The 65,599-nt window shown below is 30.6% G+C and overlaps 5 protein-coding genes and 1 long non-coding RNA gene across 6 annotated transcripts; 5 read left to right on the top strand and 1 right to left on the bottom strand.

The window, feature by feature from the left end:
• The first annotated feature begins 2,415 nt into the window (after nucleotides 1-2,415).
• Nucleotides 2,416-7,304, top strand: LOC114389349 (protein DETOXIFICATION 34-like). The gene is made up of 8 exons (XM_028349997.1): nucleotides 2,416-2,474; nucleotides 2,671-3,071; nucleotides 4,472-5,097; nucleotides 5,236-5,292; nucleotides 5,816-6,054; nucleotides 6,175-6,293; nucleotides 6,442-6,528; nucleotides 7,012-7,304. Exons 2-8 carry the CDS (start codon nucleotides 2,811-2,813, stop codon nucleotides 7,054-7,056), a joined length of 1,434 nt encoding a protein of 477 aa, XP_028205798.1. The 5' UTR covers nucleotides 2,416-2,474; nucleotides 2,671-2,810; the 3' UTR covers nucleotides 7,057-7,304.
• Nucleotides 7,305-14,968: 7,664 nt separating this feature from the next.
• Nucleotides 14,969-18,803, top strand: LOC114388979 (protein DETOXIFICATION 35-like). Its single transcript, XM_028349533.1, has 7 exons — nucleotides 14,969-15,351; nucleotides 15,623-16,248; nucleotides 16,376-16,432; nucleotides 16,794-17,032; nucleotides 17,119-17,237; nucleotides 17,406-17,492; nucleotides 18,498-18,803. The coding sequence occupies exons 1-7, from the start codon at nucleotides 15,091-15,093 to the stop codon at nucleotides 18,573-18,575; spliced, it is 1,467 nt and encodes a 488-aa protein (XP_028205334.1). The 5' UTR covers nucleotides 14,969-15,090; the 3' UTR covers nucleotides 18,576-18,803.
• Nucleotides 18,804-23,423: 4,620 nt separating this feature from the next.
• Nucleotides 23,424-24,425, top strand: LOC114388980 (protein SRC2-like). Its single transcript, XM_028349534.1, has one exon. The coding sequence runs from the start codon at nucleotides 23,513-23,515 to the stop codon at nucleotides 24,281-24,283; it is 771 nt and encodes a 256-aa protein (XP_028205335.1). The 5' UTR covers nucleotides 23,424-23,512; the 3' UTR covers nucleotides 24,284-24,425.
• Nucleotides 24,426-27,327: 2,902 nt separating this feature from the next.
• Nucleotides 27,328-29,961, bottom strand: LOC114389271. The gene is made up of 4 exons (XR_003661735.1): nucleotides 29,663-29,961; nucleotides 29,532-29,581; nucleotides 29,361-29,448; nucleotides 27,328-27,777 (listed from the first exon to the last, which is right to left on the bottom strand). It is a non-coding gene; the product is annotated as an uncharacterized LOC114389271 (long non-coding RNA).
• Nucleotides 29,962-30,325: 364 nt separating this feature from the next.
• LOC114390467 lies at nucleotides 30,326-31,318 on the top strand. The gene has a single exon (XM_028351206.1). The coding sequence runs from the start codon at nucleotides 30,463-30,465 to the stop codon at nucleotides 31,180-31,182; it is 720 nt and encodes a 239-aa protein (XP_028207007.1). The 5' UTR covers nucleotides 30,326-30,462; the 3' UTR covers nucleotides 31,183-31,318.
• An 11,463-nt stretch (nucleotides 31,319-42,781) lies between these two features.
• LOC114391026 (BAHD acyltransferase DCR-like) lies at nucleotides 42,782-46,657 on the top strand. Its single transcript, XM_028352019.1, has 2 exons — nucleotides 42,782-43,507; nucleotides 45,460-46,657. Exons 1-2 carry the CDS (start codon nucleotides 43,046-43,048, stop codon nucleotides 46,345-46,347), a joined length of 1,350 nt encoding a protein of 449 aa, XP_028207820.1. The 5' UTR covers nucleotides 42,782-43,045; the 3' UTR covers nucleotides 46,348-46,657.
• Nucleotides 46,658-65,599: the final 18,942 nt, after the last annotated feature.

The raw sequence follows: 65,599 nt of genomic DNA on the forward strand, positions 1-65,599 counted from the left end.
CTTACATTGAAAATTGTAGTGATGTACGTGTAAAATTAAATATTGTTGGGATATTTTTGTGTGGGAGATTCCAATATTCTTCACTTTTAGGTAGACGTTCCCCGTCTAGAGAATCTAGGCCTGCCTTTGTGTTTATTGTTTATAGATTGCTAAGTGGGTCATTACACAGTGCAAAAGAAAAGGAAGGATTACTATGTCAAAACGAAAGGGATCGTTAAAGTGGACATCCTACCTTAACTTTGATATAATTTTTTTTTTGGTAATGATCGATATATAATATTTTTAGTGGAAAGAACATGTATATCCTTTAGATAAGTACTTACAAGTATTATGTATCATAAAATTCACTATATTTAATACATGCAATTGCATTTTTAGAATTCAAACTCTAAATTATTCTTAAAATAACTCCACATCAATTGATCAACCATTTTATATTATTGTCTCTCCGACTCTACTCTCATTTAAGTTTAAAACTTGCCCTACTTCAAAAGGAAATGAGTGAAAAACAGCAAGTACTTGTACAGATGTTTTGAACCAACAGCTAGAATTCTAAAATCTAACTCATCTTTTTTTACACTCTTTATCATAAAACCAATAAGTAATTAATGAATAAACTAGACTGAGCTCACGGCCGGTTCTGTTTGTTCACCAAGTGGACTTATCCTCTTTCTCACTTAAGAGTTCCCTCAACAAAGAAACCCATCAACTGCAAATCTGAAATTTGAACTCTTACTCAACGTTTGATCCCTTTGGAACAGGCTTAATTACATTCATCTTTGCTAAATTGTTGGTAACATTGAAAGAGATGTGAAATGTACAACTCAAGGGAATAAGCACTATTTGTCCATCTCATCCATCTATTTATTTATTATAAAATCTAACAGTTCTTACCATTTTCACTACCATAAACCATATATATTATCAAGTGGACCAGCGCAACCGTAGTCCCTGATGTTGCCTTTCCAAACATTTGTGGACAAAATTGTAAAGACTCCACTAAACCTAAAAGTTTACAGCTGTGAATCTTAAAGATATGTACCTTTTGTACAAAGCTTAAACCTCGTACAAGGGCATATAGAGTTATAGACTATCACCATGTAATTATATGTATGATTGGAAGTTCAAAACATAAATTTCAGTCTCAGAAACTGAGTATTAGGGGAAGAAGAACTCCTCAAATGGAGACACATCATTAGTTATATTTCAGTACTTGATTCTAAATTTTTGTTAATGACGTTCTATATTCTAATCCCCCACATATATCAAGTAAATTTGCATATGTGTACTTTGGTTAGATAATATTGATATCAATTCACACGTGACAACATAATGTAATGATAATTAAAAGTTATTGACACAAATAATTTGATACTTGACTCTTTTAATTAAGATCTGAAGTTTGATCTTTGACTTGATCATGAAGTCACAACTAAAAATATAATTGATCTTAAAGTGAATTGACGTAGTAAAATGAAGATCAGTTGGTTTTCAAAATAAGATGTTTTAAATATTTCCTGGTTTGACTAAAAAAAACATAATGCAGTTATAAAAGGAATTGTGAGACAGTTTGTTAAATAGTAATTTTTTTGATTTAATCCCATTTTTAATTTATTAAGTTTTACACTTGTTTCGTTTTGATATATTTATTGTAAGACATTCAATTTTAGTTTTTTATTTTTATATTTTCAAACATTTTATTTTAATTTTTTTTTATGTTTTTCATCAATAACATTATTACTCCATTAACTTTAAAATTTTAAAATATATTTTTAAAAATAGTAACAGCTAAAAACTATTATTATAAATAATAATATTCTAACCCATAATTGTCTTAAACTTTGTTGTCACCACTATAACAATCTTATTTATAAAAGTTATTTTCTTGAACTAATATATTAATTTTGTTGATTTCTATTTATTTATTAGTGTTTCCTTTATCTATGAACTTAAGATTCATAGTTCTAAAACATGATTAGCCACCAATCTCATGCACTAGGGAAACACTTTACTGTACGAACTATTCCATCAACATGCCAAATTCAAATTGCAGAACCAACAAACTCATTCACAGTATTACAAACATTTTATTACAGAGAAGAGTTTAAGTTTTTCCTCTCCCCCTTGGCCTTGTTTCTAGGCACAACGACATTGAGCATGCCGTTGTTCATCTCAAAGGTTATTTTTGTAGTTTATTATTAAAACACACGTAGTAGTGCTTATTAGTTGTCACTATTTTAAACTAAGTATTTCAAAATTTTAAAATTAATGGAGCAGTAACATTATTGACGTAAAATACAAAAAACAATCAACGTGAGTGACTGTGTAAATGAAAACGGATGTACTGAGTCATGGTGACATATTGGTAGTTGTTTTAATAAATAATAAATAATAAGGAAAGGACAAAGTTAACACAGAAGAAGGTGACTCATCATTGATGTTCCTTCCATTTAGTCCATTCTTCTTCCTAAAACGTAAGTGACTGTGTTGCATTCCATCTACTAACTGTAGCAGCTAAAATCTTCTGTCACAGTCGCACATCAAAGGCAAAGCCTTCGTGCTTACTCATTTGCGTCAAAGCTTTACATGATCTGTTTAAGATTTTGGCTTTTATGATTTGAAAGTTATTATTTTTATTTCATTGACAAATGTTAATTGTTAATTTGTTAGTTTTTGTTAGCAATCTCTCTCACCCTTCTGCATTCAACAACCAAGCCATCCTTATGACTCCTTGTTGTATGATTGGAAGTTTATAACAAACTTCAGTTAGAAAGAAACTGAGTGTTGAGGGAAGAAAAAGAACTCCTCAAATGGAAACCCCATTAGTGATCCAAAAGCATACTTCAGAACCCGACTATTTGCCGGTGAAAAGCTTGAAGGATGTTATGTTTGTTTTGCGAACGGAGACAGTGAAGATATGGAGAGTAGCACTCCCAATGGCTCTGCTTGCACTGTTTCAGCTTCTCATGGACTCCTCAACTTCCATCTATGCTGGTCATATTGGAGACATTGAACTCTCTTCTATCGGTGTTTACCAAGGTGTCATCGGTGCCATCTATTTTTACTTGCTGGTTAGCACATTTTTACCTCTTCTATTCTTCATAAACTTAATATTTTTCTTATCATTTGATTTCTAAACACCGAAAAATGAAGTTGTTGTTAAGAGTAGTAGTATTAGCTCGTTAGAAATAAGCTCTATAAATAGAGTACTTGCTCACTGTCATTGTATCTTTTATCAAAATCAGTCAATTACACTATGAGTTACTTATATGGTATGGTACTCCTCTCTTGTTCTTTGAGATCTACGGTCTCTGGCCTCACCAATTGTGTGTTACTTGCATATCTCCTCAGTTTTCTTATAGGTAACCAAATCCATTAATGAGTAATTTATCTGTCTTTGTGCCCATATGACAACTAACACTGGCAAGTAATTCCATCTCTTGTAAACTTTTGGAAGTATCTGAAGTTGTAATAATGATGAAGAAAGTTCCCAACATTCTTTTTTGAATGCCACTTTTTTTTGCTAGTGTACTGTATGGTATGCTTTTTGAGGAAAACTATGATGGACATGATGAAAGTGGTGATTGGAAGAAGGATTTATGAGCTGCAGTGGAGGATTTATTGTCTTTCACAAAAAAAGAACAGTATTAAAGATTCGGCAGAACAGGTTTTTATAGATTCTAACTCAAAAGAAGGAAATGTAAGGGAAGATGAACATCTTGAGCCTATGAGATGAGAAATTTGGACTGGAAGGAATTTGAGAGTTTAAGTTGCAGACAAAATGGGTCAAGGTTGATTCCGACATTTGCACAAGCAGTAGATAGGCAATTCGTGAATTGAAGAGGATAAGGATTAATTGGTAAGGGCCTTGAGCCAGTTCACATACCAGTCACCCAGAACAGTCTAGAAACATGCACTTGTTAATTGTTATTAGTTGTCATTAGTTTTTTGGGGAGGAAATGGCAGAGTTCATCATTCCATTGTAGTGCAGGCCTGCAGGGGTAAAAGGAAGCATAGTACTATCGGGATCTTTTGCACAGCCATGGAGGGTTTTACTTTGTGGTGGTTTTCATGATATATTGAGATGGAAGAGCCATTTTTTGGAAAATTATGTGGTACCAGGGGTAGCTTTCAGGCCAATACTGTGTATGTCTGGTTAACTTGACGAGTAGATATGCTTTGCATAAAGCAGCTACTTAACCTGCTGTATTCTTTTTGTGAGGCCTTAGTTAGACACATCTTGTGTTTAAGTTAGGCTTTAATAAATTTTTTTGGCTTATAAAAAGAAAGAACAAAAACTAGCAAGTAAATGTGTGTTTTGATTTTATTTATTTTCTCATATGTGGAAAATTTGGTGTTTTAGTCCTTGTATAATTGAACAATTATTATTGTATCATTGCTATTTTGTCATATGTGACTTTTTGATTTTTTTTTTTATTATCTTATCTATGATTCATGTGCAAAATTACAGTTTGGTATGTCATCTGCACTGGCAACACTTTGTGGCCAAGCTTTTGGAGCAGGAAAAATTCAATCTACTTGTATTTATGTTCAAAGATCATGGATTATACTTACTGCCACTTGTATAATCCTCTTGCCTATTTATGTATATGCCACTCCAATCTTAAAGTTGCTTGGCCAAGATGAAGGAATAGCTGAAGTTGCTGGAAGATATTCTGTACAAGTAATTCCCTACATGTTTTCTTTTGCTGTAGCTTTTCCCATCCAGAGATTTCTTCAGGCCCAGAGCAAGGTTAAAGTAATTATGTGCATAGCATTTGTGGATTTGCTTATACAAAATGGGTTGCTTTACATATTCATAAATGTATTTGGTTGGGGTATAACCGGCTTGGCAATAGTGACTAATATCGTAGGGTGGTTGTATGCTGTGGCTTTGGTTGTGTATACCATTGGTTGGTGCAAAGAAGAATGGAGTGGATTTTGTTGGATGGCATTTAGGGATTTGTGGGCCTTTGCTAAGTTAAGCCTTGCATCATCTGTAATGAATTGCTTAGAGCAATGGTATATTACATGCATTATGCTACTTGCTGGTCTACTAGACAATCCTGTGATTGCTGTTGGCTCCTATTCTATTTGGTAAGATGAACTAATCTGCAGGTGTTTATATTGGTTATAATACAAACTTTTTCCATGATTTTTATTTTCTACTGATTGATTCAGTAAAACTCTTTGCATTTCTTGGTATTCCTCATAGATTTACTTTTGTATTTTAAGCTTCAATGTTCAGGGTTGGGACGACATGCTACTCCTTGGAATAAATACAGCCATAAGGTGAGTGACTATAAAATAAACACATGATAACATCAGTTTTGGGTAAATGACATCCTACTTAATTTATCATGGGACTACAATTCTGGTGAAATATTATGTCAATATATGGACTGTTATCAATTACAAAGGAAACTAAATGTAAGAGGTTGATTATATATTTTTGGTTAATATGCTTAGTAGTTCCAACAAATATGGTGAATTTTAATTTTTTTCATTGCACTCCTTTGTTAGTTTGGATGCCAATAAGTTTTAAAAATAGTTCATTGGGCCATATGACGTGCATCTAGACATGCAACCTCCACATGCCATTTAAGATTAATCACTGACATGCCATGTCAAGATATATGTTACGTCATCAAAAAAGATAATAGTGATCAATTTAAATTTATAAGAATCAAAACTAATAACAGTTTTCATAAACTAAAACCAAAATTTCCATATTTATCGGAACTAAGACATAGACATCTATTTTTCATGTATTTGTTTCATTCTTACACTGACTATTGGTTCAATACCCTCCAAGTGTTCGTGTCTCCAATACGCTTGGCATGTCGCATCCAAGAGCAACCATATACTCTTTCTGTGTGACAATGTTCCAGTCTCTCCTCCTTGGTATTCTTTTCATGACCGTAATTTTCTTTAGTAAAGATGAGTTTGACAAAATCTTTACCGACAGTGAGGATATGATACTAGCTGCTGCTGATTTAGCATACCTTCTTGGTGTAACAATTGTTCTCAATAGTGCTTCACAGGTGATGTCAGGTAATTGTTTTCTTTGGCAACTTGAAACATTCTTTTTGTAACATTTTCTCCAGCTCATGAGTGTTCTGATATTGTACCCCTAATTCTAGTTTTTTTTTTTTTTTTTTAACATCTCCATAGGTGTGGCCATTGGAAGTGGATGGCAAGTTATGGTTGGTTATATAAACCTAGCATGTTATTACATTGTTGGACTCCCTATTGGAATTTTCCTTGGTTTCAAGCTGCATTTAGGGGTCAAGGTAACAATGTTACTGTTATTGGAAATGTATCTTTACTTCAATGTCAAATGCTGCCTATTTTTGTGTTTGTATCTTTGATCGATCTCCAACTTATCAATTATGAGTTTTCTTTCCTTCAAATTTATACTTAAATGGTTTTATGGTTTAGGGTCTCTGGGGAGGCACAATGTGCGGCAGTATTCTTCAGACTTTAGTCCTCTTTACAATTATTTGGAAGACCAACTGGTCCAAGGAGGTAAGCTATAGGATTTTTTCAATAAGCAGCTGTTTTTTTGGCACTAATTCCAATTTTTTGCAGTGATTTTCTGTATGTTAATTATCCAACAGCAATGTTCGATTTGTATATATACTAATTATCCTACCAAGTTAAGCTATTAATAAGTTTTTTTTTTTTTACATGCATCATGGCTTAAAAAACAAAAAACAAAAAACAAAAAGGAAGCAACATGCGATTTTGGCTAGAACTTTTATATAAGCAAGAAAGGGAAGACAGGACAAATCTATCGGTTGCTCTTGTGAAGCCATTGAAATGTTGTTTGTTTGTTTGTTTTCTATATATTTTAAAATATTTTTTTGGTTTAAACCTGTCTAATTTGCAATTTAATACTCATAATTATAACTCACTCGAGTGTTGCAATATGCAACAGTGTTTGCCACTAGCATTAGCCAGCTTTATTTTTTCAATGTCTAGTATCTTACGGGGAATGTATGACTGCAGGTGGAACAAACAGCTCATCGCATGCGATTATATGTGGAGCAATAACGGGACTAGTCCTGTGTGAAATACAAATTTGGGTTCTTTTTTATATTTAAGTAATATATACTGTCTCAAGCTCATAAGTGTTCTTCGCATACCATTAATTTTCTCTCTCTATATATGAATGTCAGACACAAGAGAACGTTATTTTACTCAATAAGCCAAATGTAGAGGTAAAACTAAGTAGAAGTAAAAACGCAGACATTGTACGTTATTGAATGTGATCCATGATAACGACTACGTTATTGGATGTCGAATCGTTTCAAAATAAATAAAACTAAAATTCTGGAGTAAAGGATTAACCTAGGTCGACTTAGAGATACAATTCATTTTGATTTCTACTTTAATTCATTTATAAATATCAGAAGAAATTTTAACGAATAGTTTAAAGGCAAATGTAAAGGAATGTAAAAATACAAAAACAAAGATGTAGAAACAGAACATAACAAGAATAAAATATGAATCAAGTTTAATAGCATCAACCTAGTTCACCAAATCAATGCAAATTGAATTATTACAATTATTACGAATGATGTTCAGAGTGTGAAAGTTCAGTCAAATGCATTAGAGACTGTTCAATAAAATTAATTCATAAATTGTTTGATATCGCAAATTAGGTTAGAAAATCATTAAAACAATTTGTGATTAAATTTCAAAATTTGGAAATAAATTGATAACCTAATCAGTTTTGAATCCTAAGCATAATCATAATCATGAAAATAAAAAATAGGATTGAAGAAAACAATGAACATTCACAAAGATTAGAAATATCAAACCAGAACTCAAATTCACTCTTGCTTGGAGTGGATCCTTGGATTGATTAAGTGTTTAGCCTTTCATGATCATCACCAATGGAGAATCCATGAAATTTGTACAAGAGAAAGGAAAAACAAAAGTGAAAAGAGAGAGAAAAGAGATTGGTCCTAAAGCTTGCACAATAAGTAATTAAATCTGTTTTTTACAAAATAAAAGTAACTAACTAACTAATTTCCACTAGTATATCGAGTGACTACGCTGAAGGAAGGGATGAGCCTTAATTAAGCCCATCTAATATACTTAATTAAACTAATTACACAAAACAAAACTTAAACTCACAATTCAATTATTCAAGTGCAGAGGTTCTGACTTCCCAACCCAATTTGACCCTCGAAATAACATAATTGACCTAAGCTTATTTTTGACAAAATTAAAGATCTTATAAGGACTACTCATACACTCCATTTGAAGCTCTGTAGTGTCCTAAAGGCCTTGCACAAGATAGATAGGTCGAGTAAACACAAAAATCCAAACATAAGCCACAAATATTAATTAAGCTTAATAATTTGCCTAAGATCAAAACTAAGTTAAAGTGAGAAAATAAAGGTCAAATAGATGCCAATTGAGTTAAGAAAAATAGAAAAATACTAAACTACAAATGCTCAATCAGATCTCCTATGAAGACCCCACACATGAAGGGGAAGTGCGGACTAGACATCGTAGAATGACTGTGTTGGTGCACGCACGCGCCTTGATGACCAGTGACGAGAGTAACAACAACTAAAGCCAGAGACACAACGATAGGATCATTGGACTTCCATTTGGAGGAGGTCTAGTTGATTTGTCCTTTATTCGGTCTTATAAGGAGCACTATGTTGGTCATGTATGGATATGTCAGGGGGTGGCCAAAGCTGAAGTTTGTCAGCCACGGTGCCCAGGTGCTAGTACTCCCTATCCATTGGTAAGTTTTTATTTGTAAGTTTAAGCTCCATACACTGTGTAACAGCACAACTATCACTTACGTAAACAAGTTGATGATAAAAAAGATAAAGTAGAATTTGCAACCTCTGATGATGTCCATGGTTGTTTTCCTTAAAGCATCAAGCCATATGTCATCATCATTTATTCTGATTACTTTAGACATTCAAATAATACCCCATCAGATGATAAAATTATGTTACCATTGCAATACACAACAATAGATTGATACACTCTTCATGTTTTAAGCAATATATTGAATATCAAGAAGCAAAGGTATTGAGTTGCATTAGATCCTCATTGCTATTTAGAGTAGATGATATACTCTTCCCTCGTGAGCCATATCACACAATACAAATGATTTAGCCTGTGTCTACACATTATACGATTGATGTGTATTAAAAAATAGTATTTAGTCAACATGTCAGAAAGAGTAGTTTTCAGTCATAAATACAATGTTGTAGTGTTTAATTAATGAAAAACACCAAATGTATTTTTATTTTTATTTTTAATTTTTTTAAAAAAAATAGTACAATGAAATCTAGATTCCATTGTTTACTTTTTTCTCATCTCGATGAAATCATAATTCTGGAGTGATTAAAATAATACACAACAAAATCGTAATCCCAGTGTATATTATACAATAAAAGATCATGATTTTGTTGTGTTGAAGGTTAAGGGGTGTAAAAATGATTATAGTGAAATCACGACTTTGTTATCCATCTTATTCAACACCACAATCGATTTTATTCCCATAGTTACTATTCTCACCATCCATGTGGGTTTTTATTTTTTTTTTAATTTTCAAAATGCTATTTCTGCGAAAACATGATTTTGTTGTGCAGCACATACAACAAAATCTTGTTTCGTCTATTAAATCCTCCCCCAATGCATAACAAAAATATATTTTTGTTGTGTTATATACAACAAAATCATATTTTCACAATGAAATTATGTTTCTGTTGTACATAACACAACAAAATCATGATTTCATTGTGCATTTTGATTTTTTTTTTGCTTTTTAAAAGGTTTTTGTTCAGAAAATGAATATGCACGGTTGATATTGTAATTATTGAGTGACACAAAATTTTTGACTAACACATGAACAATTAATGCATATAAATCGATTTAATGTGAATCATTGATATTTTAAGGTGAATTTGGACCGTTGCTTATTATTTTACACAATAATCATAATAATGATGATTTGACAAGCAAACAATAATTTTGTAAAGCTTCGTACATCTTGTTAAGATACAAAAGGAAAATACACTTCTGTGGTGTGTTTTTATATACACAATCGAAATGTGATTCCATTGTGCATTGATACACAACAATATTACATTTCCATTAACTACCTCCTTCAAACTTGAGCAAAATGAGAAGGGAGAAGAGAAGGAGACACAGAAGCAGAGTGGGAGGAGCAAAGAGAGAAGGAAATGAGAAGTGAGAAGAGACGGGAAGTAGGAAGAGAAGAAAGTGAGTGTGGGTGTGGGAATAGAAGAGTGAAACCGAGAAGGAGAAGAAGCAGGTGGGGTGTGGGAAGAGAGAAGGGGAAGGGGTGTGGCGTAGAACTGCCTCAGGGATATTTTTGTCCTTTAACCAATATTTCAAAAAGTATAAGGTTCAAATAGCAATTTGGTTGTGAGAATAGTAACCCCCTCTCATACACTTTTTACACAACCCAACCACATCTTTTTTTTTTTAGGACTTTAACACACCTACCCTTCATGCACACAGTACCAAGAACGGATGGTAGCTAGGAAAAGGGGGCCATCGGAAGTCTTGAACTGCCCAAGAAGTTGTAATTAATTATCAAAGATGGAAATAGTTGATAGTATAGTTATTTAAGTATAGTTCAAATCTTAGTGGCTTGTTTGATATCTTAACATGTGTATCTAATGCATATCCATTGTGAATTAATATACTTCAGTACATTGCATCTGACGGAAAAAGTTTAAAATCTCCTCTCACCTTAGCTCGTGTGCAGATAATAGCGCAAATACTAAAACTTTTGTGAACAAAACTGTATTAGATTATCCACTTTATTACTCTAAAATTTTCCCCTATTTTACACTCTGCTCATGAGAAAAAACCATTACAAAACCCAAAAACACTTTAATCACAAAAATGAACTTAGTAAGAATTTAATAAATTTTCCTATATATGCGAATTTTATTGAAATTGCTAAACAGTGGAGCACCGATATATTCACTAACCAGATTGATGGAATGGATACAAAATGCATGTCAATCAATGTTAAGAAAAAGCATCACAAGAACTTCACGTTCTCCCCACTCTCATACAATATGAAAGTCATTGTAACCACAAATTTGGACTTGAATCTGAAATAAACACATTTATTTTATGAATAACCTGATATGAGATCAATGTAGTCAACATCAATTTTTGCATGAACCATTGTACCAACCTGAACAGTCAAACAACAAAGGTAACTAGTGAAATAACAGAATAAACCTCGTCTGAACAATGCACAATAAAGGCTTGCCAAAGTTTACCCCAAATACAAGGTTCTCATCACAATAACATAGTCCCTTAACTGAACTGCCTTTGGTGAACTAAAAGGAAGACCTACAATAGCACACGGCAGCACATAAGAACTCTTCACAAAAAACATTGACAGAGCCTAATTATAACACTCACCTATTTTACACCTGTGATACTTAACAGATGTATAAAATGATTTATTGCAGAGCCGTCATAGAATATTTCATGTTTCAGTGCCCCACTTGGAAGTTTATAACAAATTTCAGTCTCAAACTGAGTGTTAAGGAAAGAACTCCTCAAATGGAGACACCATTAGTGATCCAAATGTATACTTCAGTACCGGACTATTCCCAATGGAACTGTTTGCATTGTTCCAGGTTCTCATGGACTCCTCAACTTCCATCTATGCTGGTCATATTGGAGACATTGAACTCTCTTCTATTGCTGTTTACCAAGGTGTCATCAATTCCATCTATTTTTACTTGCTGGTTAGCACATTGATCATTAACTTGGTTTTCTTTTCATTTGACTTATATAACAGAAAATTGAATCTACCAAATCCATTAATGAGTAAATTAGCCAAATGACAACCAACACTAGCAAGTAAATGTGTGTTTTGATTTTATTTATTTTCTCGTATGTGGAAAATCTGGTGTTTTAGTCCATTGACAACACTTTGTGGCCAAGCTTATGGAGCAGGGCAAATTCAATCAGCTTGTATTTAAGTTCAAAAGTCATGGATTATACTTACTGCTACTTGTATAATCCTCTTGCCTATTTATGTATATGCCACTCCAATCTTAAAGTTGCTTGGCCAAGACCAAGGTTTCAAATATTGGTCGTGAATCCATGGTAATTGGTTAAGAGGTTGAGACTAATTAGTATTTTTTAAAAAGGTATTTTTACCGGCATTTAGCTATTAGCCATAAATAGTATTAATTAGATGATAAAATACTGGCAATTAGTGTATCACCATTAAACAATTGTCGCTAAAAATCTAATTTGGAGTAGTGTTTCTTGGATTGCATTTAGGAATTTGTGGGCCTTTGCTAAGTTAAGCCTTGCATCATCTGTAATGAATTGCTTAGAACAATGGTATATTACATGCATTATGCTCCTTGATGGTCTACTGGACAAGCCTGTGTGATTGCTGTTGGTTCCTATTCTGTTTGGTAAGATGAACTAAATTGCAGCTGTTTATTAGATTGGTTATATTACACACTTTTTTTCAGGATTTTCATTTTCCATTGAATGATTCAATAAGACTCTTTACATTTCTTGGTATTCGTCATATATTTATTTTTATATTTTTAGCTTCAATGTTCAGGGTTGGGACTACATGCTGCTCCTTGGAATAAATACAGTCATAAGGTGAGTGACTATAAAATAAACACATGACAACATCAGATTTTTTTTTTTGGCTAAAGTACGTTTTTGGTTCTTGATAAATTAAATTTTATTTTAGATTTCTAATAATTTTTTCTTTGCATTGAGTTCTTAAAAAATAATAATTTTATTTTTTTATCTTTAATATTTTCTTTTAATCCTGATAAATTAGCAAATTTTATTTTGGGTCCCTAAGAAATTTTGTTCATTGTTACTAATCCCTTTTCAAATGAAGACACCATTAGTGATCCAAACACATACTTAAAAACCTGACTATTTGCCAGTGAAAAGCTTGAAGGATGTTAAATTTGTTTTGTGGACAGAGATAGTGAAGATACGGAGAATAACATTGCCAGTGGCACTGTCACAGCTATTTCAGTTTCTCACAAACTCCTCAACTTCCATCTATGTTGGCCGTGTTGGAGACATTGAACTCTCTTCTATCTCTGTTTACCAAGGTGTCATCAGTTCCATCTAGTTTTACTTGCTGGTTAGCATATTCTCTCATTCATCATTTGGAGACATTGAACTCTCTTGTATTTTTAGCTTCAATGTTGTGGGTTGGCACTTCATGCTGCTTAGCTTCTTGGAATAAGTACAGCCATAAGGTGAGTGACTATAAAGTAAAGACATGACTAAATCGGTTTTAGGTAAATGGAATCCTACTGAATTTAACTCATCAGGGGACTGCAATTCCAGTGCAATACCATGTCAATGGACTATTATTGATCACAAAGGAAAATAATTGTAAGTGGTTGCATAATTTTTGTTTAATATAATGCTTACTAGATTCTATATATATATATATATATATATATATATATACACATATTTTTCAAGTTCTCATCTAGACATTATTTTAAGTCATCATTACTTATTTATCATGATTTTCCTTTTCTTCAAATTTACACCTAAATGATTGTGGATTAGGGTCTGTGGGGAGGCACAATGTGCGGGAGTTTTCTTCAGATTTTAGTCCTCTTAAATGATAATCCGTAAGACCAACTGGACCAAGGAGTTAACTAATTAACTAACATTTATTGAATAAGCATTTATTTTTCAGCAAAGAATTCTCAATTTTTGAAGCGGTGTTCTGTATGCTAATCATCCTATAGCAAGGTTAGATATGTTTATATACCAATTATTCTACCAAATTAAGCAATTAAGGTTTTATTTATAGCATGCATTATGAAGCGACATGAATCAAATGGGCGACGCAAATCAGAGGAGCAAGTTTCAGCCTTCAATCGCTCGCGGTCACGGTTGACCAACAGGAATCTAGCAGAAGAAGGATCGAGATCGTTGGGGAAGGGAAAACCTAATCGCCAAAATTAAACAACCCACAAACCTGTCGTTTTGGTTAAATCTGGGGTCTCACCAAACTCGGTGACTCAGGGCCAGACTCGCGATTCTAATCTGAGTCTACTTGAGTTTGTCCGAGTTTGCTTAGAAACAGTATGTGTGCAATTGGACTCGAGGAGGGACAGTAGACTCTTAAAATTGGACGATTTTACGAGTTAAACCATGGCAATAACCCATAAACTGAGAAAGGAATAAAAATTGTAATACTTTTAAAAAAATTTGTTTTAATTTTGACTAAAGAAATTATTGAATTTTATTTTTATTTTTATTTCTTAATTCATGTGTCTTATACTATTAATAAATCCAACACATTATTGATTTGATTTGAGTAATATTGAATTCGATTTCTAAAGTAAGATTTTAAATCTTAGGAATAAAAAAAATATAATTAAAGAAAAAATATCTCATTTAAAATGATAGTAAATGTCTTTATATAATTTCCTTGTATCATGAATTAGTGCTCCCTTTAAATTGACAACTATTTATTACTTCTGTCAAATGCAGCGTTGTATGTGACACAAAATATTGCTTCAAATTAAAAACTAAAATGAAACGTTAATCATAACAAGTTGATGGAAATTATATATATAGTGTAGTAAATTTTTTCTAAAGCCAACCACCACCTTCTCATACTGAATACTGTTTATCAATGTATGTCATGGGCTCATGGCTACCTAAAATACTGTTACAAAACAAAGCTTCTTGCTACTTTAAATCGAGTGCAGATACTATTGAAAAATCTTATACTGTTACAAAGCTTCTGCCAATCCAACTTTTGTGGACTAGTAAAGTATTCTCCACTACGCTCTAAACTTTTCATCTATGATTCTTTATTTAAAATATAAATGATTTATTCCTGTGCGCACATGAAATTCTCGTTTTTATGCTCCACATTGAGGACCATAATAAAACAAGAAAGATAATTACATTTTCAGTGAAAAGAAGCCTCCACTAACGCCATATAATGTAATCTTGTCCTTATTTGTAGGATAGGAAGTTTATAGCAAACATTTCAGTCTCAAACGGAGTGTTAAGGGAAGAACTCCTCAAATGGAGACACCTTTAGTGATCCAGAAGTTCACTTCAGAATCTGACTACTTGCCGGTGAAAAGCTTGAAGGATTTGAAGTTTGTTTTGTGGACAGAGACAGTGAAGATATGGAGAATAGCATTCCCTATGGCACTGTCTGCACTGCTTCAGTTTCTCACAATCTCCTCAACTTCCATCTATGCTGGCCATCTTGGAGACATTGAACTTTCTTCTATCTCTGTTTACCAAGGTGTCATCAGTGCCATCTATTTTGACTTGTTGGTTAGCACCTCTCTCATTCATCAAAAGCTTAGTTGTTATTTGTTATTTGTTTGTTCTTTTGCTTTTAAACACAAAATGAAGTTACCAAATCCATTAATGAGTAATTTAATTCTGATTTTCTTTCATTTTCCCATGTGGGGAAAAGTTTGGTGTTTAGTCAATATGAAAGAAGAATTATTTCTTGTTCCTCTTCTTCTTATTATTATTATTTGCCTGATATGATTTGTTGGACTCTTTATACCTTATCTAACTTTAATGTGCAAAATTTCAGTTTGGTATGTCATCTGCATTGGTAACACTTTGTGGCCAAGCTTTTGGAGCAGGACAAATTCAATCAACTTGTATTTATGTTCAAAGGTCATGGATTATACTTACTGCCACTTGTATAATCCTCTTGCCTATTTATGTATGTGCCACTCCAATCTTAAAGTTTATTGGCCAAGACCACGAAATAGCTGATCTTGCTGGAAGATATTCCATACAAGTAATTCCCTACATGTTTTCCTGTGCTATAACTTTTCCCTTCCAGACATTTCTTCAGGCCCAGATCAAGGTTAAAGTTATTACGTGCATAGCACTTGCAGTTTTGGTCATACAAAATGTGCTGCTTTACATCTTCATAAATGTATTTGGTTGGGGTACAACTGGCTTAGCCATGGTGACTAATATCACAGGGTGGGTTTATGCTATGGCTTTGGTTGTGTATACCATTGGTTGGTGTAAGGAAGAATGGACTGGATTTTCATGGATGGCATTCAGGGATTTGTGGTCATTTGCTAAGTTAAGCCTTGCATCATCTGTTATGAGTTGCTTAGAGCAATGGTATGGAACATGCATTATACTACTTGCTGGTCTACTAGACAATCCTGTGATTGATGTTGGTTCCTATTCTATTTGGTAAGATTATCATGTTGAACTAATTTGCAGCTGTTTAAATTGCCTATAATACTCACTTTTCTCCATTTTTTGGTTTTCCTCTTGTTATTTCTTGGTTTTCCTCATATATTTACTTTTGTATTTTTAGCTTCAATGTTCAGGGTTGGCACACGATGCTGCTCCTTGGAATAAGTGTTGCCATAAGGTAAATGACCATATAGAAAATAGTAAATTACACGGATCATTATTGAAGTTCCATGAAATTATACAAACTTTTCATATTCTTTTTTTACCCCTATACTAACCCTTTAAATGTTTGAATAGCATTAAACCTTTTTCCCCTTCCTAGATGTTATTGTAAATATTACGAAAGTAAGGAGTCTTTGTTTATTTTCACGAAACCTTAGGGATGATTAATTAGTGTAATTTACTCCATATAAATATTTCATATGGGTGCAATGTTATGTCAATTTATGAACTTTTATTGGTTACAAAGAAACTGAATGTAACAAATTGCTTATATATTTTTCAATCAATACATCGATTATTGGTTCTGTGCCCTACAGTATTCGTGTCTCCAATACACTTGGCATGTCGCATCCAAGAGCAGCCATATACTCTTTCTGCGTGACAATGTTTCAGTCTCTCCTCCTTGGCATTGTTTTCATGATTGCCATTTTCTTGAGTAAAGATGAGTTTGCCAAGATCTTTACCGACAGTGAGGATATGATACGAGCTGTTGCTGATTTAGCATACCTTCTTGGTGTATCGATGGTTATCAATAGCGCTTCACAAGTGATGTCAGGTGATTGTTTGCTTTTACAACTTGTAAAGTTCATTTTGTAATATATTGGCCCCATCTCTTGATTGTTCTGCTATGTTTACCATTAGGTGTGGCCGTTGGGAGTGGATGGCAAGTTATGGTTGGTTACATAAACCTGGCATGTTATTACGTTGTTGGACTCCCTATTGGAATTTTTCTTGGTTTCAATCAACATTTAGGGGTCAAGGTAATTAATAATGTTCTTGTTATGGGAATTGTTTCTTTACTCCAATGTCAAAGGCTGCTTATATTTACATAATTTGCACTGTAATAAATTGCCAAATTAATTTGATCTCCGACTTATCCATTATGATTTCCCTTGAAATTTACACACCTAAATGGTTTTGTGGCTTAGGGTCTCTGGGGAGGCACCATGTGTGGCAGGATTCTTCAAATGTTAGCCCTCTTAATCATTATTTGGAAGACCAACTGGTCCAAGGAGGTACGTACTCACTTGAATTTTTGCAATAAGCAGCTTTTTCTTTTTGCACTCAATTCCAAATTTTTGCATTATTGATGTTTTGTATGCTATCTGTGCTGATTATTCTACCAAGATAAACTATTACGTACGCTTTTGTTTTAATATGCATCTTGAAGCGCCATGTGATTTTAGGGTTTTAATATTGTTTAGGTGTAATTTTTTCCAAATTTACCGATTTAGGGAATTATTATTCTTTGGAATAAGTCGTAATGGGTTTTACTTTTTTTTAAAAAAAATTTAAATATTTTTTATTTAATTATTTAATAAATACATGTTTCTTTTTAATTTTATTTAATATTTTGTATATATTTTTATATGATTTTATTTAATATTATATATTTTTTAATATTATTTTATATTTTTTTTACTAATTTTAAGGAATTTGATTTGATTTGTAAATGAAAAAATAATATAAAATACTTAAATCAAATAATGAAAAATAACATAATCACTTTAGCCACAGAACAGAGGTACTTGCTTTGTATTCCCTTGTAAACAATTTTCATAAAAGTGTGTCTAGCTTGCTGTGCAAATCGCCAGTGAGACTGGCAATATCCATTGCTGGTCAAATCGCTAGCTGCAGTGGCAAAATCACTGGAATCGTCAGTGAGAGTGGCATTTTTGTTGCTGGAATTGTCAGTGAGAGTGGCGTTTTTACCACGTGTTACACACAGGAGTTTCTCGCCAATATCATTGGCAATTTACATGTCTTTTAAGTGAAATAACAGACCCATCGTATAAATTGTTTAGAAACAGACCCATTGTAGGAAATAGTTTTTAAAAATAACCCCATTAGCATAATTTGCCCTATAAATTATTGTACAATATCTTGGTAAATCTATGTCTTTCTTTCTTATAATATCATTCACTTTTTCTCTCTCTCTCTCTCTTTTTTTTTTGTTTCTTCTTTTTATCTTTCTCTTTCTCTCATCCATGCCTTGTGACTTATGAGGAATATGACTGCAGGTGGAGCAAACAGCTCATCGCATGAGAATATGGAGCATCAACAACCTCCACTCGAATGACATGGGAAATGTTACATGAGAAGGAGCAATGCTTCATTTTTTAATATATTTATTTACCACTCTCAAATTTGTTTTTATTTTCACAACTAAGAAAATAAACTAAAACCAAACAAGTTTTTATTTTGGCTCCGGCATTGATCGTTTTTCAAAACAGTGCTGCTACATGGTGTGAATGGATGGAGTACCAAACATGAATTAATCTGCCTTATTATTACTCCACAATAAAAAGGTGACGTGTTATTGTTTATGGTGTGTAACTATTGTTTAAAAAATAAAAAATAAATTAAAATATTAAAAGATAAGAAAAAAATATTAAGATTTTATCCCATATTCTGTGCCGCTAGCTGATACTATCTTGCTCTAAAAATGATTGTGATATATTATCTTACCAAAAGTAAACAAACAATATCGTCAACTAAATTTTGTTTGGCAAAACACTCAAAGATCATTGTTAATAACATTTTTGCTTATTAAAAAAAAGAAAGAAAGAGAACTACTACTGGGTCAAAGTATTTTACAAGAACAAACAAATGATCGAGATTAATTCAGCTCGTGCAAAAATGTTGTCAAAAGCATAGAGTTCTTTGTAAAGGATAGCCAAATCACTAGTATTCTAAACGTCATATTTAATTTGAAACCTATATTTTTACATGCTTTAAACCACTTTTCAGATCATGCCATCTAGCATCAGCAACTGTGGTGCTTGTGCAGAAGGTGGGCTTTAATCCGAACAACAAAAATTTAGCAAGGAAGAAGCCATTATGATAAGGTTTCAATCTGCATAAGTAAATAGGAAAAAGCCATTATGATCGATCAGTTGAAAATGAAGTGAGAAAGGTGGTGTTGAAAACTTATCAAACCACATTAAACAGCCAAAATAAGAGTTTAGCCACGTTAGTTGTGCTGCTAATTCGTGTTAATATTTTGTTTTCAAAAAGGGTTTCAAAATAAATTTTGAAACCTCAATAATTATTCATGCTTCTCTTTTCTGTGAAGCTGCGCTCCACCACTAGTTGAAGCATTGGATAATGTTGTACAATAACAGTACTGAGTTACTAATTTTGCGTTGGCGTTACTTGTCCTTTTCTGTCCTCCCTCCAATGTGAATGGCTCATAAAAAAAATCCCACTCCACTATGTCCAATTGTCAGTAACTTTTGTTTGTTGCAAAGTGCAATCATTTCCATTACATTATTAATGGCAGGCTCAATATCTCACTTGGTTTTCAAAAGTACGAGATGCTGTGTTATGTTAATATTTCAAGGTAATACAATTTAAAATAACTTTCTGTATTATTAGTCTAGTCTTTAAATTTAACTTTCTGTATTATATGTCAACATCCAGTGAGAAAAACTTGGAAATTAAATTGGTTTGTGTTGTACTGCGAAGGAGGAAATAATATGCTATATATATATATATATATATATATATATATATATATATATATATATATATATATATATATATATATATTTTTTTTTTTTTTAAAAAAAAGTCTTACATTTTATACGCTAATTTTGTATCATAACAATGTTTTTTCTTGCAATGTCAAGTTGTTGTTCTCGCTCAAGATTAAGTAAAATTTTACCCAGGCTTAAACTTTGGTCATAACTGGTCTCACTTAATCACTTTAGCTTAAGGTGACCACAATTAGGCATGCTTAAGCTAGCATCGAACTACACATGTGGGCTTGGGAACACAACTTGGTTAAGTTTGTTATCTTTGGCCCACTTAAGCGGGCCCAAAGAAGTCTACATAAGCGGTGGCTGTGAGTCCTAAAACCCAATTTTTTTCTTTAGCTTAAGCGGTTCAAGATGGGCTCGCTCTAGCTAGGGTCTTGCAACTACAAAAACAAAGCATGCCATTTAATGGCTTCCCAAGGTTCCCAAAACGTAAATAACTTTGTATAAACTCAATTTTTGGATTCAACAACGAAAATCAACATTTAAAACAACAAAACACATTCACAAACCCATTAAAATCAAGAAGATCTTGATCCTAATCAAAGGGCTACCTCATATTGAAAGCACCACCACCTCACCATCTATGTAAACACAACCCAAACATCACTCATGTAGTTTTTACATAAAAAAATAGCATGATTCAACCTAAGGAATGGAAAAGAGAAAAGAAAGGAAGCTTATACCCTTCATGAATAGAATCCTCCCAAGCTTAAGAAAAGAAGGAAACCAACTTGCCATGTGAAGATTCAATCCCTAGCTTGAGAGAAATCCATGGGAAGAAGGAGAGTGAAGGAAGGCTTTGAGTGAGAGCAAATTTTTGAATTGTGAAGGGATGGGGGAAGATTTTTTAATAGAATGTTTTTTCTTTACTCCTAGCTGGAAACTTTTACTAAGCCCTTCCCTCTCAACTTTCATAACAAAAGTTCATCCTTCCATATGCCCATGTCTTACAAAACCATTAAACCCATAACAACACATAAATATAAACATATAATTTATCATCAAATAAATTTTAATTAATTTTGTTCGAATACATAAAATTAAATTAAATTCCTTTTATATATATTAATTAAACTACTTAATCATACATTATAAAAATTTTACGGTATTATATATAGTATTCAAATACATTAGAGTTAATTGTTCACGAAAAATAGACATTGTATATAATGAACCCTCACATTTTTTCTTCAATGTCAGAAAGAAATTGTACAAAGTCTTAGTAATTTAATTAATAATATGTTTGGTTTAATTTATTAAGATTCTTTTTCTTATATCCATATTCTGACTTCTTCCTCGGCTGCCCCACGTTTACGTTGGAATTAAAGAAAATATTAAACAAATTGACTGAACAGAGGTGAAACTATGAATTAATTAATTTAAATCGATGCAGATGCAGTCTCTATTGACCTGACAAGTGATTCTTTCCCCAGAAAACAACTACTACGTATCGTGTTATTTCCGTGTGGCAACTGGACCAAATCTATATAGAGAATGCCTAATCCAATCTTTCTTTTTCATGCTTACAATTATTATTGTTATTATTCCTTCTGGGCATGCAAACGCATGCTCACTCTTGCCATGCCCCATGTCGTCAACGTATATGAGAAAAATATCCTTTTGACGATGTTCGACTATAACTAAATTAGATGCCAGGGATTCAATTAGATTAATGCAAATAACAAAAGATAATACTATAATTAAGTTGTTTATATTTTCTTCGTCGAACTTTTTAATTAAATAATACTAAATGATATGGGAAACGAATCGAAGTTTTGCACATGATATATTTTTAATATTTGTGTGGTTATTAAAAAGCTGAGCAAGCCATTATGTTAATTCCGTATAGGATAATTTGCCTATGAACCGAATGTTAAATTCATATTATTTTGTATGATTTGATAACATTAAGAAGTGGAGGTGCTACATTATATTTTTTAATTTTAAACAATTAACATATATGATTAGAAGAACATGCATGCCAATTAAATTTTTAATCACAAATAAGGGGGGTATCCATTCCAAAAGTATCATCATGAGATTTTTATAAAATATCACCATATCTTGCAGAATAATGATGTAACTGTAATGAAGTCAAAAGTGAGGTTCTAAGCACCAACCTCAGTTACATACGTAATTTTTCCTTTTTTATATATTCCCCACCCAAGATGTTCTTTCGCACGTTGTATTCGTCCGTCCCCAACCATACCTATCACCTTTTTTTAGTTGGCAAAAGTCAAAACCACTCCTCACCAAATGTTAATAAAATCCTCTAACACTTTTGTTATTTTTTTCCTGACACTCATTATTCTCCTTTAAAATTTATAAATTTCGTTCGAGATATATTAAATAAAAACAAACTTATATAAATTCACTAATCCAAATAAATTTAATTTAGTAATAAATATTAAAATAAAAAGAATGTGTTATAAATATAAAACTTAAATGTATTTTCATTCTACGTAAAACAAGTGAGATTGATTTTGGTTTCTATTAAAAAAAATTATGTCTTTTATCCCTCCAAAATTTAAAATTCTTACTTTTGGTCCATATAAAATGATTAAATAATTTGTTTTGGTCCCTATATTTTTTATTTGCATCCCTCCAAAATTTAAATTCAAACTTTTTTAGTTCCTAACATTTAATATAAAGTAGATAAATAACATTCATTTTAAAAATATAGAAAACTTTTCATAAGCATCGCATGCTAATATGATACAACAAACACCAGTGAGTATCACTTAAGATTACCACTAAGAAGCCTTTCACTAAACACAAACACTAAATGAGTATCACATTATAATAGCCATAACAAACAATGATTTCATATTTTTAAGAAATGAAAATAAAATATAGTTTATAAAAACTAAAATCAAAACTTACATATTTGATAGTGACTACAAACATATTTACCCTTATATGTAAATTACATAATATATGCTGATCATTTTTAATTACTAAAAATTATATTGTTGAATTACGAATCAATTTACCAAAAATTAACTTTTTTTTACAGAAACCAAAAAATTAACTTAAGAGCAATCATTAATTAAATTCTTACAATTAACTACAAATACTTGCACTTTTCATTCTGACTCTTGTCTCTCAAGGCTAGCTCTCCCATATCTGTTTAAACTATTATATCTCATTTTCTCATATTTTATGTCTCTTTTCCTTTTCTTTCAATAATAATAATGAATATTAAATAATTAACACTACTAATAAACACAAGCAGGTTTTTTTCCCCATGGATAGGCTGGCTATTCATTAAAATTTAATTATTAAAATTATATAGAATCGTATAGTGTGGCAGTATATGCTATTACTTGTTACCCTAAAAGTCTAAAACCTAAGGGCTAATACATGCCACTTCCCATCCCCACGTACCTATAAAACCCACAACCCTCTTCATCATTCCTTCGTGTTTTCTCAACTCAACGTTCTTTCTATTTCATCATTTCCACTCACTCACCATTCACTAACCAACTTTTACTATGGCTTCTCGCTACGAACTCGAGCTGAAGCTCGCATCAGCGCGCGGCCTCAAGAACGTGAACTGGCGCCACGGCCCTAACCGCCCATACGCCGTCGTTTGGGTGGACCCCAGGAACAAGTGTTCCACGCGTGTCGACGAAGACGGCGATACCGAAGCCACCTGGGACCAAACCCTACTTATTCCTCTCCCCCCGGAGCCCCTCGAGAATCTCACCCTCTACGTGGACGCGGTCCACGCCGGCTCCGAGGAAGATACCGAGCCGCTTATTGGAACGGCTCGGCTCAAACTGGTCGATATTCTCGACGAGGTCGGAGTCGGCGAGAGCGTGAATCGCACGCTCTCGCTGAAGCGTCCCTCGGGGAGACCCCAAGGGAAGGTCGACGTAAATGTTGTTATAAGAGAGTCTGGCTATCGTGCGCATGGCGGGTACTACGCACCTTCTTATGGCGTGAGGGAGAGGGATTATTCTGCGCCAGTCCAGGATGGTTATTATTCTGCGCCTCGAACGGCATCGTATGGACAGGGATATGCGGGGCCTCAAACGGCGTCGTATGGGCAGGGGAGTGGTTATGGTTACGGTTATGATCAAGAAGAGAAGAAGAGTAATAAGTTTGGGGGCATGGGGACGGGATTGGCTGTGGGCGCGGTTGCTGGGGTTCTAGGTGGAATCGCGCTTGTGGAAGGTGCTGAGTATGTTGAGGACAAGATTACTGATGACGTGGCAGAGAGGGTTGAGGATGATCTTGGTTATGATGAAGATGATTTCTAGAGACTCAGTACTCCAATATGAAAAAAGAGAGTAAAAAATATGAACAAATATCTTGAAGCTTTTATTTTTTCTTTGTTTAACTCTGTTGTTACTGTGGTTAATTGATAAAGGTTAATGCATCTGGTTATGTACACTTTGCATATGTTCTTTCTTTCTCTTTTCTTATTCCCTCACTTGTTGTCTGTCGTGTTTGTTACGATTATTGTAGAAGGAATAATGGTTTTTAGAATTTTCTTAAAAAAGAAACAAACATTTTAATAAAATTGAAGAAATATTAGTTGATTGAGATAAGACGATATCGTTTATGTGCGTAGTTTATTCATTTTAGGGAATTTCATCAAAGTGAGGAATTCTTAAATTCCCATAATACCTTCGAAAAGTCACACTTTTTTCTTGAATAAAAAATATATTTTAAACTTTTTATCATATGACTTTTGGCGAATGATTATTTTTATTATCATTTTGTGTGTAATTAGTGTTTGTGAAATGTATATGCACTGTTTTATTATTTGTTTTTTATGATATGGCTTTTGGCGGATGATTATTTTTATTATAATGTTGTGTGTGAAAAATATATGCATTGTTTTATTATTTTCACTCATATGTTTGTGTGCATTATGCCAAGACGTGGAAAACGGAATAACCTATATCGTTCTATAACTTTATCCATTGCTTTGAGTATTGGCAAGAACCTTATCCATGACTATCCATTGCTTTAGGCTGCGGAATATATTAACCTTTTGCTTATGAATTTTATGTTTTTCTTTTTCTTTTTGCATATAAAAAGAGAAGTTAGAAAGGGTTTAAAGTGCAAGATAAGCTAAACTAATGGGTAGGAAGTTTGAATCCTTTATGTATTTTTTTTTTCATTTTTGACCATTTAAAGATAAACGTAAGAACAAATGAAATAAAGCTAAAATTACATAAAGATCAAATCATTAAAATTAAATTAAATTAGAAAAGGGATAGTTGAAATCATCAAAATAAGTAATTTTGTATGAGTTTTGAAATCATTCTCACAAATATTAGACGAGTCTTAATTTGTGTGATATGGTAATACATAAGCAATTTAATAAGTAACTAGTTAGTTGTGCAAACAAGTTTGTATAATTGAATATTGAGTATACTGTCTAATGTACTTTTTTTTATTATTTGACTATTGAAATATAATTCAATGACCTATGTTTATAGTTTTCATTTCTTATAATAACTAATATTCACAAGAGTATATTCATGTAACATAGAGAGAGCAAGGAATCAAATTGGCTTTTAAGTGTAACTCCTCATTGATTTGGTGGTTAACTATGAGTTACTCGTTAACCGTGAGTTACTCGTTGGAATGCTTAGACGCACTAACAAATTAAAAAAGATGTGACTATTGTGCTAGATGAACAAAATAGGCTTTGGGTGAGGATAGGTGGAAGTTAGTATACCATGAATCTTTGCTCTTACCAACAGATGAAGACAAGCATGAGGAAAGTGACTCCAACCAATCATCTTCATGGCAAAAACAATAGTTAACCAAACAAACATGAGATGTTCATGATAAAGTTGATGAAATTATGTGATATCTAATATTATATATAACCTTTCATGGCTATGATAACACTGCATCGTAGTGTTTCATTTTAATAAACAATAAAATACAATTTCTAAGTTTTTATCTAAGCATTCTAATGATAGTGTGTGTTTTATTTATACTTAGATGAATGTTTACTCTTAATACTTGACCTTTGAAATTGATCTAAAGAAGCATAGTTATAATAGTTAGTTTATACATGAATGATGTATAAGCTCAAATAGTATCACTATTAGAAAAAACATCTTCATGATTTCATGGATATTTGATGACGATTTTAAACGTCTATGAAGACAACGTCTTGAAAAGTTAAATGATTTTCAACAACCCTATATATCTTCTAAACAAAATTGAGGATTCTAACAAGTTTGTTTGAAACTGAATATCATGGTATCCAACCAATCTTCTCATCTTCTCCCTTCCTTAGGGTCATCGCCAACCCGAAATTATGTCGACTCCTCTTCCCATGGCAGGTGAGCCCCAGACATCCTAGTTTGACCCGACCGGGCAACCATTCGAGTCTGACCTCATATTGGCTACCAAGGTCAAGGACAAGAGTTCCGCCCCCTTCCTCTCCACCCTGGATAACACTAATCTTTATTCGCTCATTCTTACCCCTACTTAACTTGGGATTCATGTTTTTTCAACCCCTTAAAGACAATGCGTTATGAATTGGGGATGGTAGGAAATGGATACATTAGAGGAGATGGTCTGCCACAGGATGATCCTCCGGCTCACTTCTTGTAAAGCAGGCAAGCTCTCTTTCCTCGCGGTCTAACACAAATGATGAGAAATTTTAATTGAATTCTATAAACATATATAACTTTTACATACTTAAAATTACTAAATTTGAAAACAATCTTATTAAACATGTAAGGTAAGTTTTATATACCTCAACATCATGAGTCTGTGATGCATTTCTCATAGTAGCAAGAAAGTGGACATGATATTCATCATTCGACTTCCTAATTTTACTTTTACTGTTAAGAATTATTATACCGGGATACATAATGCAAAAGAAAAGGACAGAGTTAGTTAGGAGAAGGAAAATAAAATAAACCTCAATGCCGCCTCTCTTTTGTGACGAATAAATTAAAACAAACAAGACATGTCAAAATACAACAAGGTTTAGGACAGAAACAGAACTTAGCCGATACAAAACTTTGAATTTACTATGGTGTTGATTTCTTGTTAATGTTTTTTCATTTTTTCTGCTGCGGTACATAATTTTCTTGAAAAACATTCTGATCAAATTTTAATTAGATGGATTTTCTTCAAAATTTAAACATATATTGGAATGGATTCAATAATTTGTGCAGATTAAGTTTAATCTAGGAAAAGAATCATAAAATAAATGACTAAAATGATTAATAAACATAAAAGAGTATTTAGAAAATTACACGTCATTTGATGATTAATTAGGAATTATGTAGTCCATAACCAACTAATAATATCTCTGCCCTAGGGTACTATAATAACATTATAATTTTGCATCTAAAATGTTACAATTAACATAAAAATTGCCAACATCTTAGACAAATTTCATTTTTATCGTTCTATTATAAAGAAGTAGCAGATGACAATTTCCTAATTCATATTTACTTCGACAAATAACCGGTTACAAATTTTGTTCCACAACCTTAGATTACGCGTCCCCAGCTGACATGTAAACATCGCATGCATGCTTGTGCATTAGATTTTCTTTTTTTCTTTTCTTTTTTGGGAAACAATGGTACTAATGTTTAAACCTATAACCACATCCAAATTGTTATACTAGCACGTTCTTAGTGGTTCACTTGTGCAGTAGGGCAATAAGCTGACAAACATCGTCATGTATTACATGTTGTTCTAGTTGCCTAACTCTTGATTCAGCTTCTTCACACTTCTCTTCTGCAAGTGGAAGTTGTGGATACACCTATCAAAATGGTGTGCCAAAAAAAGAATGTATATATTAAAACAAAATCATTTTTATCATGAACAATTTCATGTTCTTCAGCCGTATTATTATTATTATTATTAAAAGACAGCAGCAGTATTCACATAACTGCTAAGTAAGTTACATCTAATTTATAGCCCAAATTATATATGAAACTAAAAAGAAGCTATTTTATCAATATCAAAATCTGAACCGAACGTTCCTACATTTGAAATCAAGAAAACAGATGTCACACGATTTCTTTTTCAAAAAGCACATAGCATTACATATATGATATGCGTTGGAGAGTAAAATTTGTATCTCAATGTGATCCCTAATTAATTTCATTCATGGCATGCATTTTGAACCTATGATTAAAAAATTATGTGATAAGAGGGCTTTCTGGCAAAAAGGAGGAAAGCATTGGTTTATGCCCACCCGGCTGAAAGGAGGCTTTCTGGCCGGTGAAAAAGAGGAGAGAAGGGGAGAAGGAGCTCACAGCACTCTCAAGTGAGTTGGCAGGGACAGGGTCTTCTATCAGGACTCGCAGACAACTTCCAATGCCTTCCAGGCAGAATGAAAAAGCTATGGAAGGACGTCCAAAAGGGACTATCTTCATAGTAAAGAAGCTACGCATGATTCATTATCTGATTTTGTCTTTTATTGCTAAAATCTGATGGGTCTTACTAAATAACCTAAGATATCTCTCTATTAGTGAAGAAATTATTGTATGGTATTCTCTTCACCGATCTTCATTTTGAATTAATTTATATCTTGTTAGAATATAAGTATGAGGTGAAATCACACATTAAATGAAAGTAAAAAAACTGAGCACTCTATATAAGTAAAGAAAAAAACTCATAAATTTAAACCTAAAGGTTTAGATTAAAATGTGGTGTCAATTTTTTTTAATAATTATTCATGATTCATTGGTGTAAATCTTTTCAATTTTTATTTCCTTCAATTCTCCAACATATGTGACCATTATTAACTCTTTTTCATATTGAAAAATATGATTACATGTCACATGGAACAACCACATAATGTAACATGAAAATTAATTTACTTAATGAGTTGTAAAAATTGGACTAGCATTTCTCCTATACATTAATTGGAATTGAAAGAGTAAAAAAGTCATATTATTACATAAATGCAGAAAAGAACCAAGAAGAGGAAGCATATGATGAATCCATAGTGTCTAATAATTTCTTGGAAAAGAAATGTAAAAGCAAATAAGAACAGGAGCAGGCAGCAACATACCTTCTATCTTTTCTAATATCAAGAAGAGGATCTATGAAAAATATCTCCTCTTCGACATCAAAATATTCTCATGTTGACAATAGATATTCAAATTAGCTTGGGAATGCAGGGATTTCTGCAATTCCTAGGTGTTCAATGTACATCCAAATAATTTATAACTACACACATTCAAGATACTGAATATGATGTTCAATTACTGAGACATCAAAAAGTCCCATAAGTTAGCAATATTTTAGAGACATACAATAACATTCTCCCAGCTGCATACTTAATTGGTTAAATGGAGTACATGATATGAGAAGGAGAAGTGAATGCAATCATACCACATTCTGGGCAACGGAGATAGTCCTTTTCCTTTTCCCTAAGAACAAGCCCTGACCCTCCACACACCTCACATCTTTTTTGAGCTATCTGGAACATATCCAACAATGAAGACATGAAACACGGGCTTCATAACTTATGAGTTAGCAGCTCAACCAAAAAAAGTGACTTACAATTATTTTGCTAAATTCAATCCCTGCCACCACAAAAGGGGTAACCCCAGCTGCAAAATACAAACACACAAAATCAAAACCCAATTCCTGAGCACCATTCTCTTTCCATAAAGATAAGCACAAAACATAACTGCAGTCTTTTGGTGCTGCTCTCTAATCAGAATTGAAGTTTCATCTCGATAACATGTTGAATGCAAATCTTTATTAAGCAGATTGATAAAAAAAAAAAAATCTCTAATTTGATTTAAGAATAACTATAAAAAACACCCTAATAAACTGCATGCATCCAAAGTTTTGTTTGTCCTATAAAAACAAACATCACAAGTAAAGTAAAATATCAAAGGTTGTGCTGTGTGACTTAAGGTACGTATAGCTCCAATTTGCCATGTGACTTCCCCCGGAGCAGGGTCAAGTACTGTAGTTATGATTTTGAAATCGTAAAATAAAAATAAAAATTAATGACTTTGAAGTTATAAATAAAAAAAAATTATATTAAAATCGTAAATAATATATGATTTTAGTTAAAAAATAAAAATAAATTGTAATAAATGTTACTACTTTTTTCACTAGGAATATGCACCCACTAGATATATGAATATAATTTTGATATATAAATAAGAAGACTAAATAAAACATGCCCCACCGACACGCGACGCCATGCACGCCAACGCCGGAGTACAAACCAAAATATGAGACCTAAACGATTCTCTTTGGAAAACACGAAGCGACAAAACTCAAATGAATTTTATTACTTTAGACAAAATAGAATCAAAGTCACTATCAACTCACCATGCACGTAGCAATGAACCTTTCCATATGTCAAATTCACCACCAATGCTAAACCCGTAATTCTCCCCCAAACCCCATGCACCTATAAAACCATGAACAACGAGTGAACGAAACGGCGAACAGAACAACAGCAACGTTAACAATGGGTTCTCGGTACGAAGTGGAAGTGAAGCCCTTATCAGCACGCGCGCTCAAGAACGTGAACTGGCGCCACGGCCCCAACCTCCCCTACGTCGTCGTTTGGGCCGACCGAAGCTACTTACTCTCCACGTCCGTGGACGAGAACGGCAACACCGACGCGAATTGGAATGAAACGCTCACAATTCCGTTGCCGGCTAAGCCCCTCGAGGATCAAAATTTGTTCATCCACGTGGTCCACGCCGGCTCGGGGGAGGACACCAAGTCGCTGATCGGCAAGGCTTGGCTCCGGCTGGTGGATATTGTCAACGACTTCGGAATCGGTGAGCGCGTGAGATGCACGCTCTCGCTGAAGCGTCCCTCGGGGAGGCCGCAAGGGAAGGCTGAGGTTAGCGTGACCATCAGGGAGTCGAGCTATGGTGCGCAGGGTGGGTACAACGCACCTCCCAACGGGGCACCACCACAAAAGGCGAATTGTTACGCTACGCCAAGTGGGTATCCTTATAATGCGACGGCGAAGGGATGGGCTACGCTCGCTGCGGTTTTTGGTGGAATATCTGTGGAAGATGCTGAGTATGTTGATGACAAGAATCAAGATGATGCGGAAGAAAAAAGAGTGGAGGATGATCTTGGTGCTGAGGACAAGATTCAAGATAACGTGGAAGCAAGAGTGGAGGATGATCTTGGTGACCATGCTGATGATGATGACGACTTCTGGCGATGACTTCTGTGATGTTTCAGGAGGAGGGAAATAAATGGAACAATAATATTTCAAGTTTTTTTTTTTTTATTTTCAGTTGAAAATATTTATTATATATATATCCTTTTTATTAATGATATCAAAATAATCTTATCAATGCTTATCTTCGTTGTCTTTTTCTAGCGTTGAAAATTCAACAATTAATTTGTTGATAAGAAAAACCTCGAATGTTTTGTAGTAACTCTTGAAATTATTGATAGCATTTGATGAAACTAAAAACATTAGGATAAAATTTTGGTTTCTAATTGCGAGACTTGATGAGAAGGAAGATTTCATATCTGTTGAACCTGAAGCCTTGGCTATTTTAGAGGCTGTTAATATGCTTGGTGATTTAGGATACTATAGAGCCATTATAGAAACTGACTATAAATAAAGAGGTGGATGATAGGATTAAAGGAAAGTGTACGACCCTTTCTGAATTAGCAGTCATTACTAGTATTTGCAAACATTAATTGGCTTTCTTAGTTTTCAAACTTAGAGGTAAGACAAGTTAATTGGGTCGCTCATGTTAGTTTTCAGTTTTTATTTATTTATTATTATTACATTTCATCTTGTATTCAGAATTACATTTCTATTGATATGATATAAGCTATTTGCTTTAAAAAAATGAAACAGGTTGCAAGAGCTTTTACATCGTTTGGGCCGAGGTATTGTTCTGGGAATATGTTGTTGGATGGTTGTTGCTTCGAAAAGAATACAAATAAAGGAATGTTTGGACGTTACATTGCGAAATGTGAATTTCGTGGGGGGAAAAGCGTAACGGGATAATGCATCGTAAGCAATATTAATGTTTCGTGGTTCATTGAAACTTTTTCTTGGGAAGCATTTAAAGAAGTCCAGTGTAACAAAGTGTATTAGCCATTTAATTTTCCCAGTTATGTTTGGACCGAGACAAATGGAGGCACCACCACAGAAGGTGTTATGTGTGTCTCTGTGTGAGCTAGTGGCAAATTCGATGAGTTTGATCAGAGTCATCTTGGAGTTACTACTGAGACGAAACTAAATGTGTTCAAACCCTTAAATGAATTAATTTGTGGGAGGGATTAATTCTTCAAAAGAGACCTATATGTTTATTAGGTTTGTAAATTTATATATGAATTTAATGGTGATGAAAATTAATATGACTAAATTTATTAGAGTAAAAATTAATAAATTTATCATATATGAAATATCATTAGGTGATACATTATAATCAATAATATATTATCTCTTTATATATTATCTGAATTTAAAGTCTTGTATTTTTGTTCTTTTAATTTTTATATATTTGAATTTATTCTCACAAGTTTCTATGCTCTTTAAATGCTTATTTTTTATTTAATATTTTAATTAAACTTTTCTTTTCTACACATATATGATATATTAAAAAATTATTATTTTAATATTTTTTTTTCTTTATTATCTTTACATATGTGGATAAGGGATCAAGTTATTCTAAAAATAATTGTAAGAGAATTTAGTCCAAATATATTTTTTATTGATTTTTATTTTTCAAAATAAACAACCCTCACTAATTCACCGTGTGGAACTTGCTATTGTTTTAAATTTGGTATAGTATAATACCGTGTGAAAACCAAATCATACTGTTTGTAAATTTTGTAAATTGTAAACTCAATCCAAAAAATTAAAAATTGTAAAAACCAAAAATCTAAAAGATGAGATATTTTTTTGGTTTGATTCAATTTTTGAATCTGGTTATAAAAAATATAAATTAAACCAAACAAATTATATATTATAATTATATTGATTTTTATGGTGATAATTAATAATAATTATTAAATAACTTATTACTTTTCATTTGTTTTATAATCAACATGTACATCTTACTTCCAGTATGTTAAGAAGGATATATACTAATATTATTGTTAAAAAATAGAATTAAATATCAAAGTGATACATAAATTATTATTATATTGCAAAAATAAATAATAATATTATTTTATAATAATTTTAAATAGAAGTGAATATAATAATTTTTAACTAAAATATGTTTAATAAAATTTAATAAAAATAAAATTTAAAAAAATATAACTTATATATAATAATTATGTAAGTTTAATTGATAGATTTAAATTATGATAATAGATTAAAAAATAAAAAATTATGAAACCAAATCAAACCAAATTATAAAAAATTAATTTAGTTTAATTTGAATTTAATGTTATACTTTGATAAAATCAAATCAAACATACATTTTATTTTATATTTAATTTAGATGATTTTTTTTCATCTAAAAATCAAACCAAATCACACCTGTAATCATAAAACGAAACTAATAATTAGAGCTATAACAATGCAGTCGTACTATCATGAGCTTTCTAAAGTGTAAAGAATAGGATTGGGTTCTCTCCTTGTATTCTTTGTGACTTTAACATGCATAGAGATGTTTTCGAGGAGTCTTCTCTTGGAGGGTTCCATTATGCCAGTTTAATTTTGATTGTTTGTCAAGGCTAAATTATATCTTGTGAAATTGAAAGCAAAGCTCATGTAATTACTTATTAGTGATGAAATGATAAAAATGAAATTTCAATTATGTGTTTAGGTAAGTTAGGTAAATTTATGTCAATTTTTTTAAATACATTTTTTATATTTAGTTTTATTATTAATTAATTAGTTACAAAAAAAATATTTTTATCAATAAGAGGGTTTAGTTCATCAGGTTGGATAAAGTATATAAATCATTGTAAATCTTCTACTAGTTGTATTTGATTCCTATGGATAAAAAAGAAATATATTTTTATCAATAAGAGAGCTTAATTCATCTGATTAAATAAAATACATAAATTATTGTAAATATTATATTTCTTATAGCCGATCATCACTGGTAAAAAAATTTTTTATCAACTCTGTTGGTTTTGTAATGGCAAATTGATGACTACATTTTTGTTGAAATAAGCATGTTAGGGTTAATAAAATAAAAAAACTAACGGCCAAATTCATATGTTTGTTCACAGATGATAACTAAATTATTGTATTTATTAAACTTGGCCTTTGACAATTAGTAACAACTAATGGTCATCGGTAACAAATAAAAAAATTCCAACAAATTGTTATTGACAGCTTCTTTGTTGGTAGTTGTTATTTTTTCAAATAAAATAAAATAATTTTTAATTTTAATTTTAAGTAATTGACAATATTAGTATTTTTTGTTAAAGTATTATTTTTAGTCTCTTTTTATTTATTTTATTCATTTTAGTTCATTTACTATTAAAAAGTTGATTTTGATCTCTTATATATTTTAAAATCTAATCAATGTTATTTTACATTTCAAATACTTTGGAAGCTTAAAAAGGTACATGAAACAACATTAGAGGTGCAGGAAGCAATTGCCCAATATCCAACCCAAAAGAAACTCCAATAAATTAATCGGTCATAGCGTCAAAAAAGGAAGGTCCATTATCTACGCTCAATAAGGGAGGGGTGTCCATATAATGAAAGGGGAAAGGGTATTAAAAGGAATAGTCTCAAACAGGAAAGAAGTATATTACATTATGAAGCAATGACTAATAAGTTATTGGTTGAATTTGATTTTTTTAAATAAATTTTTTTATCTTGTAAATAAAAATAATGTGATTGAAAAAATAAAATCTCTTCAAGATAACTAGTAAGATTCCTTGACAAAAATGAATGATCGACAAAATCAATAAATATTTCGTATCAATAATATAAAAAATAATATTATATGAAGAAATGATATAAGAAAGCAACAACTAAATTTTCTGAAACATATTGGTTTATTTTCTAATTTTTAAAATAGAACATCAAGCATATCTAGTGCTCCTGTTCACCGATTGATTTATTTTCTAATGAAATCCTCTTGAAGTATAATTATAAAACTCGAATTAATCATGGACATAGTAAGTCACTAGATCAGAAGTCAACCGAATCACCCACTAGTTGACTTGAATGACTTAGTATAATTAATATATATATATATATATATATATATATATATATATATAATATTAATTTCTGCATTTATTAATCAAATAGTTGTGATAGTTTAGTGGTTTGGCACCTACATTCTTCAAGGTCACAGGTTTGATCCAGCCAAGGGATTTTTTTATTTGGTTAATTAGTTTTCATTCATAAAGCTAATCTTCTTTTAAAATTCATGAGCATTTCTTCTCAAAAAAGAAATAGGGAAGCTGCAAGAGTAGTGTTGTCAGACTCGAGCACATTCATTTCAACAAGCAACTCGAGCTAGCATATTTAAGGAATTATTTATCATGATAACCATTTGATTTAGAGGTAATTTTATAATTAATTAGAGGACAAAATCATATAAAAAAACGTGTAAACCAAATAAGATAATTGCTATTATGATAATTATAGATTATACCTATTCTGACTACCTATTTCACCCTTCTCCAAACTAATTCAACCCAAATGCAGAACCATTTTACTCTGCAGCTGAAAGAGGGTCTGTCTGCTTACTCAACTGCGTTCACATGGTTCGTTCTATATGCATTATTTTTTTCTTTTTTGGGTATGGAAGCAAAGTGTCTTGTCATGATTCAAGGACTCAATGAAAGAAAAAAGAAAACTAAAAAATGCATATTTATTAATGTATGATTATTTTATCAATAAATGTTAATTGGATTAGATCCTATAATTTTTCTCTTCCTTATCCGCTAACCCTTTTTGATGCATGCTTGCTTTCTGCTTCACAACATAAACTCATTTCAACTCACGTTTATTTCATTTGGATTTGCTACACTATATTGTATTGGAAAGTGATGCATGGAGTTCTAAATGGTAGATGACACTTAAAGAGATAAAAAGATAAATATAAATATAATAGATGATATAATGTAGTAGCAATAAGATCATAAACTTAGAAAATCTCAAGGTCCTATGATATCGTTGGCTATGCTATTGTTAACTCGTTGACAAGTGCACCAAATTATCACAAGTAGTACAGTACTCAGAAGTCCGAGTGTCGAATTCACAGGGACTTTGTTTGTACTTAGACTAATGCAAACCTAATTTACAAGCAAAAGATAAGAAATTTAAAATAACAAATAGAAAAAGATAGAAGATAAGGTAAAGGAAAGATAAAAGATTTAAAGATAAAATTAGAAGATAAAGTAAAAGATAAAAGAATTAAAGATAAAATTAAAAGATAAAGAAAAGATAGAAGATTAGAAGAGTGAAAGATAAGAAAGATAAAAGATTTAGATAAAAAAAGATAAATTCAAGATAAGATAGTGTTGAGAACTAACTTGCCTTGTCTGCTTAGGATGTATGAGTTTATGATTTTTTTTCTTTACCAATTCAAGTGATCTTATCCTACCAACATCTATTCATTTATTTGTCCCTGATGCCTCATGATGACAAGTCTATTTTACATATCTATCTCCCAAATGTTTTTGCAAAGTCTCAATAGATAAAATGCATGAAGTTCTAATTCTAGATGTTTGCTTTGACGCATGGGTATAATGCAATCGCTCTATGCCTAGCAACGATTTTATTATGATATCTTTTCTTCTTGTTCTATTATAAGTTATCATCTCCTGAGCGTCTAACCCCTAAAACTAATGCATGCATATCTTCTCTAAATCTTATTTAGAAAGTTATCGTCTCCCGAGCATCTAACCCCTAACAGAATATAAAGATGAGTATGCAAGATAAAAACAGAAAAGAAAAACCTGGTATTGCATTGATAAATAGTGAATAGCACATCATACATCGCATTGGCTTCTAGGTCTGCTAGGCTCTAACTAAGGGTTTAGCCACTCGTGATCATTGAGGGCTTTACAATGAAAAGGGGTGAAAGAAAAAAAAAAGAGTAAATGAAACCCCTAAGAAAGGGGGTTCTGCCGTGGTGTGTTGTTGTCCCTCTTGGACTGACTCTCTATTTATAGTGCTGAAGTGAGTTTTCAGCGCGACACCCCTCGCTCAGCGCGTGTAGATCGCGCGCTTAGCGCGCGTTTCTGTTGAATCGTGGACTTAGCGCGCATCTTGCAGGCTTAGCACGTTCTATCTCAGTTATGTGCGCTTAGCGTCTGTTGCGCGCTCAGCGCACATGACAACTCTCGAGCTTAACGTCTCGCTTAGCGCCTATGTTTCCTGGTCCGCTTAGTGCGGGACGCGCACGTATTAGGCTGGGCCTACTTCAGATTTTTTTTTTCTTCTTTAATTTTTCTGACTTTTTTTGCTTTTTACACCTCCAGTTTTTATATCTGCAGCCAAAACTCAACAAAACATCAATTTTTTAATATTTAAGAGCAAATAACTGCTAAATAATTATTTTTAAAGATAATTTTATTTGATTTTTTAGTATCAAAGTACAATTATTTAGCAGTTGAATTTTATAAAATTGAAATTAAAAAAAAAATCTAATTTTCTAAAGTTAAATGTTTAATCCTCGTACCTAAGTGCGCTGTCACGGAACCACGAGAGTTTCAAAGGGTGGGTCCTTTTGTACATCTAGATTTTATTTATTTTTGAAAGCTTTACGGTTAGAATTTAATTTAAAGCAATTGGTTAGCATGAACAATTGACAATGTCACCGTAGGCTTTCGGCTTTTTATGGAAGCCATGAAAAACTCTTTTTCCATCTAATTAGAAGACGGATTGTAGATGGTAGTTTAATTTGGAGAGCTTTAATTAATGCTACTACAACAAGTCTAACATTTTGACTGGGAATTTTCTACGTGGCCCCCAGTGATCTCATTAATGAGTTATGTTATGCCAAGAAACGAGTCCAAAATAGTAACTATGATCGATGCTCATAAACACATAGGAAGGCAACTGTTATCCAACATGGCTTGCTATTTATGATTAATTGATTATGTTTTACAACTTCCTTTCTAGTTCATGGCATTTCTTTCTTCAACTTATTATTTTTTTTATTCATTTCTTCTTCTACTCTGAATTAATTCAGTCATCTTCCTCTCTCTCCATCTCTATTCTTTTTATTCTCTGGTGTATAGTGTATTAACCTTGCTTCATGATATATTTAATATTAACGGGTGTACTACCAAAAGAAAAACAAAAAGTTAATTAATGTGCCTGACCAGCCCAATTAAATGATTGTGTGCAAAAAAAAAAAAACCAATGAAACAAATATAACACTAATTTCTAAACACTCCTATAACTTCTTTTAAAGTATTTATTATAAAATTTAATAATTTTTAATTATATGATAACCATAATTGAATAAGAGTATAAAATTTGTTTATGCTATCGGTATGTTCCAATTAAAATTTACATTAAATTATATTGTGTATGTATTAATTTGTTATGTTGAATAATTAATATTAATTATGTCTCTGTGTGAGGTTTGTCATGTAAAAGAATTCGAAGGAGACCAAATCTCACCAACAAAATAGTATTTTATCAAAATATTTTTCTTCTTTATTTGGAAAAATGTCACTTATGTCATTATTGGTGAGAGAATTTGTGTGACCATCATTGATATCATGTCATTAACATTAAGACCAAGACTAGTACTAAAAAGCAATATTTGCTTAACAGAATGGACGGCGCATGTCCAAATGATTTTAATTCATAATCTGAAAGTGATGTTAAGTTTAAGCTACATATTCAACATATACTGCAAACACAATTAAGTTTGATAGAAATTTTAGATTTCACATACACGTAGTATTAAATTGAGTTTTTGTAATTTGTGACCTAAAGTAATTTTAAACTAATCAGCTTTAGTTTTCTATCATTGAAACTAAAAAGTAAGTTGTCTTGAACCTAATAATTTGTTAGACTACTGTTGGTGGCTTTTAAAAAATTATTGGTTGAATAACCTGTTGTTTTGAAGAATAAATTGCAAGTATATTAATTAAGCAATATATTGAAATTTTTAGTTTAAAGAAAATATTTTGAAAAAATAGATTATCAAATAAAATTTTATTCAAACATAATATAAAATAAGGTAAAATAAAATCCCACACACAATCCCCTTCTTTAAAGATCAATTTTTCCTAAAGGAAGAAAAAAGACAATTTTTTTATCAACGCAAATTGTTAGGTTTTTTTATCGGCAAAATAAATATATTAAATATAACCAAGGTACCTAAAACCCATATACAATTGATTTACAATTATCTATGAATATCGATTATCTGTTATTTTTCATTCTCGTATCAAAACGGATAATAGACAATAAGCATGCTACAATAATTCCACCATATAATAAATGCTTCAATCCTCAATATGAATACAAAGTGCCGCAAACACATAAATATTCACCACTACGGGTCATTTCTTCCTGCAGCAACAATCACCTTTTGAGTAGCATTAGATATCAAGAGTCTATAACATCAAAAAAATATAACTTGAACAAATAAGAGTCTACAATAATTCCACCATATATAAAAAACATTGAGTTACACCAATCTCAATTTTTTTTTCCAAATTGGGGACTAAAATAATCTTAATCTCTTGCGGGATAGAGAAGGGGTTCCTTTTCTTGTTGACATTGAGGCAAAACTTTTCTTTTTTGAGAGCGATCAAGGCTAAATATTTGTGGGATGAGACATACATAGAGGTGGAGAAAATACTATTGAAGTAACTGAGTATAGGAAAGATGAAATTGGATTATTTGTGTTTTAAAAAATAAAAATAATTGAAATTACATAATAACCCTTTGATTGATGTTGATATAAGATCAAAGAAAATTGGTTGTTTTGTTCAATTAAAAAGGTGTTTTTCTTTTTTAAAGGAATTGAAAAAATGTTAATTGTTAACGTATACCTTCTAATTTTTAAGTAAATTTTATATTAACAAACCCTTCATAAAAAGATCTTTGTACATCCTAAATAAAGAAGGGAACTCTTCCAAAAAATAAATAAAGAAGGGAAAATTTATCTGCAGGCTACTGTGCGCCAATTACCTTTTACATCATGTAAAAAATTTAATCATATGAAACGTTATTTAATTAATAATTTATTCATAACTGATCACAAATATGACTAAGATATTCATTAATTAAATAAATGTTTAATAAATAATTTAATCATATAATTATTCCTATGTGTTATTGTTTAAATATAATAATTTGATTCTGTTAAAGTGTAAGTAATATTATTTAAATGTAGTTAATTATTAATACTATTAAGTCATTATTTGATAAATATAATTTATTAATTTATGTAATTTAATAATCTAAACTAAATTTTTTTATTTTTATTTTTTTACTTAAGTCAATAACCCAAATAATGCTTAAAAGACACTCACGTTAATATGATTACTTTTTTCTGTTAATCACATAATTTATGTGCCTTTGATTTCATATTGAAGAATTAATTTTAAATCTAAAATTTATTTTACATCAATTTTCACATATTTTATTTTAAATTACAGAAAATTTTAAAATTTATTTTAAGTCTATAATTAATTTGAAGTTAAAATAATTTTAAATAATTTTTTACGTTAAATAAAAAAATTTATATTTTATTTTTAATTTTATTATAAATAAAAATATTTAAATATAAATTAAATCACTTTAAAATTAAGTTTTAATCAAAAATAATTTTATTCAAAATTAATTATACGAACGGTTCATCCGTACATACATTTAATATGTTATTGTAAGGAAATCATATAATAAATCTGTTAGTTAACGCCTTTTGCCCATTCTTTGAAAGTTCATATGTAGAGCCGCACAAATTTCAAGGCGATTTACTTTGGCATTTAATCTTGCAATAAATACCCTGACAGAAAATATAAAAATCTAGCAATAGAAACGATCAGTTCCGAAATTGCATCATTTAAAAAGTTTTAAAATGAATATATTTTTTTCACAATCATATTAGTATGAAATTATCTCTATTAATAACTTAATAACTGTAACCTAATACATTATTCATCATCACTTATCTTAATTTATTGATCATTATTATATAAACAAGTATACATAATTATGTTCATGAAATTTTAAAATGAGTCTACATAATAACCGTTGATAGATAAATAACCTTGTGTCTAGAGTTTGTAGTTAGGGGGATTAGTAATTGGTTTTTAGTTAAGGGATCCTTTGTTCGATAAGTGTTAACGATATACTAGTTTTAGCATATTTTTATTACTATGTTAATGATATTTGACGGTATATGATTTTCTTTATGATAATAATGAACAATCAAAAGGAATACTTTTTCTAACATGTTGTTTTGAATGATCCTGAATTTAATCTATTTGAATTAAGTTACGAGTTTAAGTTTATTTAATTAAAAGGAAAAAATCAAATTAAAGATGACTAATCAAATTAATTAGTCAACGAGAAAATTGATTAATATTTTATATCAATAACATGATTAAAAAAAATTTATTCTCAATAAATTAATACTTAAATATTGAATAAAATAAGAGAAATAAATTAATCTAACGATAAATGAGAGAAAACATAAAATAATAAATTAACACAATTAGAATCTAAAAATTAAAATTACACCATCACAATACTAAATAGTTAAAAAAGTAATTAAATGTGGAATATAAATCCATTTTATCATCATGTTTAATATATTCTTACAATAACTTTCTTATATAACAAAAATTACTTGCCGATTCTTTAAGTAATATACTTAAAACACTAGTTAAAAAGAATATATATCTTTTGTATATTTCACTCAAAACATATATTGAACAAGGTTAACCAAAAGATGCCTTGATTATGATCATCCAAAATATGTATCTATCAAGGTTGGGTGAAAGATATCTTGATCGAGGTCGATCAAAAGACATTTCAACTAAGATAAAGTTAGACATGCTATGATCAAGATGTAGCCAAATATATCTTGATTAAGGTTAAACCGTATGTTATGGTTCAGATTAATCTAAAGATGCTTCGATCGAAGTTAACCAAAAAATGTTAAAGCTAAAGTTTTGTCTAGAGGATAACCAAGAGATGCGATGGTTGAGGCTAGGTCAAAAATCTCTTAACCAAGATTGGTCAAAACAAGTCCCGATCAAGGTTGGATGAAACATGTGCCGCTTGAATCCAAGAAGAAGACGCTTTGACTTGAGGTTGGACTAAAAATTTCTTGATCGAGGACAACCGAAAAAGGTCCCATTGAAGCTAGTTGAAAGATGTCCCATCCAAGATCTTACTAAGATTGAGATAAAATTATTTTGATTGAGGCCAAGTTAAAAATATTATTTTTGACAATTAAAAATAATATTTTAAAATATATAGTATTGATTATACAAATATATGATTAAGTTTTGAAAAAAAATTAACATTTTTTCCTTAATTCAAAAAATTAACTTTTAACATATATTTTTCAATTGTCTAACCATGGTTAAAATAAGCTTTTATAACAACTTTGTACTTTTTGTCATAAAATATGTATTATTAATTTTATTAATAATTAATTTTTATTAAAGAATTTGACGGATTATTTAAAATAAAATTTCATCTTTTAATTATATATTTTTTTATATTTATAATATTTAAATTTAAGTGAATTGAACTCAACCTAACATAATCTTAGTCTCGATTTTATATTTTTGATATAATAAATGTTTAGTTTCTAATTATATTTTTTTTTTGTTTCTTTAAGCATGACACTTGATGTATATTACACAGAACAAAATCTATCTCCTTGGAAGCCAAATATAGCTTTGAAGCATGAGTTTTTCTGATGCTTAAAGAAACAAAATCTACTACCAAACATTTCTGCATCTATAATTACATCCTACCAAACTGCTAACCCAGTAAGCGTTATTAATTGGTCACAACTGCTCTCATGAATTCCATAAATGCTGCCCAACAACACTGCTCTATAATAATCCTCTAAACTCACATACACACATCAAATCAACATTTGTAATAATTTCTTCCATCAGATATATTTTCTTCAAAAACAATGGCAGGCGAGGTGGTGAAGAAGGAAGACTCTCTCAACCTGAAAGTCACTAACAAGAGTCATGTTCAACCTGAGGAGAAAATTGGAAGGAAAGAGTACCAGCTGGTCACTTTTGATCTTCCCTACTTGGCCTTCTACTACAACCAGAAGCTGCTGTTTTACAAGGGTGAAGATTTTGAGGGTATGGTCCAAAAACTCAAAGTTGGACTTGGTGTGGTGCTGAAGGAATTTCACCAACTTGCTGGTAAGTTAGGGAAAGATGAAGAGGGGGTGTTCAGAGTGGAGTATGATGATGACATGCTTGGTGTGGAGGTTGTTGAAGCTGTTGTTGTTGATGATAATGAGATTGGTGTGGATGATCTAACTGTGGCTGAAATTAGTAACACTAATTTGAAGGAGCTGATACCTTATAGTGGTATCTTGAATTTGGAAGGCATGCATAGGCCTTTGCTGGCTGTTCAGGTAATATAATATGTAGTTTGTTCAAATTTCCATGCATGCTGATTTAATTAGTTTTTATGTTCTTGATTAGATTAGCCTTTTAAATACTGGAAGTCATGATGGTCTAATTAAAGGGTCAACATATCATTCAACTTCAACTTTTCTTGTGTAAATTAATGAAACTGCATAATGATAACTAAGTTCATAACAGGGGGTGGGATAAAACAATGAATATAGGGAAAGTTGTACTAATTTAATTTGTAGCAGATCTAATTTTAAAAGAGGTTTTGGATGGCTCATAAAGCACCCCATTTTCCATAACTTCCAAAACCTAGTAGCTATTTGATATGTTTAGTTTTGAGCTTTTTTTTGGGGGTTTATTTTCACCTATTAGTCAAGAAAGGGAGAAGATTATTTAAATTGAACATTTGAGTTGATGTCATCAAAAAACCTCTTTTTCCTTTTTCCTTTTTCTCTCTTTTGTTCCTTCTATTTAGATCAAACCATCTAGCTATACTAAAATTTTGAAATTAGATGCAAGACATTGGGTGAATGAATGTCTTTCTCAAATACCTTTTTAGATCCAGGGGGAACTGAGCCCACCACCCTAAGAATGGTGTCTATAAGAGGTTAGTAAGTTGTAAATCACAAATGAATCATAAATTAATTAAGAGATTACTTTCTGCTTTTTGCAAAATAATATAGGTAAAACATCAAATCACTACTCCCAGTTTCCGTGTCTCATTTTGTCAATGACAAATAATAATTTAATTGTCGAAGATTAAATTTTGGTCCACTAATAATGCACATGACAATCATTTAATTGGTAAATTATTTAATGAGTTTCATTATAATAATAGTTTTTAAAAAAATGACTTTCCTTGATAACATATCAATACATGGTTTGGTGATAGTATAAAATCTTTATAATTACTATAAATTAAGATTAACTCAAAACTATAACAAATGTTCATTTTTCTGTCAAAAAAATAAATAACAGATGTTCATTTGAGTGTGGCTCAAATGAAAAATAATAATAATACAATGAAAATCAAGTTTATGCAAATTATGCATGTTATATTGCTGTCCCAATAAATATACTATTCATAGATGTTACAAGACAAAGGTTCATTTAATTTTTTTTCTTCTGAAATATGTTTAAAGTCTATACTTCAACTCTGAAGTCTAAATGTTATCTAAAAAACACTCTGAACTCTAAATCTGAATAAAGGGCCAGTTGTCTCTGTCCTGTCCCCACTCAACAGCTTGTGAGTGTGACTCTCAATTGAGTCAATTCCTGTCCCCACTCATCCCCTGTTTTCATTTTTACAATAACGAAAATAAAGTTTGAATTTCTGAGTCTAAAACTTGGTATAATCTACCCAAAATTCCCTACTAGATCCATCCTAGTAGATCCCCATTATATCTTTGATTCTGAAATAAGGAGAACAAAAGAAGAAAAAAGAGTGAGAGATTCGTCCAATTTCAATTAGGTGCACATAAGGAATAGGGAATCTAATCCGAAGTTTCAAATTTTATGAAGAAAAAAAAAAGTAATGTTTAAGAAGCTGTGTAAGTTGTTCATACAACGAAATTTTACAAGATTTTAATGCAAATGAGGAAATTTGACTATTGAAAATATTGCTGAATTTTAATTTCCAAAATTAAAGGCCATTTTATTATAATTTTTCAAACTTTAATAGAAAGTAAATAACACTAGTAATTGTAATTATAAGCCACATGCGTAGCTGGTCAATTTATTTGACAAATAGGGTGTGTTAAATTGCTTGGCGGACACTGTTAACCAATAACCACCACGTTATGGCATTATTGTGCACCCCACTTATCACCTATAACCTATCACCTATCACCTATCACCTTTCACTCTCGCTTTCTCTTTCTAAATCATATGATATCTTTTTATTTTTATTTTTCATGTTCTCACTTCATTTGCATTCTATTCTTGCTCACAGTTAACGAAGCTCAAAGATGGGCTTGCAATGGGCCTAGCATTCAACCATGCTGTCTTGGACGGTACTGCCACCTGGCAATTCATGACCTCATGGGCCGAGATCTGCAGCGGTTCACCCTCCACGTCAGCACCACCCTTCCTGGACCGAACCAAGGCCCGGAACACACGCGTGAAATTGGACCTCTCGCTTCCTGAGCCCAACGGCCCACCAACTTCCAACGGTGAGGCAAAGCCCGCGCCAGCACTTAGGGAAAAGATCTTCAAATTCTCCGAGTCAGCCATCGACAAGATCAAGTCAACGGTCAACGAGAACCCTCCATCCGATGGCTCAAAACCATTCTCAACATTTCAGGCTCTTTCCTCCCACGTTTGGCGCCATGTAAGCCATGCACGTAACTTGAAGCCAGAGGACTACACGGTGTTCACTGTCTTCGCCGATTGTCGGAAGCGGGTGGACCCACCAATGCCGGAGAATTATTTCGGAAACCTAATTCAAGCTATTTTTACCGTTACAGCGGTTGGGCTATTAGCCGCCCATCCGCCACAATTTGGGGCTTCATTGATCCAGAAAGCCATTGAAGCCCACAATGCTAAGGCAATTGATGAACGTAACAAGGAGTGGGAGAGTACACCCAAAATTTTTCAATTCAAAGATGCTGGGGTGAATTGTGTGGCTGTTGGAAGCTCCCCAAGGTTTAAGGTTTATGACATTGATTTTGGGTGGGGGAAGCCAGAGAATGTGAGGAGTGGAACTAATAACAAGTTTGATGGGATGATTTATTTGTACCCGGGGAAGAGTGGAGGGAGGAGCATTGATGTGGAACTAACCTTGGAGCCTGAGGCTATGGAGAGGTTGGAGCAAGACAAGGATTTTCTTTTGGAAGCATGAAATTGCTAGGGTAAGTGCAATAAAAAAAAAAAAAAAAAGTGGCTAGAAAAGTACGTGGAGCAAATTTGGAAGCAGTACTACTCAGATTGTTGAAGGGGTCGACTTCAATGTCCAATTATGAATTCTGATGTGATTCATGCATGCAATTTAATTTAAGGTCGTGCTGTCTTAGGATTTTATATGTTTTGTACGTGGTTCTACGCTTGATTGATTTTGAACCTACTAATGTTTGTTCAATTATCTACGGTCAATGATTGTAGTTCACGATCGATCGACAAGTGAAATGAGTTATTAATGTGAGTTTTAATTATAGTAATATATAAGTTATATATTTATAAAAAAAGAGAAATTATATTATTATTATTAAATTATATATATATATATATATATATATATATATATATATATATATATATATATATATATGTATGTATGTATAACACACAAAAGTAATTATTTGAAAAAGAAAAGATAACAGGAAAATAACTAAAGGGAAGCAAATGGATTCTTTTAATGTCAGTTTGAACAGTGACAGAGGAAAAAAAAATCGTTCTCCCGTTTGGTTAATTGAAAAGAAGAAAAGCATTCAAAAAAAAAATGGATTTTCTCTCATTATGGAGAGAAAAGAAGCACAAACAACATTTTTTTAATAAAAATACTAAATTATCTTTATTACTTTACATTTTTTTATTAGAAGTATTTATGCAATTTTATATACATATTTTTTTTTCTTTCTTTCTACCTTTTATTCAATCAAATATATGAACATTTTTTTTTCATTTTCTCTTACCAAACAATCTAAAAATCATCTCATTTTTTTCCACTTTTTTAGAAAATCAAACAATGCCTTACTGACAACTGTAAGGAACATTTCAATAAAGTATATATATACAAATATCAATTCATATTGAGTTGTTAAAGAAAATCGATGAGAAAAAGAGGATCAAATCACTTGTCCTCTTTTCTCTCTCTCTAGTAAATAAAAAATAAATGATTAAAATATGTTTTTTTTTATCTCTATAAATGTTAAAATATTTGAAATTTGTCTTTGTAAAAATTTTGATATATTTTTTGTTCTTGCAAAATTAAAATATATTATTTTTTGACATGGAACTAGATTTGATTATATCCAAACTTATGTGGTTGATGATTATACAAATAAGTCAATCCAGTTAGACACTGACACATGTCAATGCTCCAACCCTATCTCTCTCCCTTCTCCATCTCTTTTCCTTTTTCTTGTTCGTTTCTTCTCTCTTGCATTGGTGCCGCCACCACCTCCTCTTTCTTCACCAACAACAGAAACACAAACACAAACATACAACACGCACACTTAAAAAACACAAACAAGAAAAAAAAAATCAAATCGCAAGCACGCTTGACGATTCCCATGATCTTAGATCTGGAATTGAAATAGTGATGCATGACGATCAATTGTTGTGGCTCCCCATGTGACGAACAAGGGAGGCCATTCGTGCGTTGTCCAATCTGAACTAAGCTTCTTTTGTTATGAAATCGGCAACGACAAAGATAATTGTTGATGATGCTGTTGAGGGAGGCATTGCACGTTATAGAAGCTGGCAAGATTATCAAACTTGAGAATTTACGTAAACTCGTGAGAGTTTCATAAATTCGACTCATAGACTCGTACGAGTCCACTTCATATAAAAATAATAACAAAATATTTATAAGTAACATATCAATTAAATATTTCAACAATATAATAAAATAATATAGCAAATCATAAATTTGTAGATGTTATAGTATTGATAGATCATTCTCATCGAGGGTTTGATGCTATTAGAGAACAAGGATATGATGTTATTAAAGGTGATAATTTTTTTTATTTGGAAACACCATACTAAATGAAAGTATGTTAAAGACTAAATGAACAAAAAATAATCCAAAATGATATATATTTTGGTATAATTTTTTTAATTTGTTAACTCGTTGACTCGATGGTAAACTCAAGAGTCTACAAAGTTTACTTAGAGTTTGTAAAGTTTACACACGAGTCAACTCGCAAAGGATAAGTAGATTTCTAAACTCCTAAGAGTTAACGAATTAACTCGAGAGTTTGATAACCATGAAAGCTGATGCTCCGATGGATGTCTGTGGTGACCGTTAGGGTGGTGGTTTTAGAGCCGAAACTGGTGCTCTGCTTGATGTTTGGAATGGTGAAGTTTTACATTGGTTATAAATATAACAAATGTAAAATTACATTTTCTACATTGGTTACATGAATAACCGATGTAGAAAAGCATACACTTATCGAACCTATCTTTGGATAAAAAATAACATTTTAATCTTACAAGAATAAAAAATACTCCAAAAATTTTATAGAAAGAAATTCTAAATATTTTGATATTTATAAGAATTAAATGTGTTTCTTCAATTGGGGCAAAGGATATTGAATTGGTGCATCCATCATGCATATATGCCTTTAATATACTGAGATACGGAGACTATGGACAATGCTTCTATACACATACATTTGTACGTAGTAGGTAAGCAATAATGGGACACAGAATTCACCGAGATGTCCCAGAATTCACCGACAGAGTGAGAGTTCAAGGCAACTGCGTGTAGTGATTAACATGGGCACATCTGCACTTGTACAGGTTCTATCTCTAGGGTCGTTCGTTTTCTTGTCAAGGGAGAAATTCTTGATTATGTAACCAAACTAGGTGTCATTTTATCCAAAGTGGGTTGGTTGTAATAGAAGTTGGCTATGATTCCACACGAGTTTTACTTGTAATATGTTAGGGATTCTCAACCTTGGCATTATTACTCGAAGCAGAGTTCTGCCTAACTATTGTAAGGGTTAGTCTCGCAGTTAATTATACTTGTGAATATATCTAGACATGAAAAACAAAAAAGGGAAAAACTTGACATCATTTATAAGTAATTTACCAATGTGGTGGTATTTTGGAGATCATTTATGATATTGGGTGAACTTGCAGGTATGATCTGTTGAAAGTGATAATTTCTACATGACCGCTAAGGCCTCCTTAGGGACGTATCTACATTCCTCCCTTTTATGTACACGCATATCTTTTTAGTATGAATACGTTAATTAATACATTAAGATTAAAGATTATCTTAAAATATATTAATAATGTAATTTGCTAACGTGCTCACACATAAGTTAGCCATGGATCAATGTGTATAACTGCTCTCATGGGAATCCAGATCTTGCGAGTTTGGCAATTTACATTGATCAAGATCTCCTACATTTCAAATTTAAAAACTTAATAGAAGTTGGAAGCATTGAAGCCATCTAGAATATTGGGTCGTGTGGGGCGTATTCTAGTGAAGAAAAATTTGGGAAACAGCAAACAACTAGGTGCATGAATATAGGGAAGAGAATAATAGAAAAAACAAAGCATAGGAACAAAGGAAAATTTGCATCTCAATTCCCACGAAAGCACGTGCTAAGTGAGTCTCACATTGCCACCAGCTTTGCTTTAACTGGTGCTTCCAACGGTGGCACCAAACCCCTTGCCAAATCTAAGCTGTCACAAACTTCGTGTTTGGAAACCCCATCAGAAAGGGATGCATTTCATTCATATCCAACATAGAAGTTATAACTACTAACTTCTGATCAAACATGTAAAATTGCATCCCCACCAAACACGCTAAAAATACTACTAAAAGACTGAATGAAATTATCCCACATCATGTTCATGTACAACCAACATATATTTCAAGGATTCCCTTTTTAACAAGATAAACAAAGCAAAGACATCAACAGCATAACATCACATATCTTACAAGTTAAATTACATCATTAATGGGAAAGACAAACATTACCAACAAATAGTAGCTCAAACTATTTCAAGAAAGTAAAATGCAGAAGAGGTCATGGCAAGAGCTTATTAAATATTGTGTGGTTAAAGTGCAAATGTGCAACAAATCAATTTGCCACCCTTCCATCTAAAATATATGATAAATATAGAGATTATAGGAAATACTTCTCTATCTTGTTGACAAGCAAATGAAAAGTTACGTCTCATATTTAACATCAATATTTCAGATTGCTTGCTAGTCTGTTTCAAATTTTAATTAAGAAAAATAGAAATAAAATTCTTACCTGATTCCGTTCATAAAGCATATGGTTTTTTTGTGAAGTCCTTAATTTATGTATGCCGTCCTTTAGTAAGTAAACTTTGATCAATTGGGCCAATGATCCCAATCACCCGAGCAAGTAATATGTTGCAACTGGGGAATCATTTTGGAAGAGGACCTATATCATGCATGCATGGTTGAGTGAGGAAATTTGATATAAATCTTTACATGCTAAAGTTTGAAAAACTTCATACCATTTTGAAACAAATAAATGACCTTTACCTCACATCTGCTATAGCTTTTAACCAAAATATTCTCCGGCTTCAAGTCACAATGTATTATATCAGGAGATATAATTTATTTTGAGTTGGATGGTTAAGAGGGGACAAAAAAGAGAAAAGATTGCAGGTTAATTTCGATTTTTTCTACAAACAAAAATTAACATTTTAACAAATTAACATTTGTAAATAAATAAATAAAAAGACAATGTATTATATTAGTCCAAGACTGTGCTTCCAAACACTGAATGGTAATTGACTGCACACATAAGTTGAAAAGTGTTTATAATTAATGACAGTATTAGAATAGCATAAAAGATAAAAACTAAAGATCACAGTACAAACAGAATACCATAAAACCTGCAACCTTGGCATCGAGAAATACACTTCCCCCCCTGATTCTCGGTTAATTTTGTGAATCTCACATATGTTGCCTTTAAGTGGTGCACATTATGGAGAAAGTGATATTAGCATCCAAAATAAACTATATATAATAATGTATAGACGTAGAATCTTGATAGCAGTGGGGAAAATAAGTACCCAGAAAGATATAAAAAAAAAATGTTTTATGACTCGTGCCATTCACGAGAGGAATATTATACTAATTGATATGACTCGTCTCATATATTTTTCTTTATGACAAACCCTTGATATTTTTTATTTTATTCGTTTTACAACTAATAAGCAAAACTATTTTAAATATTTTTTTCAGAAATTAATTTGATCATTATTGTTAATTAAAAATTATAGGTATAAAGAGTATAATTTTTAAATAAAAATTATAGATAAAAAAACGTAAGAATAAACTTACTACATTCTGATTATCGCACATATGTCCTATATTTTTTTTATTACTTTAAAGAATAATAATGAGTAAAACTATAATTGTTAATTTGACTAAAGCAAACTATAATTGTTAATTTGACTCAAACAAACTATAGTTGTTAATTGCATAAAGAGTATAGTTTTATATAATTAATTTAAAAAAAAAAAAATTACTGTGGACTGAGCAGTTTTTATGTTGTTTTATTGCTGTTAAATACTGTTGCTGGATAGTGGGGTGGTCGATTATACGTTTTAGGGACTGGGCATGATAGCTTTTTTGCTTTATTATTCTCCAAATTCTGAGTCGGGAGGCACTAGCTGATTGAAATGCTTTAACTATGTACTTTGCTCTTTTATTTTCACTCCTTATTTTTGTCTTTATTGTTTATTAATATACATACATTATCTTAACCTTAAAAAAAAATAATGGATCTACAATGCAGTTGTTGCTAACTGGTTTGTCATATCTCATTTGTATTACAATTAAAATCCTCAGTTGGGCAAGCAATTTATTAATTTGCATAGGTTATCATGGCTATTGCATCTTGAGCTTCTATTCCATTATATGTGCAAGGGTGTTTACCCGGTGATTGACGACTTAGCAAATAGTATGGATGGTTGCATTAAGTGTAAAAAGGTAATGATAAACCAGTGTTGTGTAAGGCTTACAACAAAAACATGATAAATGAAAAGAAAAAAGAATACTGAAATTTGAGTTATTTGAGTTGAGACTAAATTACCACCCTTGTTTGTTTGGCTCATTTTATTTGGTTCTTTGATTTTCAATTCTAGAGTGTATTTTCTGAAGCCTTTTATGGTGACTTTTTAAGATTCACATTAATGGTAGAATTATTTGTACTTTTTGTTTGCAATATAAATATAAATTCTCTCATAATCCAGATTCAATAAAAAAAATTGTAATTAACTCACCGCTCTGTTTTGTGGAACATTTTCATATTTTTACGTATTCATTGATTATTTGAGCTTATTGTTTTGAAGAGGTAGGCACTAAATTGGTTAGTGCATTTCTTACAGTATGCTAAACTTGGAATGGTTTCTTATTGTCTAAATAGTAAATGTTCCTTAGAAAGGAGCTACGAATTAAGCATCCAAGGGGTAACATTCATGTATGTTGTTTTGGAAGGATAACATTTCTTGTCATTTCTTTTCTTTTCTTGGTGAACTCGTGATATTTTTAGTCGAGAATCAAGAATTAATTCTTTAAGATATTGAAATATATTTTAGAGTGTGATTAGTGATGGTCCTGAGCACAGTAAAGCTAAGTGACATTCATTGTCTCATTTTTTAGGACATCAAAATTTTATTTAGTCTATATAAATATTAAAATATTTTTTTATATTATGAATGTCAATGTGGACTTCAAGAATTGTTTCTTTCAATTCAATTGTGGAATTCAAAGAATGATGAGTTGTAAATATAAAAGAAAACAATAAAAATTGAAATTCTCTAAAACATGATGATTCTTATGATTTGGTAGTAAAATTTTATTTGAAGAATTAAAAGTTATTAAATTCTTTGAAGACATTAAATTGCTTTCCTAATACATATATAAACTCATAGAATAATATTAATTATTCATGTTATCGATGTAAATCTTTACTAAAAAAAAGTTTATTAAAATTGAAAATATTAAAATCATATTTGTAATATACTATTTCACATGTTAGACTAAAAACTTTTGTTCTGATTTTTTTTTTTATCGAAAATGGTTTTTTTAAAAATCTTGATGATGAATTTTGCAACAAAAAATACAAGAAGGACAATATCTAAATTATTATCATGGCATAATTTTTTTTGTTCACTCACGTACCAAAAATCTTAGAACTGACTCTGGGCATGATCTTTTATATTAGGTATTTTTTAGTATGCATAAACCTAAGATCAAATCCTTCACTATATGTTTAAGGATCAATTTATCGGTTAATCTTTTCACGCAATTTTGTTATCCTAATTTTCTTATGCAATTCAATTCCCACCCAACACAAAATCCACTCATACCTACTTCTCAATTTGCATATATCTTTTCTTCCCTGGGCACCTCTTTCATTGTCAAATCCATCACTCATTTGTAAAATCAAGTTTGTGATTTTTGCTCTTCCCACGTGAACCCTTTATTTTGTGACAAAAACAAGCAATTTTGCTATTAGTCCAAAGTCAGCTTGAAAGTTGAAATAGAACTCAGAAAGTAATAATTGTATCTATTTGTGTTTTATAGGCTCCTTTTTTGTTATTTCTTATTTACGTTTTTATGGATCGGTCTGGCTGGCCTGTTATTGGCCCAAAGTTTACAAACCAAAAAGTAATGCAAGAACACGTGTTTTTGCTTCTTGCACCTCCAAGTTACTTCCTGAATCTTTTTTGGAATATTTCTTTTCCTTTTCGGATTCATCATTTCATAAGTAATCAATCCAAAATCTAAAATTACATTTAGGATTGATCATTCTCGAAACCAAAAAAGTGGTGCAAAAAGTAACTGAAGGTGTAGAAAACAACAGCCAAGATGGTTACTGTTAGGCCCAATTCGTAATAAATAATACGATTATTAAAAAAAAAAAATCTAATGCACGTGTATCCTTCAACAAAGGTAATTATTTTATTCAGAGTTTTCTTGTCTTCACCTTGTTTAAGGAAAAGAACTCACTTTTATAAAGACTAAATTAAACATCCACAAAATAAATAGTAGCTAAATATATCGAATTTGAGTTTTAAACTTAAAAGTTGTCTTAAACTTATTTAAGTTAAAGACCAGCATTTTTGACATTTAATTCAATCTCAGAGACTCACTAAAGATAAAATATATTTTATCTTAAAAAATACTTAATAAAAATATTTATAAATTTGAATTCACGTTCTCGTGAAATATAAATCATATCCTTACCAACTTGATCAAACTCTGAGATGATGTATAATGAAAAAAAATGTCCCTCTAGCACTTATCTGCTACCATATTTTCAATTGTGACCTAAAAGCCAACTTGTTATTTAATAATTTGCTCCTTTGAAGTTGATATTTCATTTTGATCATGCTGCATGATTCGTGCAATCATTCATTCTAATATCAACAAACCAGAATCTTATCTGGATACAACTATTGATTTGTTTTCCAAGCATACGTTAAATCTGCTAGTTGTTGTCAATAACTCTTTGGATGCGATTTTACTCCAAGGTCAAAGACAGGAAAATCAAGGTGTGACCAGCATTGGCGCACTAAGCTAGCTCATGAAATCCAAATACAAACAAAGTTTTTTATTTTTTTATTTTAAGAGTAAATTATCCTCCTCTTTCTAAATAATAATATTCAAGTTATTCTCTTTTTATTAATTTAAAAACCACATTTTTCTTACTTGAATTGAAGAAAGACGAGACTTTTTGTGTGATTATAGTTTGGATCCCCTAGCGGAAAAGTTATGATATTTGATGTAATAAATGGTGTATTTATTATCGGATCAAGTTATTATATTATAACATTAATATGCACCGCATGACAATAAATGTAGCTTCTTATTCTACTTTATTTCATGAAATACGGCACAGGCTTATTGTAGGGAAGCAAAAGACAACGCGGAGAGGTGCACGTTATTTAACCTTTCGATCTGTAGCCAAAACATGAATAAAAAATATCAACTTCACCATGAAAGAGAAAAAGAAAAAAATGAAAATAGAAAGAAAAAAAAATATAATAAAAAGTGAGATGAAAATGATCGAGCTAGAAGAGAATTTATATATATATATATATATATATATATATATAATTACTTGTTGATTTTTTCAACTCAAAACCCTCAGCTTATTCTTTATATATAAATATTTGAGGTTTTGTGATGAATTTTGAGATATAAAAAAAAATTCTAAAATCTTAGAAATAATGATTTTAGTAGAAACTTGATTAAAAAAAATTAAAGGACTTTATAAGATATATGAGATTAGAGTTTAGAAAGGAGAAATCTTGAGATTTTTTCCCGTAAATTTTTATGCTTTTAATGGGTGAATTTTGAATAAAAGACAATTTAACCAATTCAAAATGTAACTATTTTTAATAAATTAAATAAACATTTGAGAGTTTGAAATTAGTAATTAAGAAGATCGAAATTGGTTAGCTTTAAAATTAGAGTGATTTAATTATAGCTCATGAAAAAATTGGAGGACTAAAAGTAAAATAATTCAAACTAGAAAGGTCAAAAGTATATGATTAAACCTTTGAAATTTTAAAAGATGAAATGGAGTTTTGAACACGTTTTTATTAGCTTATAACTTCATTCAAAATTATTATCTCATCTTCTAAAGTTCTATAATTCCAATAACGATTAAATTAACCGACCATGATGTTGATGTCAATGAGGAAAGAAATGTCTACAATTTGTTTATATTAAAATAGACCAAAATATAAAATATATTTTCCTTAAAAGATGAGAGTAATTTAAAAAATTAAAAGAGAAAATACTTATACAATAATTTAAATAAGGTTTAATTAAGTTTTTAATCCCTATTTTTTTATATTATAATTCTTGGTTTCTTAAAATATTTTTAGTAACTTTTAATCTTTTATTAATTATTCGTCATCATTTTTAGTACTTTTAAAAAAATTATTTATTTTTAGTCCCTCATTTTTTTTCTCAAAAGTAGTCTTTAAGTATAAAATAAACAAGTAATTAAAAATTGATAAAACAAAAAATAATTTTGAGCAATAAAAATAAATAAGAGATTAAAAATAAAAAAAACTAAAATTGTTAAAAAAAATTAACGAAGAACTAAAAATTTCAAGGAACTACAAATTGAAACCTACAGAAATTAATGGACTAAAAACTTAATTAACCATTTAAATAACTAAAGAATATAATTTACCCTATCATCTTATAATTTTCTTATACCGATTGGTGATTGTGTTCTCCTTTTTTTTTTCTTAGCATATGCACATCAAACAGAATGATTCAACCAATTAGATCAACAGTCTAATATTTTATCCAATCCAACTTAAATAAAATTTTGTCTTTCGTAGCATATTTATAATTTGATCTAAAAAAAAAAACAAATTTGAATCTCTTTCTTAAAGAAAAAAAAAGGATGGAAAATTAAGCCACATAATTTCTGGCAGTGGCTTTGATGAAAGATTTCGTACCATCTATCATTTTCTTACTAAATTAAACCTCTAAAATTTAATTCTATATATGTGTACGTGTGTGTACGTGCACCTTTATTGTATCTATAAATTCAGTTTGTTGGATCTAAGAGCGTCACATAAATTTTGAAAACAAAACAAGAGAGGAAATTTGCCAATACTTTATTATGGACAGAGTTGCCAGATCCTGCTAATTAAATAGTTTTGGACCCTTCATTAAAAAGGCTACTTGATATCCAGCTTTAAAGATAAGCTGTTTTCAAACAAGTATGAGTGGTGCATTTTATCCTTAAAGGACAGCAAAAAGAGCCTACATAAAGGAGAATCATCATCACTTAGACAAATCTCCACGGCCAAAATTTTCTTTTTATAAAAAAATCTTTAATAAAAATTTAAGTGAATTGGATCTCACTGATTCATTAAGACATAACAAATTTTAAGATTCAAACTGTGTGCATATACAAGTATTTATAAATTATTCATCAATAAAATTCTAATATCAAAAATAGAATTTGAATTCATGTTTTTATGTGACATGAACTTATTTAAATATTGTGTTTATTCAAGTATTTATAGATTATCATCCACATAATTTTGACATTGATAATGAGATTCAAACTTATATTCTTATTATCAAATATGAGTTTGATCTTTTATGGAACAATTTTGGTTGATAATTTTTTTTTTTTTTTGTGTGTGTGGTATAATATTAAAATGTGTAGATGAACCACCACCTACTTGTTAAATTGGAACATGTGGTGTGCTGGCTTAGCTTTTGACTGGTAGGGCCATGGCCACACAAAGCCATCCCATATGAGGGTCATGTTGTGTCAAATATCAGGTAGTTCTACCTCCTAATGGACCCACCAATCTTTGAATTAGCTAAGTGAATAAAGTTGGTCTCTTTTTTCCCCTCCCTTTCTTCTCTTTGGTATTCATATCATTGAAAGTGAATCTATATAGTCAAACAAATAATTTAAAACTTGATATAGCCCAAGCCCATCCTGAGGGTTGTATAGAGAATAATAGGAAATATGCTTAAAAGATTTTGAAAGTAACATTGGTTGAAAAAAAAAAAGGGAGGGGGGGAGGAATGACATTGAAGGTCTTTGGGTCTATGATAGATAAAAGGATGAGAATAAGGTTAATATTATCTTTGAAATGATGCTTTATCTCCTTCACTATTAGCATTTGCCATAAAGAATGAAAAATACAAGGAACCATTTTTTAATTTAAAAACGTTATTTCCATGAGTAAGCGTAGTTTCATATGATTATTAATGAATTTGAGATAAAGAAATAGATAAGTATTAAGCATTAAAGTTGCTCTAAAAAAATTACAGCCTATTTTTTTATAAAAAAAATATTTTCATATTAAATTAAAAAAGGCACATATAATTAATTAACTAAAATAGAAGGTAAGGAAAATTAGAATTTAATTCTGGTCAGTGAAATTTTTTTTACACTAGGTATAACTTTAAAGCAATTATTGTGATTTACTATTAAATAATTATTGTAAAATAGAAAGGCCAAAAAATAAATATATAATCAGTTATTTAAATTCAAAAGGGTGTATACTTATTAATTAGGGGGAAGAGAAATAAGAAAGAAAAAACTATAAATATAATGAGTTATATGATATTACTTTTTACAAAAAAATTATTTTTACCACCATAATCTATATAAAAAATCTGATTAACCACTAAAAGTATTGAGTTAGTATAACTCAAATCAATTACTTCGTTAGTTTTAAAAAAGAATATAGATAAAGTATAAAGAATTATTGGATTGTTATATATATCCACTTAACTATGCCCAGTGGTGTGAAAAAGTGAAAAATCCTTGTGAGCCATTCACATATAAAGTAGATGAATCACACTGAAGTTGACGTTAAAAGAACAATCTTTTGGGTATTTCTTTTTTAATCTTTTCTGTTCGGTTAGTGGTTAGCTGAGTATCTTTGAGCTAATCATCCACATCTAAGAATAATTATAGGTTCAATTATGTAGCATTCAACCTTTTGATGTCGCGGACATGGTTAAAAAGTGGAGTTAAGTTAATAAAAGTAGCTTTTTGCTAGTGTTTTAGAAAAGATAGAGAATAAGGGCAATAGAAAAAAGAGGGTGTTAGGATATCAATATCAATGTGGAGTGAAGGATAATGTGAGTAATTGAGTGAAGGGGAACCAACCGAGGAAGTCTAAAAAAGAGAGAGATGCTTTAAGGGAATGTCACAATCTCTCTCTCTCTCTCTTTTTCACACACACACACACGAGGGCAATGCACGAAAACCCATTCACATATGTCACCAAAATGCTAGTGGATTCCGCACACGTGCACGCCAACTTTCACAATAGGGTTGGAGCTTCTCTAATCTTTATGTTTCTTTTTTCTTTTTAATTCACAACCACATCATTTCTGTAATTTGAATATAGATAACATTACTTCTGTCACTTAATAAATAAAATAGTATTCTTTATATAAGTTTAAATTATTTTTTTCTCTAATTTATTTTTAACATTTGATTTCATCCTTTATTTTTCTTTGTTCAATTTGATTATCTAATTTTTAAAACTAGTTCAATTTGATCTTGTCATCTAAATTAATTTAAATATTCATGTTATCTAAATTTGATTTTGTTGTCTAAATGTGTGTTTTGTGGTGATTTAAAATCACCACTAAGTGGTTTTAAACAATTATAAAGTGTGATTTCTTAATACCATTGGTTCAATTTAAATTATAGGTTCAAATTGAATAAAAAAATTAAAAGATGAAATCAAATCTAAAAATATAAATCAAAAGAACAATAAATTAATTTAACCTTCATATAATCCTTTTCATACATTAATTATGAAATTGATGGATTGAATTGATGTATTTTATTTTTAAGAAATTAAAATAGTGTTCACCTCAATTTAGACTTAATTACCTCTTGTGGAGAGGTTAGGATGAACAGAGACTAGTGGAAATGAATATATAAGAAATGTGAGGGCAAAAGTAAAAACAATTCATGATCTCAATTTAGACTTAATTACCCCTCTTATTAATTATTATTACAAGTAAGGTTATAATAAGTCTTGAAGAAATAATAGAAGTTTGGAACATAGTTATTTAGACAAATTAAAATGATATTTTTCTTATTGGATAAGACAATTATGTACCTAAGGGTTGTCTATGGTGATTGTTCATGGATAATTGACTTTGGGCCATCTTTTCATGTGAGCTCATAATTCTTCTCAGACTTCTCAAATTCTTTTCAAATCACGTCACAAGTAAAGATTGTTGGCCGAAGCGAAGAGCATCTAAGGGGGTTGTTGATAAGGTGGTTTTTTTTTAACGTAAAAAGTTTAATGTATTGTAACTTTTAATCAAATAATGAAAAAATCTCAAAATTTCAAGTGTGACTTCAGGATTGGTCATAGGTCGTGTTGATGATCCAAAGAGTATAAATTCTATTACACTTTTATCTAACCTTATTTTTTAAAATATATATTGAATTGTTTGCTTATGTATTCTCTAGTATTTATTTTTAAATCAACTCAATTCGAGTTTTAAAGAATTATATTGTTCAAAATTTAATTAATGGATTTTGTTGTTGCAAAGTGAATGTAACAAGTTTCTTAGAATAAAGAAAATAACACTTGTAATGCTCGGAAGAGAAGAGAGAGAAGAATATCAAAGAGATATATCTCTTATGACAAATATCATTGGAAAAATAATAACATTGTATTTTTATCCTTTTACATATTAGAGGGTTTTTTTTTTTTTTTTGAATTAGGCTTTGGAATTTTTCTTTCTCACATTGAGATATTTTTCATGTTAACGTTTCACTGTATTTTTTAATTTCTTATTTTACATCTCCGAATCCATTTAATTTCCATTTTATGTCACACGCAAAGAAAAATTTCTTGATTGTACTATATCATCGTTTGAAATAATCCAATAATCTTAGATAATCCTACCTTTTCCCAATAATATTAGTCAATTGGTGATGGTTATCTTGCAAAATATATATATATATATATATATATATATATATATATATATATATATATATATATATATATATATATATATATATATATATATATATATATATATATTTGTAAGCCTGTTGGTGTATCTTGTCTCATACATCTCGTGCGGGCAAGTTGAAATAAAATTCTTTTTTGGCTTTTAAAAAAATATTATTAGGAGGTTGCGATAGTAACAGTGATAATGATAATGTGTATAGAGATAATAGTAATAGTAAAAAGGATGACGGTCAAATGTAAGAAGTTTATATTTTTTTAAAACTAAAAATCAAATTTATAAAATCTTTTTTTGAAAACAAATGTAAAACCATTTTGAAAATGAATTAAAAATTATTCCAATTCTATTTTAACAAACTCATTTTATTTTCAAAATTACATTTTATTTCCATGTCGTCAAATATTGTAACCCACATTCATCTCTAGTAATTTGACAACAATAGCATCCTACATTGAATGACAAAACTCATGAGACACAATCATCCAAGTGGACCTTCGATAGTAAATGGTTGTCATCCTCATATTCCATGAGAAATAAATATGGAGCCAATAAATCTATCAACTCTTTTATAAACATTAATATGTTGTTCCGAAGGATTTTGTTCCAAAAAGAAAATAATAGGAGGTGGTGGTGCCACAATTATATATCACTACCTTATTCGATGGTTCACTAGGTGAAGACCGTAGCTCTATCACCATTGTAGAACAAAATGAAATACTATCATTTTATCGATGTTTTAAAACTCTTGACTGAACTGATTGGTTGAATTGGTTTAATTGAAAATCAAACTTATGATCGATCCGATTAACTTTTTATATCAGAATTGCGTATGACTCGCTCGATTCGGCTTCAAACTAGGCAAAATCGATCACTCAACTAGATTTGGAGTTAACAAAATGTCTTCCTCTTCACATGTTGCATCATCCAAAAAAAAAGTTTTCTTTACACTATCCAATGTGCACACTCAACTGGCATAGTTTACTATGCAATTTCATTGGTTGAATTTTCATATGCTCAAAGTGATAAAATTTTCATGCGCAGTGAGTGATCGTGTTGAAATTTGAAATGAGGAAAGTACATTTTAAATTTGAAAATAGGAAACAAATTGACACGAGAGAATGTTTAAATCCATGTTTATGAAGTATGTAAAAGGTTTTTAATCATTTTCAAATAATCATATTAATTCAACCGTAAGTGAGAAAACTTATTCATATAAAATGCCTATCATATAAAATTAATATATTTAATGTATACTGGTTCATATGATTCAAGTAGTGACTTGCTATCTTCGTAGAGGGTGCCAGTCATTTCTCCTCAGATTGGCTGATAAGAGAGTATTTGACTTTTTATGAAGTTGAGGCTGAAATGTTGTATGATTTTCTATATTCTTAGTTGTACGTGAAACCTTTTATGTTTACTAGTAAAGGTTCGTGTAAAGGTTATTGTGTTTTGAAGTATGACTGGATTGGTTTTAAAGTACTACTTGTAAGATTACAATTTGTATTGCATGTTTTCCATCAAACTAATTAAACATGTCTTATGTTTAGTTTATTTTTTAAAGAAATCTTACTTTAGCTTTTTAAAAATTAAAAAAACTAGTGACTTGGCTATCCCAACTGAATCAATAACTAGTTTGATTCTAAAAAATATTGTTAATTATTTTAATACTGAACTAGATTTCATTCATTTACTTGATATTGGATTGTTGATGACCAAGAAGAGACATAAATCACATGTCATTAGTTGACAATCGTTAAATATGTCAGTTAATTAATACTATTAACTTACACATGAATCTTGATCGATTGTTTTGCAGCACCTTTATTCTTTACTTATGTCGTGTATTGCAAATCGTACTGAACAAATAATAACATGTAAGGTTACTCATATGTTAGCAAATTTAGACAAATTAAAGATAATAAGGTTTTTGACCAAAAAAAAAACATCATGATTGAATCAAATGCTAGGATCACAAAATCAGTCATATATATCAGAATGAAACATATTATTACAAAACAACATTTCTTAAATGGTGGGGCCTAATGATAGAATTGAAGCAAGATCATTATAATCTTCATTCAACTCTGATGTGACATGGATAACCTAACTAGGATAAGATTTTGCAACCCCAAGGTGTATAATTCACAAGATAATAAATATACTTGCAACAGTGAGATTATTTATTTGAAAAGCAAATAATGCATAGTTATAGTTATAGCTACTTGTATAAATATTAAAACTTGCATTAATTGTCAAATTGTAATTAATAAAAAGAGTTAAGCAGAAATTAAAATCTATTACCATAACTGTAATTATTATTATTATTATTATTATTATTATTATTATTATTATTATTATTATTATTATTATTATTATTATTATTTCTTTCACAACTCCATAACTTTAAATTGCCATAAATTGGCATCTCTGAACGTTTTGCATAAATGATAATTTGACAATTTTAAGTTAAAAACGGAATATATTGTAATTTCACAAACATGAAACATGTTAGTGTTGGTAGGTTTGCTTTCTACAAACACTTAGACAAAGGAATCATCTTTAAATTTTAATTTTTGATTCTTTCATTTGTCTTAATCCAATGCCTATGCTTAAAAGAATACAATAAAATGTTGTAATATGAGAGACAAACAAATCTAAATATTTATCCCTTATTAGTAAACTAATTTTTTTTAAAGACTGTTTACTTTCAAATATATATATATATATATATATATATATATATATATATATATATATAACATTTTTCTGATGATTGCATTATAGATGTACAATGTTTATTAACTTTGTCGATAATTCTTAATTAATTAAAAAATCTAACTAACTTTATTTTCTTCCGCAATCATGTTTTTTCATTCCGAAAATTTAAACATAAAACTTTACTTTTTAAGACATCCGAATTCAATTTCATATTACATCCATTTCAAAAAATTTCTTCAATTAAAGGTGTATTAGTATGCGAGAAATATTTACCACAATCCTACATTCACACCATATTATTCTTTGATTGTTTTTTTTACAGAATATTCTTTAAATTAATCATTGAAGAAAATAATTCTAAAAACATATATACTATCGGTTAAATTAATTTTTAAATAATTCAAAATGTATTATAAGTCTCTCTATCTCTATATTATATATCAAATTAACCCTAATGTTAAAAATTTAAAAGCAAAGCAAAGAAGTGTATATTTGAAAATTAATTAAAACAATAAAATCCATCCAAATTTTTTTTTAAATTACATTATTTAAAAACTAATACAACCCAACATTATATTTTACAGAAGTTTGAATTTCACAACGTTTGTCTCTCTCTCTCTCAAACTTGGCTGTTATTACTTATTAGATCATGACTGAGTCAGATGCAGTCAACAAATAATCTGAATACACAGTCTACTGAATTAATGCTCCTGATTCTCCTGATCAGAAAAGTTCCACCGGAAGCATGTGGTCCTGGCCACACAATGACTGTCACAAGTGTCACGTGAATGCTCAGAAAAAAGCAACAACATAAAACAACAAGAACAACCGAGTGCAGTGAATCACGTGTGTCTCACACCACCCTTAATAGCCGCATCATTTCATGCATGCCTTTTTCACTGAGTGGCACAAAAGGGTAATTTCCACTCAAAGGAAAAGGTTAGTTCTGTAAATTCAAACCCCCATTCACGTTTCACAGGCTGCGCTGTCATCATTATTATTTTTATCCCTAACTTGCTCCTGCTAGATCTTAATTATTAAGGAATCTTAGTTGCATGAAACGTATCATGTGATAATAGTTAGTTATTAATGTTTAGTACTACAAATTCTTAAATCTCCTCATTTCAACTTCCACTTGTCGCGGAGATTAAGATCTAATTAATATAATACTATAGCCACGTGAAGATGTGAAACTACAAGTGGCTTAAACCTAAACAAATGATTTTTTTTTTTTTTTCTGTAGTTTTCAATCTTCCATTGTTATAAGAATTTCAAAGTTTGAGCAAGCAATCCATTTCCATTTATATCTATATATATAAATATAAAAGAGAATATTTCTTGTTAGTGAGTTGGCAAGAGTAAATTACAAATAAATGGAATTGTTAAAAGTTAGTGAAAGATGGAGATATTCAAACCAATTTGAGTATGCCCTACATCCCAAATTAACTTGATTCTGTTGCGGTTCACAAAAATTAACTATTCGTTTTGGGACATGAAGAAAAATAATTAACGTTTTACGTACTTTGGGAATGTCTCAGTTATGATAGACAAGTTCAAACAAAAATAATAAAATACTTAATATTACTACTAAGTTGAAGGGTTTGAAACTTGAAAGACAAATTTTTCTGTATGGATCAAAGAGCTATCTTAAAAATTTATAGTGTAAGGTGTAAGGAAATGATTTTATATTAAAAAGACTCCATTGACTAAATTTTATAGTTTTACACAAATTCACTTTTATTTTTTGATTTAAGTGCTTTTATGTTTACTGATGTTTTGATAGGCTCTACATCTTTTGGAATCTGAAATCTTTATTTTTATTTGATATAAATGAATATAATTAATAAAATAGGACTACAATGATTTAAACATATATTGTAATTATAATGTGAAAATTTATGAATGTTTAAAATCTTTGATATTGCGAGAAAAAATGAATCATATATTAGATAATGATGTAATTTTTTTTAAAATTCATTAATATATTTTCCGACTCAATGTTTAAATAACTAATTCTATCTTATTTATGAAACTTTGTTCATTCACTTTTTATTGATACATATTAACCCTCAATCTATATGGTTATCTACATATAATCGCTTTTAATAATGCTCTTTTCAGAGATAGGATAAGATGATAACTGGTCATGCATACGTATGAATTCAACTTAGCAATGCTATATCTATCTTCCATATAA

The sequence above is a fragment of the Glycine soja genome, chromosome 16 (assembly GCF_004193775.1).
Source record: "Glycine soja cultivar W05 chromosome 16, ASM419377v2, whole genome shotgun sequence".
Classification (NCBI taxonomy): Eukaryota; Viridiplantae; Streptophyta; class Magnoliopsida; order Fabales; family Fabaceae; genus Glycine; species Glycine soja.

Bases quoted from the DNA above. Each gene is read 5' to 3' on its own strand.
- LOC114389349 (XM_028349997.1), top strand. From the start codon at position 2,811: ATGGAAACCCCATTAGTGATCCAAAAGCATACTTCAGAACCCGACTAT. The intron at 5,098-5,235 runs GTAAGATGAACT...TTGTATTTTAAG, and splicing joins GTTGGCTCCTATTCTATTTG to CTTCAATGTTCAGGGTTGGG. The intron at 6,294-6,441 runs GTAACAATGTTA...TTTATGGTTTAG, and splicing joins AGCTGCATTTAGGGGTCAAG to GGTCTCTGGGGAGGCACAAT.
- LOC114388979 (XM_028349533.1), top strand. From the start codon at position 15,091: ATGGAGACACCTTTAGTGATCCAGAAGTTCACTTCAGAATCTGACTAC. The intron at 17,238-17,405 runs GTAATTAATAAT...TTTGTGGCTTAG, and splicing joins ATCAACATTTAGGGGTCAAG to GGTCTCTGGGGAGGCACCAT. The intron at 17,493-18,497 runs GTACGTACTCAC...ATATGACTGCAG, and splicing joins AGACCAACTGGTCCAAGGAG to GTGGAGCAAACAGCTCATCG.
- LOC114388980 (XM_028349534.1), top strand. From the start codon at position 23,513: ATGGCTTCTCGCTACGAACTCGAGCTGAAGCTCGCATCAGCGCGCGGC.
- LOC114390467 (XM_028351206.1), top strand. From the start codon at position 30,463: ATGGGTTCTCGGTACGAAGTGGAAGTGAAGCCCTTATCAGCACGCGCG.
- LOC114391026 (XM_028352019.1), top strand. From the start codon at position 43,046: ATGGCAGGCGAGGTGGTGAAGAAGGAAGACTCTCTCAACCTGAAAGTC. The intron at 43,508-45,459 runs GTAATATAATAT...TCTTGCTCACAG, and splicing joins GGCCTTTGCTGGCTGTTCAG to TTAACGAAGCTCAAAGATGG.